Raw genomic sequence first — 72,089 nt, 5'->3', positions numbered from 1 at the left:
TAGAGTGAACAAGCTTATGGTTGGCAAGGTTGAAGAAGTGAGAAAAGAAACATAAGAGATATGGAGAAAGTTTCTAAAGATCAATCGGGTACCAATAAATGAAGATGAATCTCAGAAGGATGACACCTCTCATTCAAAAGACTAGACCCATTCAAACCTTGATGCTACAGATAGCCAAAATCCTCTAGACATAGTGGAGATGAAAGGTAAAGAGGCTCAAGAGTCCCCTAAGGATTTTACTACACCAAGTGGTGACACCGGTGCACCAGTAAAGGATAAATAAGAAGTTCTTATTGAGCAACAATCAATTGTAGGAAAAGAAGAGGTAGAGAAGGATAAGGCACAGGAGAAGGGAAAGCAGATAACTGTCAATGTCCTGGGAGTCACAACAATTGACACTCCTAAGGATAAAGGGAAAATAATTCTTTCGTAGATCTCCATTAATTTTGACAAACCTATTGATATCAGAGAGATGTCCCCGACAGAAAGGCTAATGGTAGTTGCAGCACTCCAAGCTCAAGCTAGTCAGGACTTAGTAAATTCAGATAATGAGGAGAAGAAGTTAATTGAGATGTCTATAGGTATTCTATAGAAGGTAGTACCAGAAGTATAGCTAGATCCCAATGCTAACCCCTCTGGTAAATTATTGTAGTTGATATAGACAAGAAGATTGGTATTTGTCAGGGTAAGCTAGTTGGAAAATGTATCCCTAACCGACAACATAGAAGGGCGAATAATTGATCTAAATGATCAAATCTTGAGCCTTAATGCAGATAAAGACAAAATTTTGAGGAGAGTTGGTGAACTCCGAAACCTGATTCCCCCCTAGATGGACACCATGTTAAGTAATAAAGTAGATTGTATAAAGGCTATGGCACAACTTGTTCCAATTGAATTGAAGGATGTGGAGATTCATGCCTATGTTTTTAGTGCATTCATCATAGTTTTGGACAAATTGAAGAATGGGTGGGATACTCACCTAGGATTTTTGAAGACCGTTTTTGTAGACATCTTCAAGTATGTATATAGTATATCGGGTATACACTCTTGTACATAAGTTTTTGAGGAGAACCTCATCTTTGGCATTGTTGTCAAAGGGGGAGAGTAGAGTGAAAATTGTACAAAAGGAGACAAGTTTTTGGGTTGATAGGTTGCTACAGGTTTTTGAGTTTTTGATCTAAGGGGGAGCCTTAGAAATTTTGATCCGGTGTACAGGTTTCAACACTTAGTTATTTTTCACAAGTGTTGCCATCAATGCCGAAGGGGGAGATTGTTGGAAATTGACACTCATCCAGTGGATATTGATGAATGAATAATGGTCTAGGGTTGTCATTGATAGTAACTCTCCTTGTAAGTCCTATCCGGTAATCACGGATTTTGATACCTAGAAGTTATTGTGATCCAATGACAGTCTACCGATATTTCAGGATAAGCAAAGTAGTTATGGTCTGAAATCTTTTCGGTGATTGTGGTGGTGATATTTGTGTATGGGGTGATAGGGCCAACTTGTGGAAGTCATTTTCACATCATTTGATGGATCCGCATATGTTTTCAGTGATCCAGTTCAAGCCGACTCAAGTTTTCATGCTACACTACAGGTCGACTTGACAATTGTTTATTTTGTGATTGTGGATATATAAGAGTGGCGTAGAAGATATTTTTGGTGTATGGTATGATGTTGTATGAGCAAGTTGTAATCGATAAATCCTTTTAACGTAGTTTCATGTGCACATTCTTGATTCGGTAGCTGACTAAGATAGAAAACAAAGCAGAGTAGCAGAGGTGGTACAATCAGACTTTATGCAATTAACTAAAACTCATCTAGGCATTGTTTGATGCTATTTTGGAGTTCAATAATTGTAATTAATCATTGTAAATGATTTGTAAAACAATGAGCCTTCCAGATTATTGTAATTGAGCTATAAGCTCTAAGCAGTGTGCCTGAATGCAAAGTGCATTCCCGTTTTGTAATATTATTTTGCTACTGGCCATAGTAGAATAATATTATGGGTTCAAATCCCACCATGGTTTTTCCCATTTGGGTTTCCACATAAAAATACTAGCATTATGATCTTGTGGTTTCTTATCTTGTGTTTCTGAACTTTACTTTCTTATATATGCTTCCGGTGGTTTCAGAGTAAGTCAGAAAATTTGTTTTTAGGTAGATCACTGATTCACCCCCCCTCTTGGTGATCCTTGATTCCAACAGAACCCAGTTGCTTTGATACCATATGCAACATGCTAAATCTTAAGCAACTAAAAATAATACAATTAACTTAAATTTAAACTTTGAGATATTAACATCAACTTTAAAAATAAAAGGAAATGATTCTATCTAAATAGTAAAATCAACATCTATTCATGAATTAATGCATAAGCATAAAAAAAGAGGAAACTATCTAATAACATTTTTTAAACAAATAATTCAGGAGAAGTTTAGGGTTTACAACTTCTTAGATTCCATTCTAAACCTTTAAGTAATCATTGTAATACTGATAAGAGGGAAAGTATCATCAGGGTGATTTTCCACTCAACCATAGACTTAATAGTCCTTCGTGCCACTTCCAACTGTTAAGGTCTGACCCTTCATAGGGTATAAATAGATGTTGGATCTAATGCCATCTGACACTAGCGTTTGCCCCTACAGAACCCTAGTTGATCACACACCATAGGTAGCTCCTAACTAGTATGACCTCAGACTAGGTTGCATATCTGGACCAAATGAACTAACTGATGCATACTCATTGTAGCATCACCTTGGCCAAAATTTTTATAAGTCTCCATCACGTTAAAGTGTGTTGTCACTATTCATCACCCTACTTGGCTAGACCAAAACAAGTGAAACATTTTTAAGCCATTAGGATTGTCTCTTATGCTATTGCATACTAACTTAATTTGAGGTTTGCTTGACTCTACACATATGTTTCTAATTTTAAAAGAAAGCACACTTTCCATATATTTAATTGCTTAGTAGATATTATTTGTTGATTCCATACTGTGAGAATTTGCCTATAGCAACCAATATCTAGACGTCAATGAATAGTACAACACAAGAGAGACAAATATAGACGAACAAATTTTATTCTCATCAAGAATGCAATAAGATGATAAAGTGGATTCAATTACATACAATGTAAATGAGCCTACTTATAAAGGCAAGTCTATGAGAGCACACAAGCATGACATGTGGCCTAATGAGATACAAGGGTAGGTAGGGGTAGGTAGGAGAAACAATAGAATATTTCATTGAAGGTGGATCACCCATTGAAGGTGGAATGTGATAACAAGATAATACCACAAAAGGTGGAATTTTTCTTACAACCATGTTCCCTAGATGCACAATTCCCTAAGTGTCTCATATCCAAACTACAATGAATGCATTATCATAAATCAACTTAAGTAAATTGTAATTATGAGACATAACCTACACCAACACCCCCCCTTAGGTGCAAAATTGGCTCTATTTCCTCCTAAAGGGGAGGAAAATTGGTCAACACATACTTGTGCCCATGAGCTAGCATCTTTCTCTCTCATGTTCATAAATATGAAATCTCAATCTGATAACTATGTTGAATTATCTCATCCTCGTAAATATGTTCCAAATTCCTCATCAGACCAGGGTATTTACAATTTACAACAGTCATATATCTTTGAGCTGAATATTTTATTTAAAGGATTTTCATAGCTGAAATCTGACTATTTAACAAACTGTTCCAAGAACAAATTTTGACAAGTATAACTCCATTTCTAATGACAACTATGTTTTCTAGCTCTGTTTTTAACTCTACTCTGGATTCCTCAATGAGCCGTAGCATCTTTCTTAACAAAACGATACTTTTATTCTCTGTTTTCTTTCTAAATTAATAAACTATTAGTTCCATTTCATGACAATGAACAATGCTTAATAATTGCGCTTCCTGGATTTTTCCAGGTATAATGTATCGAATTCCTTAGCAAGGTATGAAACCATTACTATACAGTCAAACTTATTTCACAACTACATTAATTCAAAGTAGCATCTCAAGCTTAAATCTTTAAGCACTGAATGAGCTATAATTCATTATCAACTATGTAATAGGAAGAACTTTTCTTGCAATTATTGTATAATATCATTATAAAATTCTTACAATTCATAATAGAGCTAAAATACACAACCTAGCAAGAGATTGTTTGACAAATACAGTTATTAAGAACTCTTCTGTTTTACTAGGAAGCTATGCCTCCTTCCCTCCTCTATTGGTTATGGTTGTATATGGTTGTATGTGTACTTAAGATTTTTTGTTGGTCTACTACAGAGATAATTCAAAGCTTATATTTTATCATATGAGATAAAAGTCATGTTTTGAAAGACTAAATCCCCTTTTCGTATATAACCCACAAACTTAAAATTGTTCCCAATTCAATAGATATCAAATGGTTTTTTGTATTTTGTATTGTTTCAAGCCAATTTATATTTCATTAACACTGGATTTTATTTCTCTATAAAGTTAATATAATTAAAGCTTACATATGTAAAGCTAGGTCCACTCAAGTTGTGGACATGTTCATTTATTTATACATACATGACTATGTGTGAATAGAGTTGGAACCTTATATGTGGGTGCACGCGCGCATGCACTAACTATCACATAGCATCACACACATACACATAAAATTACATTTACACTATATTTAAATGTAATCATGTATGTATTTTTTCTTTTATCATATGAATCATTACGAGTTAAAAAGGATCATAATTACTTATTCGAGTGTTTTCAATTTAATAATTTTCTTTAAAGAATGACATAGTCCATAACAAGGAAGCAACAAACCCTAATTACTAGACTGACCGTCTAGGGTTAACTGGGATAGACATTGAGTTGATGACACCACAACCTATCCCTAACTCAACACAACAAGTCTAAAACTTATAGGATTAGGGTTCTAGAAAGTATTAGGTCCTTCATTTGTTACCTCCCATTCCTGATGATACTTTCCCTCCCTTCTCAGAGGATAACAAATGCCCTGCATCCACTAGGTTAAAACTACGTGGTTAGCCCAAAATCTCATCACAACTCTGACATATACAAACATGATAAAAATTAGCTCATATAACATTATGATTTAAAACAAAATCATTTGCATGTGCATTATGACCCACTTGTTAGCATTTGACTGAACCGGTAAAGACTGTTCGTCATATGCAACCGGTAATTGATTGATTGGTGAATGTGATGAAGAGATTGAGATTCATGTTTGATGAATAAGTATTGTGTTGTCATTGATGGCAACAATGTTTTTGTGGTCATCTAAGACTTCAAATCCAACCAGTAAGGTTTAAACATCACAGAAGTTAGTTTAGCAGAGAACCAATAATTAGGATCTCAATCGATAAACTATGAATAGAGTTGCATTACGACAATCGGTACATGCAATTCATGAAGATTTGGATGATGCGGTTTTACAATGATGATGGAGATAGGTATTTGGAGCTATGTTCACAACCGTATTAGCAGATTCAACTGGACAAGTGAGATTTGATGTATAGAGAAGACATTTTGATGAACATTCAATTAGTAGTGATATAGTCACTTAAATCTGTAAAATGACATAGGTTTTTAATTTCTTATGTCGGTGGCCGACATGAGTAAAGTGTATATTGCACGAATGTCTAGATTCATTGAACCTAGGAAATTGTTCCAAGGTTGTAGCCAACTAAAATTGATGTTTATAAAAAGTGTGATGAGGTATCAAGTTGGTGTGTGTATGAATGCGTGTGTGTGAGATCGAAGGCAAATTAGATGAAGTTGATTGTGCAGTGTTTTGCAAAGCTTTGTGTGGATGTGTTGTTGAAGTTTTCAGGATTTGAAGTGGATCTTATCAGACACTAAGGTGTTACATGAAGATCATTTGATTGTTGTTTCCCTAATAGTTTGTAGCAGTAAAATCCCCTAATCGGGTAGGTCCTAACAAGACTTAACTTGTAAATCCCCTAACAAGGTAGCTCTATATCAGAGTGTTAAATCCTATTGTGAGGTTGATCCTAATAGGTCATAGCTCCTAACAGGGCTTATCATTTAAATCCCTTAATCGGGTGACTCCTAACAAGGCATATTTGTAAGACCTTAACCGGCCAAGATTTCTATTATGTAGATAGTAAATCTTGTGGGTATTAACTCCCACCGTGGTTTTTCCATTTTGGGTTTCCACATATAATCTATTGTGTTATGTGGAATTTGTTTTATTGGGAATTAGCTTATGTGGTGATATTCCTCTTATGCTTGATAAGTTTTAAGTTGTTTAAGTTAGTGATCAAGCTCATATTGTTTTTGCTTGCATTGATTCACCCCCCCCCCTCAATGCCTTATAAGTTTATCAATTGGTATTAGAGCCAACCTTCTTTGAGGCTTAACCGCTTGAGAAGGATTCCTAAGGCAGACATGGGGGACATGACTTATAGAGAGATGCCAAATAAACTTGCAAAAACTGAGGAAGCCCTAGAAACATTGAGCGGCAAGTACAAAGCTTCACTTACTAAGAGAAGAGAGTTGATTGAACAATTGTTGGAGGTCTCTAAAAGCAGTTCTTCTGATGAAGCAAACATAGGTGCACTGGTTGATGAGGTGGAAAAACTAAATGGTGAAATGTCTAACCTGGGGAGAGAGCTTGAAGCCCTTACAATCCAGATGAGCTGGGAACTTGAAGCAAGGAGGGCAGTTGAAGACAAGATCAAAGAGAAAGATCATGAGATATTTAAAATAAATCAGGAAAATGACACTCTATATGCACACTGGCATGAGGAAAAAGAAGAAAAAGAAGAGATAAAGGTAGAATTGGATATGGCAATGTCTCTTAGAGAGACTCTTATGAAAAGGAATGAAGACCTTAATCAAGAACTTGGTGAAGCTAATGAGCAGCTTGCAAAGTTTAACAAGAGTTCTACCATGCTGGATGAACATATCCAATATCAAAGAATGAAAGGTGATAAAACTGGACTGGGTTACAATACATTTGAGAAAGGTGAATCTTCTGGTACTAAGGACAACATGCATGAAGGTAAACCTGCTCCTAAGATTCAGAAACCCATTAGTAATAAATCCTATAAGCCTATTTGTTTCAATTGTCATAAGCCAAGACATACTACTAATGTTTGTAGAAGCAAATATGATGTTGCTAATGGTTATAGACCTAATACATTTCAAGGATATAAGCCTAGAACCTTTAATGGTTATTGTTACACTTGCAATATGCATGGACATATATCTATTGAGTGCAGGTATGGAGAAAATAATCCTACATCTCACTTGAGTCAGAGGTCTGGTGGTGGTTGGAAAAGAACCTTCAATGACCAGAGAAGTCCTAACTGGTAGAGACCCTATGCTAACCGGTTTAGTCCCTATGAGATGGAGAAAATAATGAATGTGGTGTGCATAATCTGTCATAACTACGGTCATGTAGCTATGAAATGTAGAAGGACTAGAAGAGGCAATCCAGGACCTTGGAGAGCTACTGGTATGACTTGTTATCATTTTCATAAACTGAGACATATGGAAAAGTTCCGCAGAGCTAAAGTGAACCAATCGGTGAATCAATCTATTGACCGGAAAGGGAAGATGAAAGTTGATGTGGAGGAAACCAGACCTGAAATGAACAGAATCTAGAAAAAGAAGGATGATGAGATAACTGAAGTCAAACCGTCTGAAGATCCTATTTCTTCACCTAGTGTGGAGAACCCTTCACTGACAAACTAAGTTGTTTAAAAGCTTAGGAGGAGCTTATTGTTAGATCTTTTTCAGAAACCCCTAGAGGAACATAAGGTATGTTAAATCTATATACCTCGATGTATTCTGATGTTAAGAATGTTAAGAAGTGATTCTGAGATCAAACCGGTAGGTTTGATGTGTTATGTGAACCAGTAATGTGTTATAAGCCATTTTAGGGTTTTACCGGTAATGGCATTTAATGCGGTAGATAATGGGCAAATAAAAGGAACTTTTTTAATGTTATTTGTCACATTGCATACTTGAGAGCACAAAGAGAGTGAGCAGAACAAAGCTTGTGTTTGTAGCTGTTACTACTTATCAAATTGCCATTCGTTTCATATCCAAAGTCATACTATATATTCTAGTCCGTTAGTATTACCAAATCATGCAGTCGATACACACAGAGAAGTCGGTATGAACAGTGTAGTCGGTTACAGAAGAAAGCAGTCACAAAACACAGTATTAATCGAGCTATTTACCGAGTAAAGTTTCATGGCTACTGAGTGGTAAAGTAAACTCACTGAGTTGATATTCACCAAGTGAAACATTTTACCAGATACATTGAACCTGGACATGCACATGAAAACGTGTTACAACATCAAGGCACATCTAACCATTTTTGCATTGGAAATTGCACTAGGAGATTGTGTATGATTACAAGGTCAATCTAACCAATGAGATATTTTGTTTAGTCATTCATTCAAAGAATCTTTTATAAGATCGAAGCAATGAATTAAATCACTGCTATAAGAGATCTATTTATACAGCATGATTCTAGGGTTAGAAAATGACAGTGTGTATGCATGAAGGAAGACTGTTATAGAGACACAGAGAGGTCACCGAGAAGGTTATCAGTGAAAATTCGAAGAATAGAGTAAACAGAAGGGTTTACCGAGTTTCATTATGGGTTACCGAGGTATGCTACAAGGTAGGTAATCTTATTCAGAGCACATAGAATCTGCTTTAGCATTTCAGATGTAAAGCTGCAGATATTTGTAATGATTTTATTGTAATATTTTGAAGTTGTAAGAGAAACCTTTAACAAGGTAAAAGACTCTAACCAAGTCTATAAATTGTAAATCCTTTAACTAGGTGCTACACTTATATAGTGTTGTAAAATCCTTTAGTAAGGTAGATCTAACTGATCTTGATACTCCTAACAGGGTAAGCTATCGGAAATAGCTAAATGTAGCTCTAACTGAGCATTCTTTATTATTGCAGTAGTGAAGTTGTGGGTGCCATCCCCACCGCAATTTTTCTCTCTAACCAAGAGTTTCTGCGTGACCAAAATATATGTGTTATGGAGTGAATCATGTATGATTGTTATCTGTTGATTTTAGTTTTATTTTATGTTACTGCACTATTTTGTCTATGCATAATAGTAAGGTTATTATCAAAGAAAAGTTTTGGAGTACTGATTCACCCCTCCCCTCTCAGTACATTAGCTTTCCATGTTGGGCCTAACAGTAGCATCTAGCTTGTTTGACAAAAAATTGAACTTTTTAGTGTGATCTGTGATCGGGAATCAATGAATAAGTTTTGTTGGTGTTTGGAACCCCAGTGCAAAAGCGGTAAAAGGTATTTATCCAGATATCTTGTTATCTGCTTATCTTTCTGAATCATTGAACATGGACACCCCACATTTAGTTGATGTTACCGATATACCTCATCCTGAATTTAAGAGGCATCCATTTAAATATGAGGAAACTAATCATGTCAGAGCCCTATCTGGAGTTCCTTATGGTGTCTTACATGTTGAAGATATTAGATCTTTATATCATTACAAACTAGAGGATCTTGGTGTTGCTGCTATTTTTATCAGTATAAAGGATTGTGTGATAAGAATGGTTTAATAAATGAACAGTTAAAAAGGGTTACCAAGAAAGGGTTTCACCATGCCCTAAATTTCATAAATGATTTTGATGATGAACTTGTGAGATATGTTCTTAGTAGGATTCATGACCAGTTTATGTGACTTGATCGACCACATAAAATTTCTAAGGAAGCTATTCACATAGTCACCAAATTTTGTGCCACCGGTGAGGCTCTAGTTTTGAGATCCATTACAAAGAATGATGTAGAAATTTTAACAGGTTCTAAATGGGATGGTAGAGCAATGATGGTGAATAATATTAATGATCCGGCTGTAAAATATGCTTATATGGTAATTGGTTACTGGATCTATTACTCTAGCAGGATGAACAACATCCCTACTGCAACTATTCATACAACTTACTGAATGACAAAGGAAGATGTTGACTATGACTTGTCAGAGGTGTTGAGGAGTCAACTTGTGCTGAACCTGGAATCCATCATGAAGGATAAGAGGCTAAGGTTTAAGTTTGGACAACTAATTCTTGGTCTATTCTTTTATTTTTAGAAATTTTTCCCCGGTATTGGTGATATCCAATGGATAGATGGCACTCTTGCATTGATGCAGATGAAGTACAACATTAGAATGCTTGGAAATGATTTTGGCAAGATTGTATGGAGATAATTTAAATATTTTCAAAAGAAAATGCATGCAAGGGAAAGGATATTGACAGAGGTCGTCAACTAGTATGTAAACACAATTTGCTTTATAGTTGATACAAATACTTGTATGATGGAGGCAGTTGAGCCCCAAACTACATGGGTGATGCCCATGGGATTCAAAGTAGACAAAGATCTTTTGGTTGCATATGCTAATCTTTTTCTTGCCCAACCGGTAGATACAACAACAAATTGTTTTGGCACTTACAAGGAGAAATCCCTTCAAGTGCACTCAGAACTTAACCGACTGGTAATTGCAAAGAAGGTTAGAAAGGAAGTTGAAGCATTTGTAGAAAGAAGGATTCACAAAGGAAGCCATTGTTGAAGCAAGAGAAAAGCATGTTTCTCAACAAGATGGAACATCAAGTTTTCTAGCCGGTACCCCCACTGGTGTAAAGTCAAGAGCTGGAAAGGAGAAAGTTGTAGAGAAAGAAAAACCAACAGTTGTTAAGAAGGAGAAACTAGTTGAAATAAAGAAGGCAAAACCTTCTAAGATTTAGTTTTGGAGGAAAGGTAAGATTGTTGAACCTCTTGATGCACCAGTTAAGATTGGTAAAAGGAAAAAGAAACAAGCATACAAATTGGTAGATACTGATGAAGAAGTGATTGAGCCCGAAGGAGAAAAGAAAACCCTAAGGGCTAGTGCCAAAAGGTCAAATGGTGTTGGTACTTCTACTGTGAAATCTTTGAGGAAACCGGTAACAAAGCTCACACCTCTTGAAAATTTAATAATAAACATTAAAGAGTATGGTTTATTGACTAGTGTGAAGAAACTATATGATAAGTTTAATGATGATGAACAAAGTCAGATAGAAGATGCAATTGTTTATATGATGAATAAATACAAAAACGTCCTAATTGAGTTGCAAGGACAAATTCTAAAATTCACTGTATAATATAATTGATGCTAGATGGAAGGCAACCATAAAACAAGACATGGAATTCATTGGATATTTTTTGAAAAACTTGCAACTTGAAGCTACTAAGGAAGAGATAGATGAAATTCTTGCTAAGGAAAAGTCATCTTTTAGGTCGAAGAAAAGGTTGATAAGAATGTTAATCGGAGAGACCCAGTTAGTCCATGAGGAGACTGAACAAATTTTGAAGAAGGTACTGGGTCCGATTCTGGAGGAAGAGGAAGAAGTTAGGGAAGTTGAACCAGAGAAGTTTGAGGCTCAAGTCTTCCTGATGGCTGAAGATCTTCCTGTACAATGTAAATGTACAGGATGTTGATGCTCAAATGTTTGAGAAACATGAACAGGAATAGAGACAAGGAGAAAAGAAAAATGAAGAAGAAAAGAAGGATGAGGAGCCACCGGTAGTAACTCAAATTATTGATACACAGCCCCCACCAGTACAGGAAACTACAAAGGATAAGGAAAGTGAAAAGAAAGAGGAGAAGAAGACAGTGAAGATAGAACCTAAAGTGACACCTTTTTCACTTGATTCTAAAAAGAAAATCATGGATGAAGATGACAATGATGCAATAAGCATTCAAGGACCCGTTAATATGGATATGCTAAGTTCAACCAAGTTGATGGAGATTGTAACTGCCATGCAATCCCGAGCCAAGAAGAAGAGGATGAAAGAACAATAGAAGGAGGCAGAAACAATAAGAAGTTTTGTTGAGATTTTGTCAAGTCTCCTACCGAAGACTGATACTGATAAATTTGTTACTCATATTGACAAGCTTGGACAACTTGTTAATGATGTTGACGAACTGATGAATCTTTTGAGGATGTAGATTATGTTAGTGTTGAGAAGGATTAAAAGAAGAAGAGAACAAAGCACTTAATGACTAATATTGATAAAGGGAAAGTTTCTCTTACTGTTAATAAGGATTATTTGAAAGAAGCACTTGAGACTGGAGGTAAAATACTTTCCACTATTGCAAAATTTTCATTATTTTGTGTTGATTTGAAGAAGAAGAAAGAGGAAGTTGGGAAAGAACTGGAACTTCTTAGTGAGTCATTCAATCCCCTTAATGACTCTGCTATCAATTTTTGAAAATCTATTGTTGAACTTCAACATAAGCTGAAAGCTTATGAGAATGAACAGGTTAAGAGAATCAGATCACTGCAGGAATTACATACACAACTGATACCGAAGGTGAAAATCTTGCACAGAGCCTATAAAGAATCTGAAGCTATTCTTGCAACCCCGGAGATGAGTACCATAGATGCCATGGAGGATTTTGTTGGACAAATCAATACACTTGTGACGATTACCGACACTATTTTGGAAACCTAACATAATGATTTGAAGCAGTTGAAATCACATTTTAGTGATGCTTTTTCTAAGATTGTATTGTAAAAACTTTTTGAACTCTTACATCTATATATATGATATGCAATTTTGATATGTTTTTGATGTAACTGTATGTATTTACCTTCCTTTGCGATTGCTATCAAAGGGGGAGTAGTTGTAGAGTCAAAATTATGATGTAATTATATTGGGGGTTAGTAGTATAAGTATTTTAAATTTTTGTAATAGCATGTAATTGCTAAGGGGGAGTATATGTCATATGGAGTCAATTTTTGTATTGCACACTTAGTTGACAATTATTTTTCTAAGTGTTGCCATCAATTCCAAAGGGGTAGAATGTTGGCATTTGATTGAACTCATAAAGATTGTTGGTGATATGCAACCGGTAATTGATTGATTAGTGAATATGATGAAGAGATTGAGATTCATGTTTGATGACTAAGTTTTGTGTTGTGAGTGATGGAAACAATATTTTTGTGGTCATCTAAGTCTTGGAAGCCAACCGGTAAGGTTTAACCAGTACAAAAGTTAGTTTAGCCGAGAATTGGTAATTAGGATCTCAATCGGTAAACTATGAACAAAGTTGCATTCCAACAACCAGTACAGGCGATTCAAGAAGAGTTGGATGATGCAGTTTTACAAAAATGATGGAGACAGGTATTTGGACCTATGTTCACAACTGCATTAGCAGATTCAACTGGACAAGTGAGATTTGATGTACAGAGTAGAAATTCTGATGAACATTCAATTGGTAGTGATATAGTCACTGAAATCAATAAAACGACACAAGTTTTTAATTTTTTATGTCAGTGGCCAACATAAGTAAAGCATATATTGCCTGAATGTCTAGATTCATTGAACATAGGAAATTGTTCCAAGGTTGTAGCCGACTAAAATTGACATTTATAAAAATTAGTGTGATGAGGTATCAAGTCGGTGTGTGTATGAATGTGTATGTGTGTGAGATCAAAGGCGAATTAGGTGAGGTTGATTGTGTGGTGTTTTGCAAAGCTTTGTATGGATGTGTTGTTGAATTTTGGAGGATCTGAAGTGGATCTTATCAGACACTAAGGTGTTACATGAAGATCATTTGACTATTGTTTCCCTAACAGTTTGCAACAGTAAAATCCCCTAACTGCATAGGTCCTAACAGGGTAGCTCTATATTAGAGTGTTAAATCCTCTTGTGAGGTTGATCCTAACAGGTCATAGCTCCTAACATGGCTTATCATTTAAATCCCTTAATCGAGTGACTCCTAACTAGGTCTACTCCTAACAGGGCATATTTGTAAGACCTTAACTGGTCAAGATTTCTATTCTGTAGATAATGAATCTTGTGGGTATTAAATCCCACTGTGGTTTTTCCCTTTTGGGTTTCCACATAAAATCTCGTGTTATGTGGAATTTGTTTTATTGGGCATTAGCTTATGTGGTGATATTCCTCTTATGCTTGATAAGTTTTAAGTTGTTTAAGTTGGTGATCAAACTCATATTGTTTTTGCTTGAACTAATTCACTCCCCCCTCTCAATGCCTTAAAAGTTTATGATCACTATTCAACAATATAAAGGAACATGCATCGATGCATTTAAAAATTATAAAAACATTAGGGCATAAGAGGGATGCAACATGTAATTTAGGTAATTTAGTAAATTTCTATTATTGCGATCATCATTTGGGTGATTGTGAATTGGTAGATGAGCTTGATGGAACATTTTATTTGAACTTAATTCTTAGTTTTTTTTTTCAAAGTACAATTTCCTTATGTTGATGTCTTTTTATACTTGAATTAAAGTTCAGTAAATATTGTAAGACCATATAAATAAATTAATGGGGATGGTTAAAAATATCAACAATAACACTCAGATGGAGGCAAAATTACCTTGTTGGATTTTGTCTGGTTAATAATTCAAAAGCCCATCACAAGAGCTTTGCTCTCCCTAAAATATAATCTAATAGAAAAATTCTTCACCAAATTTTGAGCTTGATGAAAATTCACATGGCATAGTTATAAGATGATTCTTTTAATTTTAGGCTTTTTACAAGTGTGGTTGTCGTTGCACCAAAAGATTGATCTGTTAATGCTCGATACAACCACTAGACTTATAGAATCCACATGAGGCAGTTAAGCCATATCACAAGTTACCCGAGCATTGTGCTACACAACACAAGGATACCAAGGGCACACACCTTGCAACAATCCCCCCAGCGTAAGCGAGGGGTTTGAACCTATGACCAAGCCTTGATACCACTTGCTACAAGTGTGGTTTCCATGGCACCAAAAGATCGACTTGTTAATGCCCAATACAACCTCTAGACTTATAGAATCCACAAGAGGCAATTAAGCCATGTCACAAACCTGAGTGTCGCACTGCACAACACAAGGAGACCAAGGGAACACACCTTGCAACAAGGCTATGCCTAAAATAAAACAAGGTGTAGTGATAATTTATTATGAAAGTCAGAGTGTGATTTGCCTAGCTAAGAACTCGACGTTTCATGCCCAAACCAAACACATTTATGTTTAGTATTAATTTGTCAAAGATATGGTCGAAGATGGCAGGGTGAAGTTGGCTAAGGTAGAGACTTTGTTGAATGTTGTAGATTCTTTAACTAAGGCTATGAGAATAGAGAAGTTCACATGGTGTTTGGAGTCTATGGGCCTCATGGCACCTAATAATTAATTTATTGTGTTGATACTCCCTTTTCTCTTGCAAGGTGTTTGATAAGTGGGAGAATGTTGGAATAATGGAGTCTCAACCTTGCATTTACATGAGGTTACTATTTATAGTAAGTTTTCATTTGATCATGAAATGGTGTGAAATTATCCCTAAAGCTTTGGATTGGCGAGATAAGCATACCAGTAAATTTTTGTCACAAGATCATAGCTAGTTTTGAAGATATTAAAGTTTTCATTTTTGGAAGGTGTGATGAAAGGTTTAAACTTAATTTTGAGGACTTTAGAACCTCCAAAACACTTAAAAAGTGGGCATAATAGGCATAGTGGGATATGAGGTGATAGAGAACTTCGTGATCTATTTGATGCTTCAAACAGTTCGTCAATCGGTCGCCCAGTTCATAAGTTGTGGCCTTTGAAAGTTTGGATTCTTTAAATAGGAAATACAAAATGCATTGGACACATAAATGAGTTGTAAAAGGGAGGAACATGTGTTGATGTGTGTTTTGACATGTCATAGGGAATCTAGATTGGAGATAAGGTCGGCTCTACTTTATTGGATGGTTTTAACTTATGATTTTGTAATACCATTTGACGATTTCTTGTATTGCATCTCTTATATATGAGGTGCATGAGATAGAGATTTTGTTTAAGAGTCTTATGGATATTGAGTTACCTCTAAATCTTTAATTAGTGATACTCTTGTGAAGAGCTTTCTTTGCAAGTATATTTTAATCTGTTATTGATTGCTGAATAATATATTGAGCTGCTTTTGGAGTGTGGGGTTTTTCTCCTGAAAAGGGTTTTCCCCACATAAATCATTGTGTTGTGGTATGCATGATATTATGTTTATTTCTATTAATTTTTTGTAACTATTGTAATGATTTGTAAAAAAAATTGTATTACCATCCTCTCAAGGTTTGTGTAGGAAGTTGTTCTTCTACTTAACTTCCTTACACCAATAACACTCAAATTTGAAGGAACCACTAGTGGGGATGTAGCTAAAGTATGGCTCACTGAAATTGAAAAATATTTTTAGATTAGGAATTATTCTGAGATTACTAAAGCTATTTTGGGAGCTTATTAGTTGGTTAGTGAAGCATCCAATTGGTGGATGAACGAAAAATGGAGCTTGGGTTAACTTCTTTAAGTCTTACTTAGAGTGAATTCATGGAAATATTTCATAAGTGGTGGCTACCTCAACTTTTCTATGATCAAAAGTTGATTGATTTTCAAAACCCGAGGTAGGAGACTCTTCGGTAAATGAATATTGGGAGAAAATCACCTATCTTTTGAAGTATGTACTTGTTAGATAGTTTAGATAACTAGAAGACAACTGAGAGGGGGGGTGAATCAGATGTCACAGATTACCGAAAGCATTATCAATTAAAACAACAATATTAGAATAGAAGTTAATCCAATTAAGCATAGACAATAATCACATAATAAAAGCCATACACACAGCACCAAGATTTGTGCGTAGAAAACTTGATAAAGGGAAAAACCACGGTGGGAAGCCTACCCACAGTCACATAATACTTCTGAGGTAAGCATGTGAATTTACAATGAAGGGGCCTGCACTTGCAAGAAGGCCAATAGCCTAGAGCACACTGCTCATCACAAAAGGAGTCTCACTGACTACATACAAATCCAGACTATAATCCATATAAGTGTTGAATTGAAAAAGATATCATCTCCTATGCCTGAGTACAGTTCCAATTAAGCTCAATACCAGAGGACTAAATCCTCTTACAAACCTAATTCAATCTCCATTGATCAACCAACTCCTCTATCTAAATGACATTACAATATTTGCACATTACATTCCTTGACCATGGCCTCTTACAATAACCATGATGATCTACAATGAGATCTTACAACTTATTTATACAAACCCTCAACCATAAACAATCAGGTCGGCTACCAGACAATAAACCAATTATATCATTACAAACCATGTCAGCCTTAGAATAAAACAAATAATATCCAACACATAAGACATCCCAGAAATACAACAATAATTCTTGTCCACACGTTACATTAATGTTGGTCCATAACCTAGATCAACCAGGACCAAGGATAGGTCCACACGCTTTAGCAATGATCTCCAAATGCCAAGTCTCAAACAAGATTACCAACAACATCTTGAAACTCCATCAGAAGCTACACCAACACCAATTATGCAATGCATCAAAGATCACCAAAATAGCTATCGGTGAAACCCTTGCCGAAACCAGAAACCAATCTTTTGTGTAAGAAGGATAGCATCCAATCACTAGACCGAAACCAATTGACCAAATATGAGTATAGGCATTATGAACAACCCAATTCCATCACCAGATTATACTAGAGTTAACCAGATCATGTCGGATCCAAGTTAACAAAAAACCACTCAACCTACCTGGACCAGAAGGGTGCCGGTAAAGCATCCAAACAACTAGTGTTGACATCAATGAAAAAAATCAATGCAACACATAATCAATTCCACCAAATGGCCAACAATCTCCCCCTTTGGCATTGATGGCAACACTAGATGTGAAAAACATCTAAGTACCAAGAAATGCCAAACAAGTCTCCCCCTATGGAATATAGCCACCAATCTCCTGCATATAGCTCTGAATATCAATGTCTCTCCCCCTGTGAATAATATCTCTATAAAGTTTTGACTTTCTTTTTCACATCGCTATCTCTCCCCCTTTGACATCAATGCCAAAAATCTGACAGAAATATCAAAGAAAAAACATAAGCCTCTGAATCTCAAAGCTGACTACTCCCCCTGAGCAGTACCATCCCATGTCAATGTCAAAATGAATAGTGTCTCTAATAATGCATAACAAACTGATTCCAAAATCGCATCAATCAAGTCTCTGTTGGAGGGGTAGAAACCCCCAACTTGTCTCTCGGGTACTCAAAAGATTCCTTGGATAAAGGTTTAGTGAAAATATCCACAATCTGTTCTTTAGTGTTCACATAAACCAGTTTAACTTCATTTGCTTCCACCTTCTCCTTCAAAAAGTTATACTTAATAGATATGTGCTTTGTCTTAGAGTAAAATACCAAATTCTTTGATATATCAATAGCAACAGAGTTATCACAGTGAATAACTATCGGTGCATCACAATCCACATTTATATCCTTCAACATTTGCTTCATCCATAAAACTTGTGTACAATTAGTAGCAGCAGCAACATACTCAACTTCAATAGTAAATAAAGAAGTACATGATTGTTTCTTGCTGATCCATGAAACCAACTTCTTTCCAAGAAAGAAAGCTCCACCAGAGGTACTTTTCTGATCATCAACATCTCTAGCCTTGTTAGCATTTGTATATGCACATAAAGTGAAGTTACCATCCTTAGGATACCACAAACCATATTTCGATGTACCTTGCAAGTATCTAAAAATCCTTTTCACTACCATCTCATGATTTTCTCTCGGATCGCTCTAATATCTTGAAACAATACAAATAGCATTCATAATGTCAGGTCTAGTTTGAGTTAAATAAAGTAGACATCCAATCATAGATTTGTATCTTGTAGGATTTATCAGTGCAGAAACATCTTTCCTTGTCAATTTCTCACTTGTAACCATAGGTGTACTTACCGGTTTGGAATGTCCTATACCAAATTGCTTTAAGAATTCCTTAGCATATTTAGTTTGACAGATAAAAATACCTTTGTTAGTCTCAGTGATCTGCAAACCTAAGAAAAAATTCATCTCACCAATCATAGAAATCTCAAATTTTTTCTCCATGTTCTTAGAAAATTCTATGCATAATTTATCTTCACCTCCAAAAATAATATCATCAACAAATACTTCAACAATTAGCATATCATCATCGGTGAATTTATAATATAAATTACTATCAACACTGCCCTTAGTAAAACCAAGCTTCAAAAGATATTTATCCAGCCTTGCATACCAAGCTCTAGGTGCTTGTTTCAATCCATATAAAGCTCTCCTTAACCTGCAAACCATATCAGTATCATCTGATAGTGAAAAACCATCAGGTTGCTCAATATAAACTTCCTCACCAAGATCCCCATTCAATAATGCACATTTAACATCCATCTAATAAACCTTGTTGTTTTTATAAGCAACATAGGCAAGAAATAATCTTACAGCTTCAATCCTAGCTACAGGTGCAAAAATTTCTCCATAATCAATTCCTTCATTCTAAGAATATCCTTTACAAACCAATGTAGCCTTATTCCTTATAACTTTACCATCATCATTCAATTTATTCCTAAAAACCGATTTAGTTCCAATAACATTTTTAGTTTTAGGCCGGGGAACCAAAGTCCAGGTGTTATTTTTGTCAATCTGATCTAATTCTTCTTCCATAGATTTTAACCAAAATTCATCTTTACATGCCTCAATTACTGATACCGGTTCAACTTGTGAAATTAAACATACCTCATTAGTTGTCATTCTTCTTCTTGTCATCACTCCATTTCTCTTATCCCCAATGATTTGATCTTCAGATTGATTCAATCTCACATACCTAGGAGTCTTTTGACTCTCTGTTCCTCTTCCCTGTTCTTCAGTTACTGTAGAATTTTCTAATGTTGTTGGAGTAACTGGTTGACCTCTTTGTTCTGATAAAGGTACTACCAGTTCAGATATAATCATTTCCACTGTCGGTTCCTTCTCATAAATCTTGATTTGACTTTTTCTCAGCTTATCTACTTTGACATTAGCACTCTCCACTATTTTCTGCAATCTCTTGTTATAACATCTATATGCTCTGCTTTCATTAGAATAACCAAGAAACATGCCTTCATCACATCTAGGATCAAATTTACCAATAACATCATTTCTCTTGATATAACATTTACTACCAAAGATTTTGAAATACTTAACTGTAGGTGTATTGCCAAACCATAATTCATAAGGTGTCTTATTGGTTTCTCCATTGATATGTACTATGTTAAATGTATAAACTGTTGTGCTAACTACTTCTCTCCAATAGATATGAGGTAGATTTGCTTCCATCATCATTGTTCTAGCAACATCCAAGATAGTTATGTTTTTCCTTTCCACAACTCCATTCTGCTGAGGTGTCCACGGAGCAAAAAATTGTCTTCTGATGCCATGTATATCACAAAAGTTAATTAAACTCACCGGATGTTCTACTTTATTAAAATTGTCTTCAATCTTGTCTCAGTTTCCAATTTAGCCTTAAAGTTTTTAAATTTTTAAAATGCTTCAGATTTTTTTCTCAAAAAAGTAACCCACATCATTCTAGAATAGTTATCAATGATTAGCATGAAATTTCTATCACCATGAAATTTTTTAACTCTAGCAGGGCCACACAAATCAGTGTGAATAAGATTAATAACATCATTTGATTTATCTTGTATACTCCTAAAAGATGTTCTGACCTATTTACCCATTTGACATTCTTTATATACTAGATTATAGGGCTTCATAATCTTAGGTATATCTCTAACAACCTTAGTTGAACTGATCTTCACAATGCAATCAAAATTTACATGACACAACCTTTTATGCCATAACCAACTTTCATCAATATATGTAATCAAACATGTCTTCTCATCGGAGCTCAAATGAAACATGTTACCTTTTGTCTGTGTACCAGTTGCAATCTCCAAGCCAGATCTATTAATGATTTTGCATTTTCCATCCTTGAACTGTAATTCAAATCCCTTATCTACCAATTGTCCTACACTCCAAATATTATGCTTCCAACCTTCAACATAATAAACATTGTCAGTATTGTTCCAATGATATAGTTCCTTTTCCCTTAATCATACATGCCTTGTCATCTCCAAATCTAACTAATCCACCATCAATTTCTTGCAAAGACAAAAACTTTCCTTTATCTCTAGTCATATGATGTGAACAACTACTGTCAATTACCCATTCATCCTTATCCTCAATTTTAGCAACAAGTGCCTTCTCCTCAGGTACATTCTCTCCCAGTGCCAGATCATCTTCCTTGATAGCCAAGAATACCCATTTTTTCCCATTGTTGGATCCACTAGCAGAGTCTTCTACCGGTTCATCATCTGAATCACTAATGCCTTCCTCATCTGCTATGTAGCATAATTTGTTTTTCTTGAATCTATACTTGTTCTGATTAGGCTTATATGATCTCTTAACTCTTTCTTCAAATCTTAAATTCCTTTTAGGACATGTAGATGCAAAATGACCAATCTAATTACATGCAAAACATTTAAAAGGTTCTTTTCCTTCATACTTACATCCTATCGGTCCTTTCGGTGCTCTTCTAGAAAATAGTGCTTCAAGTTGCTCAAAATCTTCATATTCTCTCTTCATATCTTCTAATTCTTTTGCATATAAAACTCTCCAATCTTGCTTACCGGTTGTAGATGTAGATGCATGGAAAGAAGGTTCAGTTTTCACAGCTCCAGAAGGTCCAAATTCCTCAAGTTCAAAAGCAGATAGTTTCCCAACCAAAGTATCTTTATTGACAGATGTATTAGCCATTGTCCTCAACTCATTAATAGTAGTAGCCTTCATTTTGTAAGCTGGTGGTAGGGTTCTGAGGACTTTATAAACAATCTCATCTTCGCTCAGAGTTCCACCACAACATTGAATTCCCATAACAATCTCATTTACTCTTTCCATGAAAGGAGTAATCTTTTCATCTTCTTCCATCTTCAGATTTTCATATCTTACTCGGTAACCATCAAGTTTAACAATGTTCACTGTAGGGTCACCTTCATTAAGGGTCTGCAATTTATTCCATATAGCCTTTCTAGATGATTTGTCTGTTAATCCCATAATTTGTTGATCAGAAAGTGCACACAAGAGGGCTTCTCTTGCTCTACAATCATTCTCAAGCTCCTTGTCTAGGTTTTCCGGAGGAGGATTGCCAGACCCGGATTAAAGGGTGTGACACCATTCTGTGTGATCTCCCAAATCTCCTTGCCAAGACATCTCAGATGAGTCTCCATTTGAATCTTCCATACTGTATAATTTTTTCCTTCAAGCCTCAGTATATCCCTTCGAAAAATAGCTCCAGAAGAACTAGATGAACTTGAACTGTTAGTCGCCATAGGATCTTCCTCAAGCAGTTAAGCTTTTTGTAGAGATGACCAATGCTCTGATATTAATTGTTAGACAACTCAGATAACCAGAAGACAACTAAGAGGGGGGGTGAATCAGTTGTCACAGATTACCGAAAGCATTATCAATTAAAACAACAATACCAGAAGAGCAGTCAATCCAATTAAGCATAGACAATAATCACAGAATAAAAGCCATCCACACAACACCAAGATTTGTACGTGGAAAACCCGGTAAAGGGAAAAACCACGATGGGAATCCTACCCACAATCAAATAATACATTTGTAGTAAGTATGTGAATTTACAATGAAGGGGCCTACACTTGCAGGAAGGCCAACAGCCTAGAGCACATTGCTCATCACAAAAGGAGTCTCACTGACTACATACAAATCCAGACTACAATCCAAAGAAGTGTTGAACTGCAAAAGATAACATCTCCTATGCCTAAGTACAGTTCCACTTAAGCTCAATACCGAAGGACTAAATCCTCTTCCAAACCTAATTCGATCTCCATGGGTGAACTCATAATAGTGGTTCCCACTTTTTTGCCACTTTTGACACTAAGATGAACAATTTTAAAATAATCTTCACCTTCCGACAACTATAACTTTTAAACTATTAAGAATTTGAAGATGATGTAAATGAGTGATTTGTAGCATTTTGTTTGTAGATTCTATATATATTTTTTTCAAATTTTTTTGAAGGAATTTTAAATTTTTTTTCCATCTCGCTCGAAAAGTAGTTTTTTACAACAAACTACATTTTTTAAGAGTGATATGCCTCCCGAAATGCATAACTTTTTTCTATAAATGATAAAAACTCAATTCTTTTGAATTTTAGTTTTAACATCAATATCCAGGGCTTGCAGTTGGTTTGATAGTGATATGTTCAATATTTTTCATTTTATTAAGTTTTGAAGTCTGACTAGTCATAATTCAGACATAGGTTTAAGTTTGAGCACATAACTTGTTCTATATATATCGAAATTCAATTTTATTTTTTTTGTTAGAAAGAAGACATAAATACCTGGGGCTTAGATATTTTTTAGAGTTTTTTTGAATTAGTTTCCTATTTTTCCCAATGCGTTGAACATAGAAGTTCATGTTCGGTGAAAAACCAATGTTTGGTATTAAAAAAACAAGTTCATAATAAACTCAATATGTAATAAAATTATAGTCATTGGAAAGCTTGCTTCAAGGACTACAATACTACATTTTGGGTTGTCAAGATCATTCCATTTGAGCCTAATCTGCAAAAAAATGTAGAAATCTTCAGAGAAGTGTTAAAAAAGGGGTTCGAACGAAGGGGGATTTGAGCATAGCCCCCATTTTTAGGGGGTTCGAATGAAGGGTGGTTCAATCGAACCCTCCCCTCCCCCCCCCCCCCACCCCCCGCTATAATTGAAAAATGACATAAACAAGCATTAAAGGTGCTTCACTCGAAAGAGGGGGTTCGAGCGAAGTGGGGGCTTCGCTCGAACCCCAAAGGGTAGTCTGTTCGAACACCCCCACTTCGCTCAAACCCCCCCAAACAAAATTCTCTACTTTCGCCAGTTTCCTTCATTGGAAAAAGTGGGAACCATTAATGTGGGATAGCCCCCATTGATCAACCAACTCCTCTGTCTGAATGATATTACAATATTCACACATTACATTCCTTGACCATGACCTCTTACAATAACCATGATGATCTACAATGATATCTTACATCTTATTTATACAAACCCTCGACCATAAACAATTGGGTCAGATACCAAACAATAAACCAATTATATCATTACAAACCATGTCGGCCTTAGACTAAAACAAATAATATCCAACACATAAGACATCTAGGAAATACAACAATAATTCTTGTCCACACGTTACATTAATGCTAGTCCATAATCTAGATCAACCGGGACCAAGTATAGGTCCACAAGCTTCAGCAATGATCTCCAAATGCCAAGTCTCGAAAAAGATTACCAATAGCATCCTGAAACTCCATCAAAAGCTACACCAACACCAATTATGCAATGCATCAAAGATCTGTCGGTGAAACCCTCACCGGAACCAGAAACTAATCTTATGTGTAAGCAGGATAGCATCCAATCACCAGACCAAAACCAACTGATGAAATATGAGTATATGCATTATGAACAAGCCAATTCCATCACCAAATTATACCAGAGTTAACAAGATCTTGCCAGATCTAAGTTAACCAAAAACCACTCAACCTACTGGGACCAGAAGGGTGCTAGTAAAGCATCAAACAACTAGTGTTGACATCAATGAAAAAACATCAATGGAACACATAATCAATTCCACCAAATGGCCAATAGTACCTAGGTACCAAAAAGGATGAGTGGTTTCACATAAGGAAGTTTATCATAGGTCTCAATTCTCAAATCAGAGGTTAAGTACAATTACACGGTCCTGCCACTATGGACTTGACCATGGATAAGAAATATATAAAAAAGGAGAAAAGGCTTAAGTCTATCTCAAACTACCGAGAAAGTAATTGGAAAAAGTTTAAATGGTTATAGGATAATCGGTTTTCTAAAAAGATAAGTGATGGACAAGATTTTCAAAGGAAAGGGGACAAAGAGTACCACAACAATAGAAATGAATCAAGAAAGGATCACAAGAAAAACATCAACAATAATTTGGGAAGGAATGAAGATTGAAACAAAAAGTTTGCACCAAGGAATGGGCTAGGGAGAGGATGTTTCACATGTGGAGGATATCACTATGCAAATCAATGTCCCAACAAACCACTAGGGACACAACCCCATGGAAATCCTCTACCTTCTCAATGAGAAGCATTCTAGCAAAAGGTCCATGCTATCCTAGACAACTAGTACAAGGAATACCAAATCACTCCCATAGAAGTTCTAGGTACTTTGTTTGGTACACCCATTTCAATTTTAATTGATTCTAGAGCTACAATTTTGTTTGTTTCACCTAGTATAGCTAGTAAAATTTCTAGGAAAGTTGGTTATATGGAAAAATATTGGATTGTTGAGTATGCAAACCAGACAAGAGCTAAGGTGGAGCAATGTTTATTTGAAGCTAGGGTAGAGCTTCCAAGTTTTTTTACGGAAGTGAATTTGTATGTAGCCCGCTTAGGTTTGTATGACATCATTTTAGGGATGAATTAGATATGAAAACATAGAGCCAAAATAGATTGTCATACCAAATCTGTAGAAAGTCTAGATGATCTACGAAACTGGGTATCCATTCAAGGAACTCCTAGAGAAGTTATTTTGTGATATCTCTTCCATACAAATGCATAGATCAAAGAAGAAAGGTTGTCAAATTTTCACTGTAAAGATGGAAAAACTTGAGGAAATCAAAGAGTTCATTACTCAAGATAATGTAGTGTGCTATGTACCCCAAAATTTTCAAGATGTTGAGGATGGTGAGATAAGGGTAGGGAAATTAGACATGGAGAAATATCCCATACTTAAGGACTTTGCCAATGTTTTTCTAGATGAATTACCTGGATTCCCTCCCAAAAGAGTGTTTGATTTCTCCATTGAAATCATTCCAAGATTGGAACCTATATCAAAAGTTCCATATAGGATGACCACAACTGAATTAATGGAGTTGAAAACTCAAATAGAGGAATTATTGTCCAAGGGATTAATTAGACCTAGTGTTTCACCTTGGGGAGCGCTAGTGATCTTTGTGAAAAAGGAAGATGGTACACTACACTTGTGCATTGATTATCACTTGATTAATAAGGAAATGATAAAGAACAAGTACCTGTTACTTCATACTGATGATCTATTTGATCAAGTGTGAGGAGCGACAGTGTTTTCAAAAATTGATTTCTGATTAAGATACCATCAACTAAGGATCAAGTATGAGGACATTTTCAAAATATCCTTCAAAACTAGGTATGATCATTATGAGTTCACAATCCTACCCTTTGGATTAATGAATTCACCTACAACATTCATGAAATTAATGAATAATGTATTTAGGGAATTTCTTAGATAAATTTGTGTTGGTCCTCTTGGATGATATTATTATTTATTCCTATAATAAAGAGGAGCATCTCCAACATTTGGGAATTATTCTACAATGGTTAAGGGAGCATAAGTTGTATATAAAATTCTCTAAGTGTATCTTCTTTGAGAAGGATGTACAATATTTGGGTTTAGTTGATGGGATTGCGGTTAATCCTACCAAAAAAAAAGTAGTACTTGAATGGCCAGTACCAAGGAATGTATTAGAAGTTTGAAGCTTTATGGGTCTGGCTAGGTATTATCAAAATTTTGTAGAAAAATTTTCCATGATATCTTTTCCCATTACTTCATTACAAATGAAAGGGAAGAAATTTGAGTGGTCAGAAAAATGTCAAGCAACATTTGATCAACTAAAGGAGAAGTTGACCACAACTCCAATATTAAAAGTACCCAATCTAGATAGCAATTTTGTTGTCATCACATATGCATTAGGAGAAGATTTGGGTGGAGTATTGATGCAAGATGGGTGAGTCATAGCTTATGAATTAGGAATTTGAAGCCATACAAGTAAAATTATGCTTCAAATTATTTGGAACTAGCTACAATTGTCCATGCATTACATATGTGGAGACACTATCTTTTGGGAAAACCTTTTGAACTGAAAACCGATCATCATGGTTTGAAGTATTTATTCACCCAATTGAATTTGAATGCTGGACAAAGAAGATGGATGAAATTGATATCAGATTATGACTTCAGTATCAATTATGTCAAGGGAAAGGAAAATTAGGTTATAGACTCCTTACGTTGTCGGTATATTTGAATTTTTTTTTAGGCAACCCACAAGTAAATTTTAGAATTATAAATTAGGGTTTTTATAAATTCAACCACTAAATTTATGCAATTCAATTGAAAATGAGATCTATGAATGCAAATTTGAATTTTAAATTGAATGAATAATTAGATCCAAAATAATTAATACAAATTAGACAATCCACAAGCTCAATTTTAGAATAAAAAATTAGGGTTTTTATGAATTTAACCTCTAAACTTTTGAAATTCAATTGGAAATTCAATTTGTAAATGTAAATTTGAATTTTAAATGCATAAACTATTAGATCTAAGAACATAAATCAAAATTAAGGGTGAAACTTATTGGGTTCACTAAAATGTAAATGGTAAAAAAATTAGGGTTTCACCCAATGATGAAGTAAAACCCTTGATTTTTTCTTAGGGACCGTTCACATTAAAGAGGGGTGAATCCAATAGATCTAGCCTCAAATCAACAAGGATAGGGATGAGTATTCTAATTAGATTCATTGGTTAAGATTTGATTCCCTCTTTTTAAATTGAATTGCGAAAATGCTGAAATTAGGGTAAATGTGTATAAATTAAAGTAATTATGCATAAACAGTGAGCTATAGTCATCAAACAGAGTCACGAACTTGGATCTGAGTAATATGTGAATGTTTCAATTTGTTCCCAGAAGATTGTCCTAAATTTTTGGGACTAGAATTCTCGTCGCTTTGGTCCTCCGAACTTTTCATCATCCAAAGAGGAACATGTTCGTCTCTATGAATAATGTCGATCTTGCAAAGTACAACTCCATACATGTTCCCGCACATAGTAGAGAAGGGAAAATAGCCAAGAATAGGGGTTTTCCTTAGGTCTTGCCCCAATTTTGGAATTAACCATGAAATAGAAATGAAATGTAAATGAATTGTTGTAATGGAAGTGATTTCCTTTTGAGGGAAATGCTAAAAATGTCTGAAACGCTAATTATATAACCTTTTATGAAGTTTTGTTTTTCTTCACAAGGAATTAGGGTTTCATGTAGTTTTCATAAAGCATAGAACATGAATGTCATCTCCAATGCTTGAATCTTGACTTCACTTCTACTCCAATGCTTGAAAGAAGATTGATTTCTTGCTCACTTCAATTTGAATGCTTGTTTTCTTGATGGATGTGTGATTAATTTTTCCAGATATATGAAAATGAGAGGAGTAGACCTCCTTATATACTTGATAGTCAAACAACAACTTAATTTTTTGACATGAGATGACACGGGATCAGGATTTCCACTCATTTCAAATGACCATTAAGGGACCCCAAAATGGGCCCTGATTGGGAGGACTAGGGCACTAGCATGTTGGTCCTAACCAATTAGGAACACAAAATCCTAGGGGAGACAGTGTGTGTGTCTAAAAAATTAAGTTCGGTGCATGGTGTGAGCAAAATCGGGGCTCTGATTAGACCTCAAGAGACAAATGCCACTGAGGTGAGGGCCCAAATAAGGAAAAATTTGTAAGGGAGCATAATTCAGGATGCTATAGATGGGAACACGATGTGGTCAACTAGGCATCAACCTAGTTAATAGGGAAGGCACCCTTATTCATAGGAAAGTGCGCAATGTTAATAAGGTTAGATTCACCTAATATAAAGGTATACAAAGTCAATAGACATATGCTATTAATAAGAGTTTGAAACCAACTTACTTAGGTAAGTAGTAAGTATGGTTAATCATAATTTGACTAAGTAAAATTAAGGGTTATTCATTAGTAGAATTAAATTGGACTTTATATGTGCCAACTTTGTAATTGATTGGGAGCTACATACTCTTAGTGGTGCCAATGAAAGAGAGAGTGGTGGCGAATTTGAGAACTTAATTATAGAATTAAGTCTCTCAAATTCCTGTATATATAGAGGAGCTCTCTTCTTCTTGGGGAATTTTGCATTTTTGCATATTCGCTCATTTGATCATTTTTTCATTATTTACTCATTATTTTTCATTCTTCATTTGTGAGAGGTAGAGGATTGTTCAAGTTTTGTAAGGAAGTATGATATTTTTATCTTTGAGAGCTTGTGAGATTTTATGATTATGGATAAGTTGTGAAGTCAACATGATTGTGATTAAGAGTTAGTATCTTCGTGGAAGCTATTAGTTCCTGAGGCACGAGGATTCTATCTTTTACTTTTATATTGAAAATATATTTGAATGCAATTATTTTAAGGAATGATGTTGTCGAATCTTAAATAATGTAATGATTAGATTTATGCTTACTTGTAGAATATGCATACAAGAAATAGATAGAAACTTGTTATTATCCTTTATGATTGGGTATATGTATATGTATAAGTATATATTATGCAATGTTCTAAGTTGTGTAATGGTGTATATTTTTAGTGAGTGGGATAGATTGATTTAGTTAATCATGAGGTTAGGATAATTTGTGGATAGGAGTAACCTAGTTTATCTTCCTATTATTAACTTTATGGGAATGAATTAGAAATAGAATAAATGGTCAATATACCAAATTGAGAAATGAAGTGGGTGGATGAGTCCAACTCATACTCGAAGTACTAGGTGAAGAATTCTTTATCCAAAGTAGTGTAGGTTACCACTATCTACACTATTAGTTCATTGTGATCCAGGTTTACATACTAGACAGTGAAAGTCATACATGTAGATTGTAACCAATGTATGCTAGCTCTAGATATGTAGGACACAACACTATTCTCACAAGGCTATTATTATGAGGTCACCAAACCAATCTCTTTGTCAAAGGGTCAGGTCGCTTTAGTTAGAAGAGGCACGAGGGACAATAAAGTCTTGGTTGGGTGGAAAAGCGCTTAAGTGATGCTCTTCCTCATGTAGTTAGCAACTGGAATTCGAGGATATATGCTAGAAAGGACATTTGGACAATTTGTTTCCCTTATGTTTCATTAAGATCATAGAAGCTATGTATGTACTCAAACATTCCTAAAGTAAATGGAAATTTGAGAAGGAAAACATAAATGTTTTCATGTGATAATGAATATAATATTGTATATCAAATATGATGCAATGGAAAAGTTGAAATGGGATTTATTTCAAATATGCATCTTATTTATGAAATGGAAAAAATAAAATTTATTACTTGTATGGTGGTAATCTATTTCTTTCACATGCGGGTTAAAATTGTTGGCATTTGCATGAAGATTGCATTGATGAACTTTGTGTTGTCATTGATGTTAATTATAACCAGTAATGGTGGTGTTATAATGTTGTTTTGCAACCGGTAGGTGAGCTAGTGAAGGAAACATGTATTACTTGAGAAGCAGCGAGATCAACTGGTAACCCTACCTGTTGATGTGCTAAACCCTAACAGATGGAGCTTGGTTAATCGGTTGTATTGGTTTATGATTAAATGATGAACAGTAATGATTATGCCACATATGCATGTTGTATGTGAAGAGTTTCAAATGGTTTTTGGCATGTAGAGATAACGGTTTTTATCTTGGGAATGAGAGAGTACATTGCATGAAGTGGAAACTACGTGATGAGTTACAAGAATCAATAAAGTGGTGATCAAGGAGCAGTTGAGGTTGTCTTGAATAATGTGCAATGATTGCTATGTAATCCAACGGTCATACTTGAACCAATTTGTTTGTAATCTCTATGAGATCTTAGGTTTGTGATGTGTTATCGACCTATTCTTTTTGTTATAAGGTCAATGAGTTGTTTTGTTGTAGCGTTGGCAATTTTGGTTGAGTGTAAGTATGATTGGTTGCTGAACCAGAAGGTGTATCTGCAGTATGTGTGAAGGCAAATAGAAGCATGAAAAGGATATGATCAAGTAGAGTGATGCTATTCACTAGATCAAAAAACCCCTATTGTTCCCTAACAATTACAACAATCAAATCTCTTAACTGAGTAAGCTCTAACAGACTTAGCGCTATCTAAATCCTCTAACTGGGTGATCCATTAGCTTGGATTTTAAATCCTCTACCGAGGTTACTCCTAACAGGGTATTGCTTGTAATAGGGAATTATAGTCAATCCCTTAACCGGGTGGTCCCTAACAAGATTTGTTCCTAACAAGACTTTTGTAAAAGCTTTAATAGGCTTGGCTCCTAACAGGGCAAACTTCAAAAGAGTTCAGAATACTTGTGGGTATTCATCCCCATCGTGGTTTTTTTCATTTGGGTTTCCACATCAAAATCATTGTGTCAAGTGGTGAATGTTTTTGTGGTTATGTTTGCTATAGTTAATTTTCTTAACTGCTAAATCCACTTAGATATGATAAGATGACCGACAATAATTTGAAATGTGCTTTTACTATTGTTAGTAAAGTATTTGAATATTTTCTTTTAAAGGTTTTGAGAGTTTCAAAGCTATTATATTGTTATTATGTTCTGACAGTCAATCGGCATACTTGACAGTGATATTGCAATTTGTAGTTTAGTGTTTGAACCAGTTAGTTCTGAGATTGACTTGTGAGATTGTTATTGAGGTTGGTAAAAGCTTAGTCAGTTTTCCATCTACTGATTCATGCCCTCCCCCTCCCCCGCTCTCAGTAGTTGTTTGGATCCTTATTTGATTCATCATACGATCAATTGGTATCATAGAATTTTAGGTCCTCTAGTGTCTAAGCCTAATAGCTTGAGGTAAATATCTTGAAGAACATGATGAAGAAAGAAGGTCCAAATTTTAATAGGGAAAACTACATAATATGGAGTGATAGGATGAAAATCTATATCAAGAGTCTAGGAAGTCAATACTGGGAACATGTTGTTACTCAATATGTTGCACCTAGTGGGACTATGTTTGATGATCAAAAGAAAGAGCAACAAGAAAATAATCAAGCATTGGAGGTCATTATCAGTTCTTTGTTTGATTAAGAGTATGTTGATGTCCATGGTCTGGAGACTGCTTATGATGTGTGGAAGAAACTTGAGGAAATCTATAGTGGTGATGAGCATGTGAAGATTGCCAAAGAAGAGAGTCTGAGAGGTAAATTTGATGACATGCGGATGGCTGAAGGTGAGAATATTCAACAGTATGGTCAGAGGATCAAGGAGATAGTTGGTGAGATCAAGAGTCCTGGTGGTAAAGTGGAGGATGCCACAGTGGTTAGTAAGGTGTTGAGAACCCTTCTACCGGTCTATGCTATCTGAGTTGCGGCCATTTAGGAGCTAAAGTCTATTGATAAAACTAAGGTAACTCTTGACTCCATCATCGATATACTTGTTGCATTTGAATTAAATAGTTATGATGGTAGTGCTCAGAAATCTGAATCTACATTTAGAGCTTCAGTTTCTAATTCACCTATGAGGAAAAGCATTGATGTTAGTCACAGTTATGAGTCTAGATCTAGCAGAGAAGTTGATGATGAAGACAGTCTAATTGAGCTTTAAGCATTGTTGGCCAAGTGGTTGCCCAGAGGTACCGATAAGTACAGAGGTAAATTATTTTTGAAGTGTTTTACATGTAACAAGATTGGACACATTACAACTAACTGTCCTAATGGTGACAATGAGCATAAGCGTGAGAAGTACAAGAAGTACTAAGGAAAAGGCAAAATGTATTGTCTCATTGTAGTTGATGGTGGTATCACTGATGAGGAATCTGAGGGAGATGCTAATTAAGACATTGTATTTGTTGCCATTAAAGAGGAGACATCTGATCAGAAGGCATTAGTTTCTCGCATGGATAGTTCTGATGATTGGATCATAGATAGTGGTTGTTCACACCACATGACTGGTGACCAGAGTAAATTTATTACTTTGAAGTAATTTGATGGAGGAGTTGTGAGATTTGGAAATGACTCACCCTGCATGGTAGAAGGAAAGGGAACCATTTCTCTAAATGGAAAGAGCAGTGCAAATGATGTCTACTGGGTTCAAGGATTAAAGCACAATCTTTTGAGTATAGCTCAACTCAATGACAGAGGTTATCCATTGGAATTTAAGAATGAAATGTGCAAAATCTATGGGAGCAAAGGTGAACTAATTGCAACCGGCAAGTAGACAAAAGGTAACCCGTTTCACCTAAATCCTAAAGTCAACAACTGTTTAATTGGTAAAGTAGATGATAGTTGGCTTTGGCATCAAATATTTTGTCATATAAATTTTGATAACATTGTCAAAGTCAATAAGTTCAAGTTAGTAAGTGGTTTGCCTTAGTTGGACAAACCGGTGAATTCTCTGTGTAAGGAATGTCAGTTAGGAAAGATGGCATCCTCAACTTTTAAGAGCAAGTCTATCTCATCAGAACATTTGTTAGATTTGGTTCATACAGATCTCTGTGGAGTAATAAGGACTAAAAGTATTCAAGGTGATAGATATTTTATGATCTTCACTGATGATTGCTCAAGAATGATGTAGGTTACGTTCTTGAAGGACAAAACAAAAGCGTTTAGTAAGTTCAAGGAATTCAAGGCCTTAGCTAAAAAGGAAAGTGGTAAGAAGATAAAGTGTCTGAGGACTAATCAAGGTGGTGAATTTACTTCAGAGGAATTCACTAGATATTGTGAAAACAATGGAATTAAGAGGTAGCTTTCTGCACCAAGGACACCACATAGGAATGGTATTGCAGAGAGGAACAATCGATTAGTTGTTGAAGTTGCTAGAACGATGCTAATACAAGGAGGTGTAGCAAAAATTTTTTGGAGAGAAGCTGTCAGCATAGTTGTCTACACTATGAACTGGATATTGGTACAGAGAGGTAAGGATAAAATTCCTTATGAATACTGGTATGGTAGATCACCTCATGTTAGTTATTTTAAGATTTTTGGCAGCAAATATTTTATCAAGAGAGGTGACTATGTTAGTAAGTTTGAGGCTAAAAGTGATGAAGGCATATTTCTTGGTTACTCCAGCAAGAGTAAGGCCTACAAATATTACAACAACTGGACAAAGAGAATCACTGAGAGTGCTGATATCCAAGTGGATGAGTATCCTGAAATTTCAAGAGAAACTAGTGAGCAGAAAAAGGAAGATGAACCTTACATTCTGATTTTGGAACCAGAATCGGTGAAGCCAGAAGCTGGTGAAGTGAATGTTGTAGTACGAGTTCAACAGGAACAGGTAGATTCTGTAGAAGAAGATGATGATAGTGAGGAAGAAGAACCTGAAGATAATGATCATGTTATTCCAAGGTATGTGAGACTCAATCATAATCATGACTAGATTATTGGAGATAAAGATGCTTAAGTATTAACCCGAAGAAGAATTAGAGAGAATTCTCACATGATCTCCACTATTGAGCCTAAAATTGCTAAGGAAACATTTGGAGATGATCACTGGATTAAAGCTATGGAAGAAGAGCTTGACCAGATTGAGAAGAACAATACATGGACTCTAGTACCCAGACCGATGAATAAAAATGTGATAGGCACTAAATGGGTATTCAAGAATAAACTGAACGAAGATGGAGCAGTAGTCAGAAACAAAGCTAGACTAGTATGCAAAGGTTATGCACATGAATAAGGAGAAGACTATGGCGATACATTTGCACCAGTTGCTAGATTGGAAGGTGTTAGGACTCTACTTGCATTTGATGGACTTGAAAAGCACTGAGAGGGGGGGTGAATCAGTGACACCAAATAAAACACTACTTCAAACACTAACCGGTAGATGAACTTAACAAAGCTTTCAAACACAATGCATGCAATCCAAAATGATATAACAACATTCACAAAAAGTAAAGCATCCACCATAACACGTGTTTATACATGGAAAACCCAAATAGGTAAAAACCACGGTGAGATGGAACTCACAAGTTAACTATCTGCAGTAATAGATAACTGACCGGTTAAGGTCTACAAAGTTCTTTGCTAGGAACAAATCTTGTTAGAGATCCCAAAGCTTGATTAGAAGCTTGTACCCTGTTAGAAGTAACCTCGCTGGAGGATTTAAGAATCCAAACTAATGGATTGCCTTGTTAGAGGATTTGTACATTGAAGCTTGTTAGAGCTTACCCGGTTAAGGGATTTGATTATGTTTTAATGGTTAGAAAACAACAAGAAAGGTTTGATCTGCTCTAAGTAGCACAATACTTGCTTGATCAGATCCTTCTAAGTACATTCAACACTGCTCTTCAATACACTCTTCATCTTACCACTTATCGCTCTTCAACAAAAAATTTTGCACTTCATGCATACCATCAGTAACATAATATCTCTCTCTTAAAATGATTCACTAAGATGTCTTTAAATAGATATTAAAATCTTATGTCAGTCCAAGGAAAGAAAAACACAATTTCCTAGATGCAGTGTATCTGGACATGTGATCATAACTCATCTCAAAAATTACCGCCAAGTAGTCGGTGCAAGTAACTCATCACAAAAATAACCAAATTACCGATTGGAACAATCAATACTAGTTTGAATAAAACATATGAACTGTTGTCCATGAATCTTCGCTTGATCTCCATCTAGATCTTCATCTTGATGTTGAATTAGTATAACCATAGGTTGTCTCTTATGCACATACTGATTGACACAAAGTACCGGTTAGAGATAAACCTCTAACATATCGGTTAACAGTGTAAACAATTAAAGTTACACCGGTAGTCGATATAATCATATGTGTGTGTGAGAGTGTTTCATCAATGACAACAAGTGATTAATCCATTACAATCATAATCAAGCCAACAACATTTGCAGCATATAAGGGATTCAAAGTATATCAGATGGATGTGAAGTCAACAATTCTAAATGGAATACTGGAAGAAGAAGTATACATTGAGCAGCTAGTGTTGGCAATATTGCATTATAACAAACAATGAGAGATTGTTGGCATTTCAATAAGGATATTGAGAAGGTTGTTGATGACTATGGATATAACTGATTAAGGATAATTACTATCTTAATATTATTATTTTGTCATTGATGTCAAGAAATTGATTTTCTAATTCAGTATGATGTTTCCATATCTTAAGTAGTATGATTTGATGAGTATAAAGATGTCGGTAAAAGAAACAGAAAGAATATGATGAATAAGGGGATAAGTTATTCAATGGGCAACTATTACCGAGTTAGACAATGATGAGATCATGATGTTTAGATTGTTTTGATATCCTACATATGCTATTGTTTGAAAGGTTAATACTATACTATGTTACCGAGCAAAGAACCTAGTCGGTAAACCCTAAGGTTATTGCTATCGGTTAATGAAGGCAGAATGTCTACCGAGTGAAGTTTAGTATTTATCGAGTTACAATCGAGCTATAACAAAATGCATTAAATGTTTACATGTGATATTTAATGAAGGAAGCTGATGAGCTGGAGCGGATTAAATGATTGGTAAGCCGTGTATGAAGATTGTTAAAGAATCTATGGTAAAGAAAGATTGGCAAGAAGATCTACAACTCAGATTGAACCACAATACCCTAACACAAGTTCCAAGGTGAAAATGCAAGTTCCAAGGCGGGGTAAAATGTTTTCAGATCGAAGGATACATTGAACCTGGACAAGATTGAAGATCTGATGGCTATGATTGATCATGGGAAATGTGATCAAGGAGATTAAGGGGTTGGAATATTGTTTATAAATAAGAAACTGTTGATAAACAATGCATGCGGGCAAGTGTATGCACAGGGATGCTACATAGTGATTACCGAGCACAAAAGCTTGAAGACCTATTTTCATAACAGAGTATAGAGCCCAACAGAGGGACAAGATAAGTCCTATGAATTGATTGTATTGAGTAAATAAGAATCTGCTTAAGCATTTTTAGATGTGAAGTTGCAGACATATTTTTATTACTATTATTTTGAGAAGTAGCAGAAAATCTCTTAACCAAGTGGACTTAACAGTCTTATTTGTAAAATCCTCTAGCAAGGTGACATTCTTATTGAGTGTTTGAAATCCTTTAACAAGGTCACTTCTAACAAGGTGAAGATCCTAACAGATCTGAGGGAAATCCCTTAACTGGTCACATCTAGCAATGTGTTTGTAATCTTTAACAGGATTTTCTTTTAACCGAGCATACTCTAGAAGAGTATATTTCTTAGTGGGTCCGAAATCCCATAGTGGTTTTTCCCTATTTGGGTTTCCATGTTAAATCTGGTGTTATATGTTTTGTGATCTTATCTATTTATGGGTCTGCATGCATTACTGTTTTCTGATAAGGTTACCGAGGTTGAATCTGTTGTTTTTATTAAAGATTAAGTTTGAATGATTCACCCCCCCCTCTCATATTGTTAGCTTGGCATCTATACTAATCATATTTAGTATCAGTACTATCAGCTAGATAGTTATGCTTTGATTGATGCAAAGGATATGGTGTGTAAACTGCACAAGACATTATATGGTTTGAAGCAAGCACCAAGAGCATGGTATGAAAGACTACATTCGCACCTGATGAAGATAGGTTTTTAGAGAACTAGTGAAGACAACAATATATATCTCAAATCTGAAGGAGATAAGATATTGGTTAGTGAAGTGTTTGTAGATGATATCATATTTGGAGGCAATGATGACATGAGTGATGACTTCGCAAATGAGATGAAAAGTGAATTTGAAATGTCTCTAGTAGGAGAGATAAAATTATTCATAGGTTTGCAAATTCATCAAATGAAGAGTGGTATTTTTATCACACAGTCTAAGTATGTGAAAGAGGTATTGAAGACATTTGGAATGAGTGGTTGTAAACCAGTTGGGACACTAATGGTTACAGGTTGTCAACTGTCTAAGGAGGATGATGCCACATCTGTTGGTGAAAAGGAGTACAAATCAATGATAGGTAAACTTCATTATGTTGTTCACAATAGACTGGATATTGCTCATGCAGTTGCTTTAGTTGCCAGATTTTAGAAGAATCCAAAGGAGACACACTTGATAGCAACTAAAAGGATATTCAGATATTTGAAAGGTACTATTGACTATGGATTATGGTATCCATATGCAGGTAATTTTGATTTGAAGGTTTATACAGGTGCAGCCTTGGTAAGTAATGTTGATGATAGGAAGATCACAACTGGTGGTGCATTCTTTCTTGGAGGAAGACTTATATCTTGGAGCAGCAAGAAGCAGAGTTGTAAATCATAGTCCACTGCTGAAGCTAAATATGTTGTAGTGTATATGAATTGTACCTAGACAATCTAGATGAAACACATTCTGGAAGGATTCAAGCTGAAGATTACATAACCAATAAAGATTTTATGTGGCAACACCAGTGAAATAAATATTTCAAAGAACCCGATGTTGCATGCTGGAACCAAGCATATTGAGCTGAAATATCATTTATTGAGAGAGAAAGTGCAGAGTAAAGATGTGTTACTGGAGCATGTATCTACTAAGGAGCAGCTAGCAAATATCTTTACTAAACCTCTACCTAAGAGTACTTTTGAGTATCTTAGAGGTCAGCTAGGGGTTGTTCCCCTACATGAGGTCAATTGAGCAAATATGGAATACATTAGTCCCATAGCTAATTAAAGAATCTTGAAGAAGGATTGGTGTAGAGTGGAGTTATTCCATAGGGGGAGCATCAAGTTGCAGATTATTGATATAGAATAGTGAAGTATGACATTGCATGTTTTACTTTCACATTGGCATTGTTGTCAAAGGGGGAGAAGAACTATATGATTATGGACAGAAGAATTTTATGATTGATAGAGAAAAGATCTATAGCCAGTTACCAGTTGAAGACATAGAGACTCAGATGAAGGAAAGTACATGGTAAAATCTAAACCAAGATTCCTATACCTGTGTATTTGCATTGCTCTCAATCATCACAATCAAGGGTATTGATACTTGTATTGCCATCAATGCCAAAGGGGGAGATTATTGGCATTTGCATGAAGATTGCATTGATGAACTAATTGTGTTGTCATTGATGTCAATTATAACTGGTAATGATATTGTTATGATGTTGTTTTGCAACTAGTAGGTGAGCTAGTGAAGGAAACCGATATTACTTGAGAAGTAGTGAGATCATCCGGTAACCCTACATGTTGATGTGCTAAACCCTAACCAATGGAGCTTGGTGAATCGGTTGTATTTTGTGGGTATTCATCCCCACCGTCATCCCATTGGGTTTCTACGTCAAAATCATTGTGTCAAGTGGTGAATATTTTTGTGGTTATGTTTGCTATGGTTAATTTGCTTAACTGCTAAATCCACTTAGATATGATAAGATGACTGATAGTAATCTGAAATGTGCTTTTACTATTGTTAGTAAAGTATTTGAATGTTTTTGTTAAAAGGTTTTGAGAGTTTTAGAGCTATTATACTGTTATTATGTTATGACAGTCAATCGGTATACTTGACAGTGATATTGCAATTTGTAGTTCAGTGTTTGAACTAGTTAGTTCTAAGATAGACTTGTGAGATTGTTATTGAGGTTGGTAAAAGATTAGTCAGTTTTCCATCTATTGATTCACCCCTTCTCCCCCTCTTAGTATTTGTTTGGAGCCTTATTTGATTCATCATACCATCAAAAACTTAGTAAATTGAATGGGTAGAATAATTGGTATGTTACAAAGTTAATGGAGGAACTATCACGAACATAGGTATTTATCTAGGATGTGCATATGGTGAGAATATTGTCTTAATCCTAATTGAAAATATCTATAATGCATAGCTCTCTCAAATCGATATCCTAAGATGTCTAGACCTACACTTGAAATTCAGGACCGGATTCATAAGTTATCAAAGGGCATATAAAATGAAAGAGAAGCTATGAGTTCCCATTTGATGCATCACACTCTAAATGACCTATTGAATTTCTCATTGAATCAAATGCAAGGAAATGGAAGAAATCCTTATTATAGCTGAGGAGACACCATAAGGCTCCACCTTTCCAAATTACCAAGGTAAGTCGACCAAACCTCTTCCTTTTTGATGAAATTCTCTAGCACAAAATCTTCAATGAATGCTATGAGTAAAACAATGTTAGATGGCCTATTATGTTGATTGATATATTATGATATCCTGTAATTTCTTTACCTTTAATATACCATCATATGCTTTCACAACATTGTATATGAAATATATCTCCATCATAAAAATAAGACTTAAATTTAAACAAACCCAATTTTATTTAATTATTTCCATTTCAAATACGATTTCCAATTCAAGTGGTTTATATTACTTTTTAACATTCATATTGCCTAAATGCACCTCATGAAACCTTACATAATTTTTTTTGTCATAATAAAGTGATAGTATACATCTATGTTGATTTTTTTTGAAATTTTTTTTCACAAATGAAATGTCTATATTCTTAGATTATATTGTTGATTATTAAAAAATTTTCTTCAAAATTATTACAATAAAACTCTTTATTACTATATATGAATATTATATACTTTCAAATTTGATATCTCTCTCTACACACACATATATATTGATTTTTTTTGAAAATATTGTTTGACAAATGAAATGTCTATATTCTTAGATTTGGATATTATCTCATTTTCATTATTAAAAATTTTGCTTCAAATTCATTTCAATAATTTAACTATTTATTAATATTTATGAATATTATATACTTTCAAATTTTGTCTGCATACATATATGTTGATTTAAAAAAAAAAAATTGTTTGACAAATGAAATGCATATATTCTTAGATTAGAATATTATCTCATTTTCATTATTAAAACTTTTGCTTCAATTTCATTACAATAAATAATTTTTTTGATGAATAGAGCATTACCATTAATAATTTAAAAGTACACTATTCACAAAAAAGGTTGGAGAATAAAAAATCACTCCACAAGAGTCACTTGGCTTGAGCTTGGAAAACTAGCTACAAAGGAAAATAATCAGCCATCAAGCAACTAATGTAGCCCGCAAAAGGTGGTAGATCATGATCATCCTTCGGACCCCATACATTAGCGAGTTCAGGAGCAGGGTTTCATATTCAATCGTAGTCTCCTTCCTAGCCAGGGAGATGGTGAGAGAAAGTCAGGGGAACCCTTTAGATGAGATGGGCCACCTAGAATCTGCATCGGAAGTTGGCAAGCTAGAACCACCAGGAGGTGCAAAAGTAGCTCCACCCATAAGCCACCCAGAAGTAGGAGCACCCTACGGAGGAGAAGCCAAGCGGTGATGTGAAACATCTCTTTCCCCACCAAACTGGTAGCAGGGGGCCAGGGAACAAGGAGTGCACGAGTGGCGGGCAGAAGAACTATGATCATGTCGCCTGCCTTGGGATGAAGAACGGTCACTAAAAATAGAAGGGTCCAATGGGATTTTGGAAACTATATAAGGGGCATTACCCTAGTAGTCTAGAAGCACTTGCAAGTGGGTCACCTCAAGCACCACTTTATTTGCTTGAACTTGAATCTACAACATTACATTATTACATATACATGCTTTAGCATAAAGAGAAACATTTCTAGAGAGTTGTGAGGAAATAAGGCATCATTTCTAACTTTCTATAGAGTGAAGAGAATTTCCATCTTGAAAGCATGCCATATCTGCATGAATTTGAAGGAAACCTAGGAGAATCTCCTAGCAAAACCATATGCTAGGAAAAAGGTTTAGGCCGAATGAAATCATGAATCCAAACCCATAATTGTTGGGCTTTTCTGTAATACCAAAGTAGATGTATGAAAGTTTTGGGTTACCCACAAAAAAGGACATCGAGGATCTTGCACCCCTAGATGCCTGAGATGAGAACCTAAGGGAAAGCCTTGGAAAAGAATACAGTGGGTGAAATGGGCCACTTTGGGTTCAGAAATGTCAGTCCAAATAACGTGAAATCTGTGTTGCCATGTGGCTTGAGAAGATTGAAAATGCCACCAAAGATTCAAAGAAGGAACCATTGGAAAATGATGCATGAGCCAATGGTAACCCAATTTGGGCATGTAATTACATAAAGGGGTGTTGGGAAACCAATGCCAATCTTTCCACCAAGGCCTAACAAGATGAATGTGAAGTTTGTGTAGCATATTCAAAGGTAGAGCTAACACAATAAGATAAAATGTCTTTCAATTTGGTCAGCTGAGACGGAACTGGACTTGTAAGTCCTCCCAAGTGTGAAGATTCATAATAGATCGAGAAAAAAGGTCACGTGGAGTGCAAATGCCATGCTTATGAAAGTGTAGAGCATGAACTCTAGGATTACGCATCAGGGGAATCCCCTGAACTTGTATGAGTGGTAACCACCAAATATTATGCTGGTTAAAAGAGAGGCCATCTCAAAAACTAGCCCCATCCCAAAAGCCACAGCTTGATAGCCTTCCAAGCTTGACATATTCTTTTAGCAACAAAAGTCCGTTAAATTTGCACAACATCTTTCATCACCAAAAGGGTATGAAAACCAGTGCCCTTCCAAGCAGGCTTGTTGATATGATGGCTAGAATAAATGTAGTGTTTGAGAAGAATTTTTCAGGCATCATTACCAAATAGGGCTCTAATAACCCATTTGGCACACAAGGCAAGACCTTGCTTTTGAGTTGAAAGAAGACCTAGTCCTCCAAAGTCCCTAGGGAGGCAACAATATTCCTAGGCAACTCTGTGAAAGTCACTATTGTCAACCCTAGAGGCCCACAAAAAGTCACGTAGAATATTTTCAAGCTTGTTGTAAGAAGCTTTAAATGAGGCCCAATAAGAAGAATAAAAAATATGAGTAGCAGAAAGAACCTTAGAACAAATCTAGAATTTACTAGCCAAAGAGAGAGGCTTGGTAATCCAGTAAGAAAGATTTTTCTCAATTTTAACCAAGACAACATTCTAGAGATCAACATCAGAAACCTTGGAATGCAAAGGGAATACCCAAAAATTGAAATATTTTCTCATGCTGGATCCACTTCCACCCATACTGGAGAATATGGGTGGGGGAGGAAGAAAAGATTGCCGATAACATTGGGTCTTGTGCCATTGAACTACTGACCTAGAAGCCAAACAAAAAGTGTCAAGGTAATGAAGAGTTGCCTGAATGTTGTTTTCTTGTTCAATAAAATTAAGAAAGGAATCATCCGCAAAGTGGCCATTGACAAATTGAGAAGGTGACCCAGGCAAGGAAATTCCCTTAATGCGACTGGCCAAGATAGCAAAAGCCAATGCAAGTAGCCAAAACCTTCAACAGTAAGAACATACAAAGAAGGAGCTAAAAGACAACCCTGGCGTATGGATTTGAATAATCCAAAGGCATCAAATTGGTGCCCATTAATAGTGATGCAAGCGAAAGCATCCCCAAAAAGCATACGCATAGACTGATGAATCGAGGTCCAAACCTTAAGGCATTGAGCATTGCTAAGATGAAGGGCCACTCAATGCGATCATAGGCCTTAGCCAAATCAATTTTAACAAAAATGATGTTATCTTTGGAGCACCTTGCCCATTCCATGTCTTCCTAGATGATAATAATATTGTCCAAGATGAATCTAGACTTGATAAAACTAGTTTGCTCTAGGCTAACAATCTTTGGAAGATGCCTAATCTTGAGAGGAAGGTCTTTGGCAATGATCTTGTAAGAAACATTAAGGAAAGTAATGGGCTGCCAATTGTAGATATCTTCAGGATCCCCATTCTTAGGTATGAATATAATATTCCCTTTTGTTAATAATTTGACCCAAAGATTGAGAATGGAAAGCTTTGAGATAAACCTTATATAGTTCAGAACTAACACAATGCCAAAGAGCCTTGTAAAACTCACAAGGGAAGCCATCGCAACCAGGGGCTTTGTCATCTGCCATAGAAAAGACAGCTTCCTTGAGATCCTCAAGGGTAAGTTGTTGATCACAAAAGGCCTTCTGAGAAATAGAAAGCTAGGAAGGAATAACATCAAGACATTCCTTTAGAGCTTGTTCATGTATAGGGGAATTTTCCTATGCTGTGAAAACCTTCTCATAATGTTTGACAAAATCTTGAAGAATATCTGAAAGCTCAGAGAGCACCAAATGACCCTCTTTGATGTTTTTGATACAAGGGGAAGAGTGTCATGCTCTAAGAGCCAAAAAAAACTCTTTGGAGGTGTAATCTCCAACTTTGAGCCAATGAAGATGGGCTTTAATCTGAGCTCCTTTGGTAGCATAGTTATCAACAATCTATTTTTGATGGTGGAGTTGGGCAATCTAAACCTGCAAAGCAAGGCTAAACAGGTTACTAGCCAAAGCCTCAATGACAGAATGCAAATCCCTAGTGGTCAACTCATAGGACTGTTAATGGTACATAGCCAACTGCCTACCATAAATGTGGAGAAATTGCATTGTGTGTTGGATGGCATCATTCCACCACGTAATCCAACCAGTGAATTGAATAAGATGGCTTTCAAGATTCTACACTCTTTAGATATGAGCCAACATGGGTGGATGAATCAACAAAGAAGTGCATTTTAGAGGTTCATACATGACTCAGTTGCCACTCAATGGGATAATGCTCTAACAAAGTGACCTCAGCAAGTGGAAGAACTAATAAATATTGATTTTCTAAAAAAGAGAAAAAATATTGCGTCGAGATCATGGCACGATGAATGAATTTAAAAACTTTGTTCAGGCCAGCCTTGTAATAACACCAAGTGTGTCAAACACCATGAGGATGGCAGTGGTTAGTGTTGGGGTCGAAAAGACCCAATTTATTGTGCATTTAAAACCAGGCTTCCCGTGCACCAGTCGTCCATCAAAAAGGAAAAACACCTTCTTTGTCAGAGGCCACTTAAACCATATTAAAATCCCCACACATAGCCCAAGTAGTAGGTGGCAAGGAATCAACTATCCACTACTACAAGTGTGATCTTTCAAAAACATCATTTGGAGCATAAACATTAATGATCCCAAAAGAATGATTGTCAACTGACAAGAGGACACACACCACTCTTTGAGTGGGATCCGACCCATGAGCCACAATAGAAGAATTCCAACGTGGCAAGGTGAGAGTGATAACACCTCGACCAACTTCATGTCCTGTAGCAAAAACTAGGCCATTTGGCCATATCACACGACATGCAACAAAAAGCATGAAGCCTGCAATTTTAATCTCCTGAAGACAAAAACATCGATACCAAGATATTTTTGTCTAGTAACCCACACAAAATACTTCCTGGCGAGGTTAGTTAGACCTCAGACATTCCATGACATAAAATTCATCATTCAAAATCATGCATGCTATCCTTGTCCACAAGAGAGGAGAATTGGCTAAAAGCTAGGGTAAGAATCACTTAGAATTACCCTATGTTTTTTTGGAATTTCATCACCACCCACCTCTCACCCAGAAGTGCTGCAAGAGTGGATCAATGTGGATGGTTGAGAAGTGATAGCTAAAGTGGCTTGAGGGGCCTAGATCCACATAGAGCGGGAAACACCCTTAGCCAAATTTGTCCCCTGATCATAAGGGTTGGAAACCTCAGGCAGTGTTTTTGATTGCGATTGAGCTGGTTCCTATACTAGTGGTTGTGAAGCAACAACATTATCTTATTTTGAAGCAAAATCCATGGTGTGCTTGCCTTTATGAACCATAATTCTCCAACCCTCTTCGTTTTAAGAACCCTTTGAAGAACGGGGAGGAGCAACCTTCTTAGAAGGTTGTTTTGGCTTAGGAATAGCGAGCGGACAATCTTTAATCTTATGATTAGTGGATTGGCACCAATAACATGTGCTAGGTAAATTCAAATAAAACACTTACTAGGAGAAACATTGACCACCAACTTGAATAGCAATGGTCTCTTTAAGGTCATGCGACAAATCAACTTAAACACAAACCCTTTTTTGAGGATGAGCATGAAAAAATGGTTTCATTCCATGTAGACCACCTTGCCAAGAGTTTGGGCAATAGTTTGTAGGAATGACTAACAAGGTAAGGGAAGACCAGGAAACTCAACTCAGACGGGGACCTTAAGTTTTTACTCATCAAAGACTATAAAGTCTCGTGACCAAGGCTAAAAAACAAGCAAGGATGACCAGACATACCAAGGCCCATTCTTGAGGATACCCTCAAGATGGAATGGGTTGGAAAAATGGAACAAAATTATCATTTTGTGAGATTCTAGATGCCATCAAGCTAGACCCCATGAGGGGCTCATGGGCCCAAGCTTTGGTAACCCAATCATGCAACATGCTTTCAAGAGGAATCCTCTCCACAAAATATCCTATCAAAGTATACTTTTCAAGCCAATCACATGCACTATCAAAATCTTGCAATGACAAAACAACATCAAGGGTATCAAAAATTTTACCTCATGAAAAAATTTCAGGACAAAACTTCTGAGGCTGCTTGTTCGGAGGTGCCATGATCTCTCGATGCTAAAACACCAACACTAGCATCAACTGCTGAATTGAGGTTGTCTGGAGCCATATTAAGGCCTAAACTCTTGTAGTAAATGCAATATGACGAATAAAAATGCAAGGCTTCAAACAAACAATATAGTGATACAAACAAACAACCAAACCCTAGCAGAGCTCATTCCCACTTTCCATCACAATAAATACTTTGAATAAATATTTTACATAAATTTTGTAAAATATTAATATGCTAGTTATTTGTAATTTGATAAAAAGACATAAATAATTAAAATAAATTCTCCACAATGCCACACCTTAACCAACACAATGAGCCCCAATTTTAACCTTAATTCTAATTAACAATATATGATATTTTTTTAAATATATATATAAACAAGTGCCACTTAGTGGCTAGTTCTTGTCATATTATAGTAATAGTAATAAATTTAATTTAATAAGTATGTTTTGAGAATATTTTGATTTAAGAATATGTATGATTGTTTGAAGTAGCTGCTTGGTATTGTATTTGTAAATTGTGCTAAGGTGAGATAATAAGGTTGATATTGTATATTTTGAATTAAAAATAGTTAATACAATTTAAATTGTAATTGTCAGTTTTAAATTGATTTTATAAGGTGTATAATTTTAAAATTATAATTTTAATTAGATTGAAAATTATAATTATAATTAAACTAGTTTATTATAATAATATATTATTGAGAAGGATGTTGCGTTTGTTAGATTGAGTCTATTATTTTTTATATGAGTAAGTCAAATATATTCCTGAATTACTACATTGTTGATTATAAAATTAAAATAAATTAAAATAACAAAAACTTAAAAAGTGATAAGTTAATGGAATAAAATATATTAAAAATATTTATTAAAAAATATATACAATAAAATGATTTTAAATAAATTTAACATGAGTAGTTTAGTGAAAAAATATATTGTGCAAGGTTTTTTATGCTTTTTATGTTTGTTTATCATTTCACTGTTGTAGTAATATGATGAAACTATGTTTACAAGAAATTTAATACAAAATAAAGATAAATATTACTATTCTTATATATATTTTTTAATTATTATATTATTAATATATTATAATTATATTGTAATATTATTGTATAAAATTTTATATATGTATCATTGTTATGTTGTTTAATATTGTAATAGAAGTAATAAATGCAATAAGATAAGTATATATAAAATAAAAATAAAAATTGTCAATGTAATTGTAACTTTGAATTATATACATTCTAGGTTAAAATTATATGTATTGTCATTTGATTTTGATTTTGATTTTAAGCAATGATGTTGTATTAAAAAGTGTAAGATGCATTGTAATATTATTCAATTATATTCCAAACATTGAACAAAATTATATTTGTGCGTAAACCTAATTCAAGAATGTATTTGTGTCTACATCAAAAATGTTTGTGAAAAAACAATTGAATAATAACTAGTTAATGAAAATTAGATGCAATAAAATAAACTATTGATTGATTGATTATTTTATATATATATATATATATATATATATGATATTAAAAAAGGGTTTACCATCATGATTTTTTTTCATGAACGTTGCAACTTCTTTTGTTATTAAGAGCTAATACAAAAGTTTTAAAAGTTTTATGCTATCTATAAAGGTTTAGCAGAATCAGCACTGAAGAATAGGAAAACTATCTATAACCGTCAACCCAATGGACCGAACGAACCACCCTAGAGAATAGGGAGAATGACAAGGATTTTGTGTCTAACTGCTCCGCAGAATAGAAACTTTCCCACAAAAAATCTTAGTGGTTAAAAAAGTTCTAAAGCAATGGCTTATGTTGTTTTAAGCTAGGTAGGTTATGTTAATGCCCACCGCATCAGAAATCCAGCCTTTTTATGGCATGGAGTATGGAAGAAAGGAAAGGCCTATCCAGATGTGAAGATGAATGCATAGAAGTTAATTTGATTGCAGAAGAGGTTCCCTATTTGAACTGTGGCAGATGGCCTTTTACTGACTTGGGGACCTCTTTCCACCATAAAGAAGGCCTTATCAAGACCGAGCATACAAAAGCCTTGGAGCCAAGTGTATTCCTGCACCTCTGATTCACCATTTGTCATTGATTCATCACTATAAAAAGAGCCTGCACTTCCTGTATCTCTGATTCTCAATTAAATTATCCAGAACAATATATCTGATCAGGTATAGTTGAGTTATAGATAAAAACCCAGAGAAAAAAAGTTAGAGATTAGGTGAGTGCAAATATGAGTGTCTCTGAGGAAGGAGTTCATGCTTTTGGGTGTTCTGGTGTTGTTGGAGGTGATATTGAGATGTCTTCTGTTCACAGAGTTAGTATCAGGCCTCCAGAAAGGATGCTGAAATCTGTTAGGGACTCTTTAAAAGAGACCCTTTTCCCTGATGATCCCTTCAAACAGTTTAAGAACCAGCCTGCCAAAAGAAAGTTTTTGCTGGGAGTTCGATATTTTTTTCCAATTCTTGAATGGGCCCCCAGATATTCCCTGAAGCTTTTCAGGTCGGATCTTATCTCTGGTATAACCATAGCCAGCCTTGCAATACCACAGGCAAGGCAACTAACTCCATGCCCATTTCAGATTAAAGTGCTTTGATTGTAGTTGTTTAATAGAAATTTGTTTAAAATAGATGTATACTTGGTTGAAATCAATATAAGTTCTGTGAAATATATAATGGGTCTTGCAGGGTATAAGTTATGCAAAGCTAGCCAATCTTCCTCCTATCGTTGGGCTCTGTGAGTAGGCTTTTGATTATCCTTTACTATGGTTGAGTTACACTCTGCTTCTTTTAATCTGTTACAGATGTTTCAGTGTTGTTAGGGAGTTTCGTTACTGGGCCAGATACGTGGCTGGTGGAAATTAAGTAGTTTGTTGCAATGTGCCATTTTTTATTTATTTTGGTTTGTTAAATGACTCTGTCATAGAGATTATTTATAAAGGATTCTTCTTTGCCATGCATGGATGCTGGAATTGGAATTTTCTATGCAGGTATAAAAGAGTCTTTGACAAAGACAGTTTATTTGTATTTAATAATTAGAGTAAAAATTAGAATATAATCAAATTAATTTTATTTTTTAATTTAATTATTAAATATAAGTAAACTGTCTTATCAAGATCCATAGATGTCTGATTAATTTTGAAATAATATAATTATTAAATACAAATAAACTATCTTATCAAAACTCATAAATGATTGGTTAATTTTGAAATAATATAAAAAAATACTAAAATGTTACATGAAACTTTCCTCACTTATCTTTTTTGTTTCACTTTTTCACATATACCATATGGTTTTACCTTCTTGATATGGTTTTTACAAGTATATCATGGAATTACATAGGATTTACAGTTTTATGAATTACATGGTGTGACTGTAAATTCTAATGCCTAGATAATGGGTATTTATATTTATGCAGATTCTTGCTTTGTTCCACCATTGATATATGCAGTTTTTGGGAGCTCAAGGGACATTGCATTGGGAACAGTGGCCATTGCATCAATTATTTTAGGCTCATCACTTTCCAAGGTGGTCTCCCCAACAGAAGACCCAGAGCTTTATTTCCACTTGGCCTTGACTACAACCTTGTTTGCTGGAATTTTCGAAGCAGGCATGGGCATTTTCAGGTTGTTATAGCTGTCTAATATTTTGCAATAATGCCACCTTCAAATCATTTCTGTCTCTTTACTTGATTCTGTCTTCTTATGTAAACCGATAGCATGTATGACAGTGCACCCAGTATGCTGGATTGACACTGCCCATTTCATTGGCTAGGACATTTACAGTACACTTTTAAGAGTATAATTCAATGGGCTGAACAGGCTGAACAGTCTGAACAGTTTATCTAATTTCCGAGATATCTGATTTGTGACCAGAGAATTGCATTTAGTGATACTTAAATCTATTTTAATAATGCCACCTTCAAATAATTTCTGTCTCTGTACTTGATTCTGTCTTTTTATGTAAACTGATAGCATGTATGACAGTGCACCCAGTATGCTGGATTGACACTTCCCATTTCATTGGCTAGGACAGTACACTTTTAAGAGTATAATTCAATGGGCTGAACAGTTTCTCTAATTTCCGAGAAATCTGAGTTGTGACCAGAAAATTGCATTGACTGAATGCTTAAAACTATTTTAATATTGTCTAGGCAAGCTATAAGCAGTTGGGTTCAAACCCAGTTGCTGGGTTTGTTCTCTTAGGTGTGTGTTACATGGTTTCTGGTTGTTTTGCAGGTTGGGATTCATCATAGACTTTCTGTCACATCCAACTATAGTAGGTTTTATGGGTGGAACTGCTACAGTTGTATCTCTTCAACAGCTAAAAGGTGTTCTTGGGCTCAAGAATTTTACTAAAGAGACAGACATAGTGTCTGTTATGCGTTCAATATGGGGACAAACTGACAAGGCAAGTTTTTGTGCAATAAACAAGGAAAAAATGATTATTTTGGGGGCAAAGTACGTTACTAACTTCTTTTATTGTCGTGATGTATTCACATGCAGTGGCAATGGGAGACCATAGTGCTTGGAATAATATTTCTCTGCTTTTTACTCGTCGCTCGTTACATTGTCAGTACCGTAATACAGCTTTCTGATTTCTTTTTCTTTTTCTGTTTGCATTATTGACTAAAGTTTGATTTGTGTTACTTGCTTTTCTTTAATTGTGGGATCTGACAGAGTAAGAGGAGAAGCAGACTATTCTGGATTTCTGCACTTGCTCCTCTAACATGTGTAATTGTTGGCACCTTGGTGGCCTTTGCTACACATGCTGAGAAAAGGGGTGTTGACATTGTATGTGCTGACATGACCTATTAGTCTGTTGTATTCTCTTCATTGTACAAAACTCAAGGCTATGATGTGGCTTAAATATTGCCATTTTTAGTTCAATAGTGAGAGTATAGTTCTGATGGTTTGGTTCAATTTTGCATCTGATTTTATGATTTTTTAATATATCTATTACACCTAACGTTTGAGTCTGATTTGAACAGGTTGGTCACTTGAAAAGTGGCTTAAACCCAGTGACTATCAGTGACTTTGTCTTTGATGGAAAATATCTGAAGACTGTAGTACAAACAGCACTGATAAGTGGGCTTGTCACACTCAGTGTAAGCGTTACTCCTCTGTACTTGTTGTTACTTATAATTGATTCATTTGTCTACACTTAAGGCTGATCTGAGTGACATAAAAACAGGAAGGAATAGCAATTGGTAGAAGTTTCGGATTGATTAATAACTACCATATTGATGGCAATAAAGAGATGATTGCCATTGGCATGATGAACATTATAGGTCCCTGTTTCTCTTGTTACCTCACAACGGGTAAGTCTCTTTGCTTCTTGTTTGGTTGAGCTACTAAGAAGTTAGGATTTGAATTTATTATGGCACTAAAGTTTTGTATTTTAGTACTGAATGAGACTTAGATTACGATGCATGAGCTTTGTGCAGGTGTCTTTTCAAGGTCAGCTGTGAACTTCAATGCTGGCTGCAAGACAGTAGTATCAAACATTGTGATGGCCATTGGAGTGATGTTAACTCTTCTCTTCTTGACTCCGCTCTTTCACTACACTCCCCTTGTAGTCCTGTCATCCATTATAATCTCAGCCATGCTTGGGTTAATTGATATAGCAGGAGCTTATCATCTCTGGCAGGTGGACAAAATTGATTTCTTAGTCTGCATGGGAGCTTTTTTTGGAGTGGTCTTTGGAGATATTGAAATTGGTCTTATCACAGCGGTATGTTGATAATATTTATTATTTCTTTGCTGGGGACCTATGAAAAATGAAGTATACATTTGTTTCCACATGGATGTTTTGGACTTTGAAGAAAACTGATGAAATAATTAATGAGGTGCTCGCTTTACTCAATAAGGCTTAAATCCTTCCACTGCAGGTGGTCATTTCTATCTTGAGATTGATACTGAACGTTTCAAGGCCTCGTACTGTAGCTCTTGGAAATATCCCGAACACCACAATATACAGAGATACTGAGCAGTATACAGATGCCACAAGGGTTCCAGGAATTATCATTCTACGCATTGATTCTCCAATATATTTTGCCAACTCAAACTACTTGAGAGAAAGGTAAGTTACCTATTAATTAATCGAACATTATAAGTATCATCTTAAAGAATTAATTTGCTTAAATACTTTTTTGAATTATTCACAGTGATCAGTTTTTCACTGGTAAATAAAACATTTCACTTGCTCGTACACATTTCAATTTTCAAACATTGTATTTATAGATCAAATGGCCATTTCACACATAGTTAAATGCCATAATCTGCTATCGAACACAGGCTAATGAGATGGATAGAGGATGAAAAGGATCTTCGGGTTAATGAAGATATATTACACTATGTTATTCTGGATATGTCCTGTAAGTTGAGAAAGGCCACCCATTTCTTTTACTTGCAGAAATTTCTTTATTTGTAATCATCCCATGAAAAGGCTTTGATGTGCAGAGGAATCAATTGCAGTAATTTGATATTTAGTGTCATGTGGGTCAGATTTAAACATCATATTTTAAGTTTTGATTTGTTTAGATGGTTCATATGAAATTACATTTTTCAATAAGATTCTCGTATTAATCTAATTTTCGATGAACCATCTAAACAAATCAAAATTTAAAATGTATTATTTAAACCAAACCATATCATCCATTTATCCTAAAATTCAAATAAACCTATGCACTCTGTTTTCATTCATGAAGCTGTGCCCAACATTGACACCAGTGGAATAAGAATGTTGCAAGAGCTTAAGAAGAACCTTGATAACAAACATCTTCAGGTAACTAGAGATTATGATTCCTTTTGTTAAATTTAATTTTCAATTTATATATCAATTGTACTAGGTTAATGGAATTACATGAGGAACATATTCTTTATTTGAAAGTTGGTAAATAAAAAAACAAATTATACTTAAAAGTTAGAATACTTGAAGGAGAAATCTATCTATATAAAATCATAATTTACTAAGTTGAGCTTATATGGGTTTCAGCTAGCATTGGCCAACCCTGGTGTGGGTTTGATGGAAAAATTCATCAAGGCAAAGTTCACTGAATTTCTGGGACAAAACTGGTTGTTTCTCACAATTTCTGAGGGTGTGACAATCTGCAATTCCTTTATAAATGATTGTAAATCGGATATCGATGATAATAACGAGGGCGGTGACAAAGATGAATTAAATGTCCATTACACGGCAGCAAGGTGAGTGGTGAAGCTTAATCTATATGCTCAAGAAATATTATTTGAGAGTTCTTAGTTTTTCTTTGTCTATTTGAAGACAAGAAAGAAAGCCAGTTGAGATAACAAGGCACTCCAAAGCATGGCATTCAATTTCCATCACACTTACCAGAAGCTCAGAAAATTTGCAATGTCACTGTCATATAAAAATGCCTAGCTGGTTTTAAGAGTTAGAGAAGGCTTATAACTTCAAAGATGCCCGGTCTTTTTGTTTCATAATCTATATTCTTGGGAATCAAATGGAAGAAATCCAGTTTGTTCAACTCAATGCACCAAATTGTGTCTCATTTCATCAAAAATGATACCATTTTAGGCGATGACAGTAAATGATTTTTGGTTGTACGCTCATGTTTATTTTGATGCCTTTGAATTATGCTATTTCATAGATTAAGTGAATTATGTGTATCATGAGTCATGTGAAGCACTAAAAACATTCTTAAGGAAAGATGAGATAGATCTTGTAATCTATTATGAACCAACTTAAAAAAGTAAAGTATCATGCATATCTTCATAACGAAGAAATTAAGTAACTCAAATCTCAATATCCATCAAATCAAGTGACCTTGGGTAGTTCTTTAATAATATTTTTATCATCGTAATGATGAACCAACCGTCAATGGAAAAAGAGTCACTAAGGACATGCAAAGAAGACTCAACATCATTAGGGATAACACTGTTATGAATTTCACATTATAATAATAATTTCTAAGTTCATAATAAAATATATGATTGTAAGAAGGGATGCACTTAAAGGTAGGCAAATATTATATGGCAATACAAATTATGTAAAAAAATAAACTGAATTCATTTAGAATGGATGCAAAAGTAATAATAAGTTCCACAAAATATTGAAAGTGAGATATATATTGAAACAAGGAATACATGGAGCATAATAAACCGTCATTTGACACCATCATCTATATAAATAGACATAACATCTTCAAGGATCAATGGGTTAGAATTAACATTTGTGTGCGAACACATTGAAATCATTAAAATGGGCAATGTATATCATCCATAGATATTGGTTTAGGAAAACCCATATTGAATAAAAGGATTATGGTTTGTAGGGTAAAGGATAACCTAGGGAAAAGATCTACATGGTGCAAGAATATTGGATTTGTTAGATTAGAAGGTTACATGTTCAAGAGGAAATCAAATCATAATCTTGTCTAATTTTATCTTGCAATGTGATTGAAATAAATTATGGTATTTGGAATGTTGTGAAAATGTACAACTTAAAACTAAAATTTGAGTTTGAAAATTTGAGTTTGAACTTATAATCAAAAAGTTATGATGGATATGCGTAGTGATTTCTCTACCTATAGACTAGATCAACTTGTGTTATCTAGTGCAATGTGGGAAACCTAGCACTATATTGTTGACATATGTATGACCTACTCTTTAAATATTATATCTACTTTGAATTTCCTCATGAAATTTGAAGTATAGTCAGACATGCCCCAAGATAAAGGAAATGATCCTTGGATTTATTAGTTTAATTTAGGTCACTAATAAAGAAACATGTATATGCAAATATATAGGAATAATGAATTGAAGTGATGTAGTGCTTAAGTGCATAATCTATCTTCAAATAACTTGAATCAATTTTTGAAGTGATTTTTTGCTTACTCTTTCACTTGAAAGTGACTTGAGAGATATCCTTAAATACATTTTCATAGTTACTAATTTAATTAATTTGACATATGATCCTTGCAAGATACAAATACTTTGTTAAATGAACAAATTCTAGGCATGTAAACCGTTTTAGTTTGGAGGAATAGGTCATATCATGTGGCCTAGGCTGTGCTATGTGGTTTAGTCGAAGGTGGTAATAATTTTGTAGAATGTGAAATAGTAAAGGCTAGGCTATTAGAAGTGGTATAAATCAAGTTATGGACATAGAGTATGACCTAATTTAGGTTCTAAATACATAAAATAAAGTGTCATGACTATACATTTTTGACGTATAAAAATGGCATAAAATAAAGATGTAAAAGTGCAAGGCATGCACTTTAATCTTTTTCTCCCCTCTACTCTCTATGTGTGAATCTACATCAATCATGCACTTTAGAGTAAATGTGTAGTTTAAATTGTAAGCACTCATGACATACGGATGTCCTACATAAGTATGGATGGTGTCTCACTATTTTAATGTAACTTCTATGATTGATTTTTTAGCTATACTTGCATTAAGTGTTATCGCTAAAATACATCATTATCATTTGGAGGGGCAAAAGGTGTAAAATGAAAAATTGAGGAAATATGTGAAACTTGGAAAAATATTTCGCAAGCTCATAGTTTTGAAGATATTAAAGTTTTTATTTTTGAAGGGTGCAATGAAAGGTTTAAATTTAATTTCGAGGACTTTAGAACTTCCAAAATTTCCTAAAATGAGTTGTAAAAGGGAGGAACACGTGGTGATGTGTTTTTTGACATGTCATAGAGCATCTAGAATGGAGATAAGGTCAGATCTACTTTATTGGGTGGTTTTAGCCCATGGTTTTGTAATACCGTTTGATGGTTTCATATATTGTATCTCTTGTATATGAGGTGCATGAGATAGAGGTTGTGTGTGAGAGTCTTATGGCTATTGAATTAGCTTTGAGCCTCTGATTAGTGGTACTCCTGTGAAGAGCTTGCTCTACAAGTATATTGTAATCTGTTGTTGATTGTTGAATAATAGATTGAGTTGCTTTTGGAGTGTGGGGATTTTCTCCCGAAAGGGTTTTCCCCACGTAAATCACTCTATTGTTGTGTTGTGGTATTCATGATATTATATTTATTTTTGTTAAGTTTCTATAACTGTTGTAATGATTTGTAAACTTTTTGCATTACTGTCCTCTCAAGTTTAGTGTAGGAAGTTATTCCACTACTTAACTTCCTTACAGATATTTTGTCCATGGGTTATTTTTACCATGGGTTATTTTTGTCTTGGGTTATTATGACCCTAGGATATTTTGTCGTTGGGTTAGTGTATGGGCTATTGTTTCTAAGGTTATTTTGGCTAGGTTATTATGTCCAGATACCCCCAACAAGAATATATACATGTATATAACATTTAATGGTATGTTTTTTTCTTATACTTTAAGTTATATTTCATGTACATATTGGCAGGATGTTTGAGAGTGATTTCAAATCTCTAGGAATTATAGCTAGTAAGATCCTATCAACATTCTCTAACTCTATCTATCTTACTCTCTTTATCTCTCTTGAACTCTAGACCTATTTCTCTCTATCCCTCTTCCTTTGTCCTTTTTCCACCTCTCTCTATCTTAGTCTCTCATCTCTCTCCCAAGATCTAACCTCACCTCCCTAACTATTTCTCTCACCCTTCCCTCTATACTATATGTCTCCTCTCTCTCTTTACACACCTCCCCCCACTTCCTCTCTACTTCTATTTATTTAGGTCTCTCACCTATATATCTCTCCCCTCTCTAGGTTCTTTCCCACCCTCTACACCTTTCTCCTTGCCTCCCTACCCCTCTTTCTCTTTTTGTGAACTTATCTATCTCCCTAAACTATCCACCTCTCCCCTCTCTAGGTTTTTCTACCTCTCCCTTCCTCCCTCCTTAGACCTCTCTTTCTCTCTCTCTCTAGGTCATCATCTCTCCCTATCTTGTATAGGGTCTACGTAATAATGTGTATGTTATAAGGTTTAGGGTTGTGGGTTGTGGATATAGAATTTAGGGTACAAGATTGATGGTATAGATGTTAGGGTGCATAGTGTTTATGGTATTTCTTGTATTGATACTTCCCTCTATTTCTCCTTTTCCCCCCCTCTCTCTCTTCCCTCTCACCTCTCTCTCTCCTCTATAGGTCTCTCCCTCCCTTTCTTCGCCTCTCCCTCTCTATCTACCACTCCCTCCTTACCGCCATTTCTATCACTAACTCATTTAAGGTCAAGATCCAACAAAATTTTCCAACGAAAGTGAATTAATTTATTGTTTTGTCGGGCACCTTTCAATTTTATGTGAGATTTTAATTTTTTAAAATTGGTCCCCGACGTTCTTTGAAATTTCGATGAACAAGAATGTTCGTCGCTAGTTCGATGATATTCTGACAAACGCTTAAATTCAACCTATTTTCAACAGGTATATATGGTTAGTGCCACCTTAATTTATGGTCGATAGATGGGTATATAGTTTGATGCCCTAGTCGATTGTTCTAATATGTTTAATTACAGACCTATTTGATGATTCCAATTGGCACTTGAGGTTGACACAATATTGTGAGTAATCCTAACATTCCTTTACAGTCACTTGATAAGGAATTTTTATGTTGTTTTAGTCTCTGATTTGAAGGCCACTGTCAAATTGTCCCAAAAACAGTGACAATTACAGTTTGGAAGTTTTCTTTTGGGGTGAACTCACAATAATGGTTCCCACTTTTTTGCCACTTTTGACACTGAGATGTACATTTTTAAAATAATCTTCAACTTCCGAGAACTATAACTTTTAAACTATTAAAAATTTGAAGATGATGTAAATTAGTGATTTCTAGCATTTTGTTTGTAGATTCTATATACATTTGTTTCAAATTTTTTTGAAAGATTTTTTAAAAAATTTCCCATCTCTCTCGAAAAGTAGTTTTTTACAACAAACTACATTTTTTAAGAGTGATGTGCCTCCCGAAACGCATAACTTTTTTTCTATAAATGATAAAAACTCAATTCTTTCGAATTTTGGTTTGTAACATCAATATCCAGGGCTTGCATTTGGTTTTATAGTGATATGTTCAATATTTTTCATTTTATAAAGTTTTGAAATCCGACTAGTCATAATTCAAACATAGGTTTACGTTTGAACACATAACTTGTTCTATATAAATCCAAATTCAATTTTTTTTTTTTTGTTAGAAAGAAGACATCAATACCAAGGGCATAGATATTTTTCAGAATTTTTTTGAATTAGTTTCTTATTTTTCCCAATGCATTGAACAGAGAAGTTCATGTTCGGTGAAAAACCAATTTTTAATAAAATTAAAAAATCAAGAACATAATAAATTCAAAATATAACAAAATTATATTCGTTGGAAAGATTGCTTCGAGCACTACCATCTAATATTTTTGGGTTATCAAGATTATTTCATTCGTGTATTGAACCAGAGCTCCGAAGTCATTAATTCTTCAGAACTCTGAAATTTTTTGGGAGAAACTTCTAATTTTGGGGTTTCGATCGAACATGTGTTCGATCGGATTGGGTTCGCTCGAACCAAAAGCGAACCCCCATTCACTCGAACCGGCGAGTTAGATTTTGGCACGCACATTTTTGTAACTGCCATGTTCGAGCGAACCCAACAATTTTTAACTGTCGGCTTTCGTTCGAACTCGGGCCGACGCATTTTTTTTTTTTTTTCATTTGTGGAATCGTATAAATGTCCATAATTTTTTTTCGCTTTTTATCACTCAAATGATTAAAATAATTCGCATTTTTGGATGAGAGAAGATATTTGAAAATTATTTTGAAGGCAAATAATTTGAAGGTTTTTTGTAAAAGCATGGGGAACAAGAAGAGAAGGCAAAATAAGACTTCAAGGAATTATTCTCCCGAAACGGAAGAAAGATATCGAGAACAAAGAAGACAAAGATATCATGATGCAAGTATGTATTTTTAATTTTATTTCTATTTAATTTAATATGTATTACGTATCAATTAATTAGAATTCAATATTTTTTATCTAATATTTTTAATAAGATTAAAAATAATTTTGTTTTAATTGGAAAACATAATTAATTTGAGATAATACATGTGTATTTGCAAATTTCAAATTCCATCAACTTGCTTGTTGTGTAATTGCATTTTTCTCCTATATAATTAAGTTCATTTATAATAGATAAGACCTATTAAGTCATAAAATTAATAAGACCTATTATGTCATAATTTTTAGGTTCTAAATTATATATATTGAATATTTAATCTACATGTACAAGTAATTTCATGTGATAGGTCCTTTAATATCACATAATATATTTGTCTTAAGGGTAGTTAAGTATATTAATTTTGTGAAATGTTTTTTCAAATGTGGTCATATTGATTTTAATAATAAGGCCTATTAGGACTATTACATTGATTATAGTTCTTAAATGTGACATAAATTTATAACCTATTAAACATGTTGAATAATTTAGGTGAACTATTTATATTCAACTTCACGTACATGCAAAAACATTTCAGATTAGGAGGTCTATTATGCAATAATAGGTCTTAAATATACACACATGTGACAAATTATAGTCCACTTACATTATGGTCCATAACAAATTAATATGAGGTCACCTAAGTTATCGTATGCATGCATCAAAATATTTGTACTTTTAATTTTCAAAATTGGAATTTCTAATTTATCAAAATTTTATTTTATGTGTTAAATTAGTGCTCAAAATTAGAGATTGAACTTTAATCCTAACCTGAGAACAAATTGAACTTTAAACCTAAACAGGTAATTTAATTAGAGTTATAACAATAAGGTCCTAAAAGTATTTAAATTTAATAAACCAAATTGAATGGGCTAATTTTAACATGTAAAGCTTTAAGCCAAATTCACCCCTATTCTTAATCCTAATTGAATAATCTCTGATTAATTCAAGAACCTTACACAAACTCTTAAATTATGTGCAGAACGGGCAAATGAACCTGTTGAAGAACACAATATAGTTGATGAACATAGGGAGGAGATTGTCCAAGTTGAACCAATGGAGACCTTTGAAGGAGAGGGGTCAGGCTCCTTACCTCCTACCACTGATATGGATGAGCATATTGTGGATCTAGCTAAACAGGTGAAGAGAAATATTTCTTATAAAAATTTAGATCATTTACTTGAAATGGATGTGGATGAGTTGAAACGTCTTAGTGAAGAACCTAGACATACTAAAAGGAGGTCAATGAATAAAAGTGCAAAACAAATAATGTCGCATTTCAACAATCTTGATACTACACTAGAAAAAGCTCAATTGTTATCAAATGTACTTACTCATAAAGACTTAATAGATCCAATGAAATTGTTGGGTATAGATACAACAAATCAAAAGAGGAAATCTTCTCAGCTACAAAAATCTATTGTTGATAATGTTAAGAAAGGTTTGGTGAACATTGGTAAGAAATCTCGAAAACTAGATAAGACCATTTCAAGAAGAGTGATGTTGACATCTTTAGTAAATGAAAGATTGCCTCAAAAAAGACAAATCTCTTCACTATCATCTGAGTTTGGTTTTAGTAGAAGGACAATATCTAAATATGTTAAAAGGAGAAAGATTTTGGATGATACTACCTCAGAAGGGAATTGGGAAATTATGTGAAGAGCTCCTCGTTCTGATAGAATTGAAGATGTTGTTAGGAACTTTGTGACAAGTTTTTGGAATGGTAATACTCGCCCTTCATCAAATAGTAGAGATGTTATCAAGCAAAGGATTGGTCCTGATCGTTATGATCTCCATGTAAAACATTGGATAGACACAACAAAACATGAATTGTATGTATTGTTTACTAAAACAAACCCTCATATAAAGATTGGACAAACCATGTTTGAACGGTTAAGGCCATATTATGTGAAGTTAAACAAAGTTTTTGAAACTTGTTGTTGTCGTTATCACATCGAATTTGACTTGTACTATCAGGTGTTTCGAAAGATTAGAGAAGATAATGATGGTTATGAAAATGCTCCTCCTAAACGAACAAGTCCATTCATAGCATCCATCTTATGTGATAAATCAGATGATAATGCAACCGGTCAAATAAATTGCATAAGAGGAATTTGTGGAACATGCGGGGACTTGGCTAAATTGCCTTTGAGAGATGAAGATACTAACATGAGGAAGATGGTAAATTGCAAGAGTTATAAGTACAAAAAAATTGAAACAAAATTTGGAAAGGAATCTACAAGACTAGATTATGTAGAAGAGGAAATACCTATTGGAACATTTATGGAAAATTTTCGTAAGTTGATAAAACCATACATATGCCATGGTTTTTTTGCCAAGTGGCAAGCAGAACAATTTAAAAGATTAAGAGACACTTTCCCACTTGGAACTATTTTATCTGTAGTTGACTTCGCAGAGAATTACTCTTTTGTGCATCAAAAAGAGATTCAATCAGAGTATTATTTTCAAAGCAAATCACTATTTTCGTGCATGTGTGTTATCGACATGCACAGATGAATTTAGATGGTGTTGATAGTACATTTGAAAATCATGTCATTAAGAAAGAGTACCACTTCTATATCAGTGATGATAAGGAGCATGACACACTTTTTGTACAACATTGCTTTAAGAAGTTTTTTGAATATTTGAAAGATAGAGGCATAACAATAGTTAAACATTTTGTTTGGTCTGATGGATGTGCAGCACAATTCAAATCTTCGAGGCCATTTTATGCACTATGTAGATATCATCGAAATGAGAAAATACCACATGTTTGGAGTTTTTTTGAGAGTGGTCATGGAAAGGGTGAACATGATGGTGCAGGAGCTTGTATCAAACGTGCTCTAAGAAAGCATCAAATAAAGTACACAGGAGAACGTATAGAAAATGCACATGATGTTGTTGAATGGTGTAAGAAACACTTTGAGCAACCTAATTATCCTGGGGAATCATCATCAAGAACACATAAGCCCATTCCATATAGAGTGTTTTGGGAGATAACCGGTACGTGTTCTCTTTTAGTAGTTTATTTAATTTTTTTTAATTTAACAACTTGATCTACATGTACATTCTTGTACACATGTACATTTTACAGATGTGGATAGAAAATCAATGCATGGATGCAAGACTGTGGAGAGGACAAGATCTTTGCATTGTGTCATGAGTACAGATAATCGCCCATGGACATTATACACTAGAGATTATTCATGTTTTTGTTCTGAATGCATTTTCGAAAACTATGTTGATTGTAAGAACCAAGAGCTTGGATATGTTAGTGAATGGAAAATGGTGCCACTAGATGTTTCTGACACATACGAGGATTCAAATGAGGATGAAAACTTTGAAGACATTCCTTTGATTTCTGGTGATTACGATCATATTTTAGGATTGATTAAAAAAGGTATGTATGTACATGACGTACACATGTAAACATTTCCTTAAAAATGACATATAACTTAGAATTTATTTAACTTATGTCAAATTGCAGGAGATATTTTTGCAGTCATAGCAGAAGATGGAAATATAGAAGGTGTTAGTTATTATTTATTGCGTTGCACAAAAGAGAGAAAGAAGTTATCAAAATTTGAGATGAGTGATGGAATGTCATTTCCCACAGGTTTGAGTTCTGATTTGAATATGTACATACATACAAATCGCTAATTTCTCACGTTTCTTATATACATGTACATGCAGGATCAGTTGTAGTGCAAGGGACATATTTCAAACAAGTTAAAATTGTTCAACATGGGATTCATTTCACTGAATACCAAATTGATAACAAGGTATATCAGTATAGTCACTTGGTCATTGCTGTTGGCCTAATTCTTCAAACAGTTCCACGTCGAGGGCGGTCTCAAAAGTGGAGACTAGATAGTGAAGATCATGACAAAATATTAAGTGTTATTGAAGAGCGTTGTGAACCACTTGATGTGGTATGAACTATATATACATTTAGTAATCCACATGAATTGAATTTTAATGTACAAGTTCAAGATAAATTCTAGATCTCAAGTAACTTGTTTTGAAACTATTTAGGATAAATATTTTTAAGTTTATTTATACATTATATCAAATTAGGATGTATTTAAATGTGCACGTTTAATTGTATGTAATTGTATTTGTATTTAATTAAAAAATGCATATTTAAATTAGAATGTAATATGTACATTTGTAAAATTGATATATTTAATATGGAATTAGGACATGTACATGTTGTGAACTATTTAACTACAATATACATACCTAGAAGCTCACATACCTACAAATATACATACCTATGTAATATACATGTACTGGATGTGAACTATTCAATACATGACCTATTAAGTTTAGTTTGTTCATTTCATACATACTCTTTTGTTTGAAAATCAAACATGTATAATTGAATACATAATCTTTCGTTTGAAAATCAAAAATGTATTTAAATCTAATCTAATCAAACATGTATAAATCTAATATAATCAAACATGTATAATAGATGATCAAACACAAACCAGGTATATAGAATAATCTAGAGTCTAAACAAGTCGTTGTACATGCATGAAATATACAATCTAATCAAACATGTATTTAAATCTAATATAATCAAACATGTATAAATCTAATATAATCAAACATGTATAATAGATGATCAAACACAAACCAGGTATAAAGTATAATCTAGAGTCTAAACAAGTCGTTGTACATGCATGAAATATACAATCTAATCAATCATGTATTTAAATCTAATTTAATCAAACATCATGTACATAAATCTAGAATATAATCAAACATGTATAAATATAATATAATCAAACATGTATAAAACTTATAACATGTATAATCTATAGTCTAAACTCCATGTATAAAGTATAATCTAGAGTCAAACACAAACCAGGTATAAAGTATAATCTAGAGTCTAAACTCCATGTATAAAGTATAAAGTATAATCCAGAGTCAAACATAAACCAGGTATAAAGTATAATCTAGAGTCTAAACTCCATGTACGTGCATGAATATATATAATATGAAAGTATATAAAAAGATAAATGTAAATGAGCTATAAAGTCTGGAGCAAATCAACAGGGATCATCATGTCGGCTACGAACTGAGCGACCATTTGAGGGGGAGTCCTGCAAAAGTAGAATTTATTTAAATATTAAATATAATATATATATCTCTCTAGACGTGCATGTACATCAAATATATATATACCAAAAACCATAACTAACCTGTACACTAACAGCATCTAAAGAATCTCTCCTATGCACATGCTCAGAGCTCAAGGAAGGAGTGACATGAGCTAACTGTCAATTTAAGGATTAGTCCACAATCAATTTAAATGATCTACAAATTAAAAATTAGAACTCTAGATTATTTATTAAACATGAGATCTACATATATAGATTTATCAGGTACAAATTTGCAATGTATGTATACATATCTTCTAAAATTTTAAACGCACATGTACATGTACATACCTGTGTATCACCTGGAGTAGGTTGTATAGTCTGATCCTGTCCCATGATCATATCAACAACATCACTCGTGCCAGCATATCTCTCTCTAGCTGTACGTATCACTGAGGAGTGCAAGGGGCTAACTAGATGAGTGGGCATCGTGGATGAAGTGTTTGACTGTAGTAGCATGTCCATAAATCCAGTATGGCTCAAATCTCTCAGCTGATCCTCAAATGAGTCCAAACCCTCATCTGTGATATGTACCTGATCAGCTCGTACCTCCTCACATGAATCCAACCGGTCCCCATCTGTGATATGGAGCTCATCAGCTCGTAGCTCCTCCTCTGTAGCAACAGAGTGATCTGTAGGTGGGTCAGTGCCTGGAGCATGCGTAGAGTGATGAGAATGCTGTGACTGCCTCGGGGTATGCGTCGATGTTGTTGTAGCCTGAACATCTCTGAGAATCTCCTCTCTAACATCACCCAATGGTATCCCAAGTCGAGATGAAATAAAACTATAAGCATGTAGTAGGTCCTCAACTAAATACTGCGACATCTGTACATGTCTACTACCTCCGACTATAGCTGCTACCTCATCTGGGGAGGGGATGCCAGCAGAAATATACTGATCATCTGAATCTGAAGCCCCCCCATGACTAGAAGATGCATGATCTATGGATGATCGCGAACGTGGTCGACTCATCATATATCTGCCCACCTTGTTAGAAGATATGGTGGCTGCTGCTGATGCAATATGTCCAATCCTATCAATTGCTTCTCTCTGAGAAGCAATCACAACGTGATCTGCTATGGGTGCCATGGCTGGGGCTACTGCAGGAAATCTCTGGCCAACAAGGTCCCTGTGTCTAGGCAGAGCTCTATCACGCCTACGATATGCATCTCTATCAGCAATCCTGCCCCTCCCTTGTCCATAATATCCCAGAATATCAAGGTAGTTTGGTTTCATCTGACAATGAACCTCAGCAAATACCTGCTGTGCAAAGTATAATGGAATTTGGTCGTTATTAGGATAATGACCATGGGTTGCTAAGAATCGTGGGTAAATAAGTGATGCAACCTGTGGGTCGATACATCTGGTAACCTGATATCCCCTCACCTTACTCTTCTCCTGATATTGTGGGAAGCATCTCTCCTTGATGGTCTCCTTCGAGACCACCCCCACCACATCAGCAAAAGAATGAGGACCCCTCACCTCACTCCTCAACTGTCTATATATATCCTCTATAACCTCAGGTGAGAATGATGTATGAGATACTAAGCAGTCCCTCAATGTCTACAAACTGTCAAAAATGGACGTGCACGTACTCTTGTACATGCCATCAGTACGAGGGTCATCTAGTATGGCCCTCAACCTATGCAACTCTCGATCACTGTAATGAAAAATAGTAGCAATGTCGGGCAAGGGGGGATCCTGCTGTGGAGGATTCTGCTATGGTGGCTCCTGATGTGGATCCTGCGTAGGTGGATCCTGATCAGGAGCCTGCGAAGGTGGATCCTGATCAGGAGCCTGCAAAGGTGGATCCTGATCAGGAGCCTGCGAAGGTATATCCTGGGATGCCATCTATCTAGGTACATGTCATAAAGTTAAAATAAATACGTAAGCAGAGAGAGAGATAATTTTCATGAGAGAGAGAGAGAGAGATCATTTTCATGAGAGAGAGAGAGAGAGAGATTATATACATATAAATCTTCATGACAGAGAGAGAGAGATCATTTTCATTTTCAAAAAATACATGTAAAAATTTCAAATATTTCAGTGAGAGAGAGAGAGAACATATATTTCAGAGAGATAGAGAGATCTAATGTACATGTACATATTTAAATCTTTGACATACATAAAAAATTCAAGAATAGAGAGATCTAACACGTCATATGTATGTTAGGACACTATATTATCGTACGGGGAATGTCATATGTATAGTAGGATGTTATAAGGGGTCATATGTGGGTCTAACCACATATGACCCCTTAGGACACTATATGATCCTAAGGGGAATGTCATATGTATAGTAGGATGTTATAAGGGGTCATATGTGGGTCTAACCACATATGACCCCTTAGGACACTATATGATCCTAAGGGGAATGTCATATGTACAGTAGGATGTTATAAGGGGTCACGCATGTGTTAATGCATGTTGACCCCTTAGGACCACATACGACCCCTTAAGATAGTATGTGATGGACTAAGGGGTATGTCGTTCACACTAGGATTCTATAAGGGGTCACGCATGTGTTAATGCATGTGTGAGCCCTTAGGACCACATATTCAACTCCTTAGGACACATAGGAAATTTCATATGTATAGTAGGATGTTATTAGGGGTCATATGTGACCTACTAAGGGGTCACGTATGTATCAATGCATGCGTGGCCCCTTAGGACCACATATGACCCCTTAAGACACTATGTGATGAACTAAGGGGTATGTCGTTCACACTAGGATTTTATAAGGGGTCATATGTGGGTCTAACCACATATGACCCCTTAGGACACTATATGATCCTAAGGGGAATGTCATATGTACAGTAGGATGTTATAAGGGGTCACGCATGTGTTAATGCATGTTGACCCCTTAGGACCACATACGACCCCTTAAGATAGTATGTGATGGACTAAGGGGTATGTCGTTCACACTAGGATTCTATAAGGGGTCACACATGTGTTAATGCATGCGTGAGCCCTTAGGACCACATATTCAACCCCTTAGGACACATAGGAAATGTCATATGTACAGTAGGATGTTATTAGGGGTCATATGTGACCTACTAAGGGGTCACGTATGTGTCAATGCATGTGTGGCCCCTAGGACCACATACGACCCTTAAGACACTATGTGATGAACTAAAGGGTATGTCATTCACACTAGGATTTTATAAGGGGTCATATGTGGGTCTAACCACATATGACCCCTTAGGACACTATATGATCCTAAGGGGAATGTCATATGTACAGTAGGATGTTATAAGGGGTCATATGTGACCTACTAAGGGGTCACACATGTGTTAATGCATGCGTGACCCCTTAGGACAACATACGACCCCTTAAGACACTATGTGATGGACTAAGGGGTATGTCGTTCACACTAGGATTTTATAAGGGGTCATATGCAGTTCTAAGGGGTCATGCATATGTTATAACAAATGCATGACCCTTTAGAACCACATATGACCCCTTATGACACTATGTGATCCTAAGGGGAATGTCATATGTATAGTAGGATGTTATAAGGGGTCCTATGTGACCTACTAAGGGGTCATGCATGTGTTAATGCATGTGTGACCCCTTAGGACCACATACGACCCCTTAAGACGCTATGTGATGGGTTTTGGGATATGTCGTTCACACTAGGATTGATTTTATAAAGGGTCATATGCGATTCGAATGGGTCACACATGTGTTAAGACACTATTTGATGGACTAAAGGGTATGTCATTCACCCTACAATTTTATAAGGGGTCATATGCGATTCTAAGGGGTCCCGCATGTGTTATAACATGTGTGACCCCTTAGGACACTAGATGTGATCCTAAAGGGAATGTCATACATGTACACTATTATATTATATGTGATCCTCTATGACCTCCTAAGGGAACGTATAGTGTCATATGTGGTCTTAAGGGGTCATGTTGTGCGTGTAATAGGATGTGAAAATGGGTCACATTGTAGAGGAAATTTATTTTGTCTAATTTGTTTAAATTTGGTATCTAAATTTTCTAATGTTTATTTAAATTAATTTTTTTAACATTTTTCTTTTTTTGCTAATGTTTTTCTAAGTTCTGATTTACTACAGGGTAGTTTTCTATGTTTTTCATAACAATTTTTTAAAATGTTGAAAAAAATATACATCTATACAATTATGTAATTTTAAAAACAAATTTACACATTTCAATCAAAACATTAAATTATCAAACATTTTTCTAAAATAATGAAAAACAATAAATTATCAAACATTTTTCTAAAATGTTGAAAACCAATAACTATATATAATTATTTAATTAAAAAATTAAATTAACAAATAAATTATTTACAAATTTAATAAAAAAAGACATTATTAAACCAAACAAAGGGTTATTTTGTGCACCTGATATAACAAAGGTCGAAAACTGAAATAGGAAAGATGCTAACTGCTGCAGACAAGGCTCGATGACGTGATGCTGACGACTGGTTTGATCCAACCCCCACCAGACAGAAAAAGTCAAATTTAATGATGACCTTTTAACTGTCATTTTCGATATTTATAAAATTTTTAAAAAAACCCTAACTGCAAAGGGTTTGAGCGAATGGGGGGGTTCGAGCGAACCCATTAAATATTGATATTTTAATGGGTTCGCTCGAACCCAAAACCTGCCCGCTGTTCGATCGAACCCAACTGAACAGTTTGGTTCGCTCGGACTCCCAGGGGTAGTCCGAGCAAACATTTGTGTTTCGCTCGAACATTGTCAAATCCGAAATTCCCACTTTCGCCAAATTCTTTCGTTGGCAAAAGTGGGAACCAGCTTTGTGAATTCACCCTTTGTCAAGTGTAGTTGTCTCTCACTTTGTATTCATTTCAAAGAACCATGATTGTTATCACAAATTTAATATTGCTTACTGTATGGAGTTGTCTGATAATGACGAACAAATGATGACTATTTAGGTCTGTCCTCACAGTAAACTTTAAAAGTCTGACTTCTTCCGAAATTTGGAGTCTTCCATTGTTTATAGGCCTTAAGGACCTTTTGAACATTGCCTCAAGTGCATGTAGACATCCATGAAAGTACCTTGAGTCCCCTTGTGATCCATGTGGAAGGTGAACAATTGTAATGAGCATACAAAAGTTTGTAAGTCTGATCCTTGATAGTAAGTTCACAAACTTGATGGGTTGTTGTTACAAAACAAAAGCATAGTGGAAAAGGTTGCATTACAAGATTTAATGTCTCTGTTCCTAGAGTCAGATCCATGTGGCTAAAGTCTAAATCCAAAGTTCATAGTCCTTGTTAACTAAGTGCATTGACATCATGAATGGATGTGTAAAGCAACATGTTTGAAGCATGGTTTCATTGTTCCCTACTGTCCTATTGATCAAGAGTATTGTTCATTTGATGAACATGTTGTTCCTTTGTTTAAGCCTTGTATCCATGAAGTTGGCCTTGTTATGTGCTAAATCCCGATGAGACGTTGTGCGAAGAAGGCCTTGTGGGTGGGTTTGTTGATTGGATCCTTGTTTCAAAAATTTATCTAAATATTCAAGTTTGGTAATGAAAAATCATGTCATATAATATTAGTGCTAAACAAAATGAAGAAACACTTGCTAGATTGTGGGCTAGATTGAAAAGAAAGGGTGATGGGAAATGTTATTGTCCTTGCAATAATTGCAAGGGCTTAAAGACGAGAAGACTTTTAATCACAATAGCTGAGAAACATTGTAGACAACATGGTCATGTTGAAGGGGGGCATGATTATTGTCCATTGGTAAGTTGTTCATTATGTCTTTATATTGATTGAATTTGTAAATGTTTATATCACTTTAACAATTTTTTTATATATATAAAAATCACTTGATCATGATCATGGTTTATTTGTGTCGATCATTATTATAAAGGTGGGCCACCCTAGGGCACATGATATGGATTATCATGGCCCAGGGAATGTAGATTTGTAAGTAGAGGAACATGGAGCTGTGAATATCGAAGATGAATTTAATGATTCTATGGAAGAAGATGATAATGCGCTAGAAAACACAGTTGATGATGATGGTACAAATACATTGATCCATGACACATTTAGTGGTGCAGCTGATCATGATAATGATCAAGATGACTTTAATGATGTTCATGATTTACTTGTACTTGAGAATGCATATGAGGTCCTTTATGAAGGCTCCCAAACAACTCTTCTCTCTGTTGTATTGTTGCTGGTGAACTTGAAGGTTATGAATGGTTTATCCAACATAGAAATCTCACGGATGTTAAGGTATGTCATATATGTCATCTTGTTTTATCTATTTTTGTTGTTAGTTCATCACTACTAAATAAAGGATGAAATATGTACCATTAATGTTCATTATATTAACAAATTATTTTTTGTTGTAGATTGATAGGTGAATTTTTGTTACCACCATCAAATATTTTACCTCGCTCATACCAAGATTTATCTACCATTATGAAAGATATTGGAATGGAGTATCAAGCAATAAATGTATGTCCCAATGATCATATTATATATCATAAACAACATGAATTTGCAACAGAATGCCCAGAATGTCATATCAGTAGATATCAAACAGATCAACTAACAAAAAAGGTGCCTCACAAGGTTCTTCATTATATTCACATTATTCCACGTATGCAACAATTATTTAGGTGCAAAAGCTTAGCGCAATTTATGGATTACCATGCACATAATAGAAGTGGAGATGACATTCTTCGAATGCCTACGGTTGGTTCTAAATTTAGGGACATGGAGGAGAAATGGCCACACTTTAAGAAGAACCTAGTAATCTAAGACTTTCATTAGCAGCGAATGGTGTCAATCCATTTGGAGAGATGAGATCTATTTACTTGGTGTGGCTTGTTTTTGTTATCAACAATATGTTCATTCCTCCATGGATGTCAATAAAGAGGGAGCGCAAAATGTTGGCAATGATTGTTCCAGGTATTTGCTTACATGAATTTTCTTTAACATAGTAGCATCTCATTTGTCTTATTTGTTGCATAATGACTTATATCTTTTTCATTTAATAGTCATGTACATTAATTTATATATATTGCAGTAAAATGGTTATAATAATTATGTAATGTTTATGTTCATTCAACCAGGTAAGTACCAAGTTAAAGATATGAATGTATATATCGAGCCTCTTATTGGTGAGTTACTAAAGTTATGGAATGGTGTCACTATGTATGACGTCTCTAGACTAGTAGGACAAAGACAATTTCAATTCCATGTAATGCTTGTATGGGCAATTCATAATGCCTCAGGGGTAACACATTTTTGTGGTATGTTATAACGTTCGACTACACTTTAATGATATTTAATTTTATGAAGTAGATATCATGCATCTTTTTTAAATAATATATTCATTATACATAATTATAAAAATTGACATATTTAATCCAATTATATATGATCTTACAGGTCTTCAAACAAAGGGAAAATTTGCATGTCTAGATTGTGGTCCAAAGATGAAATCTCGTCGTTCATCAATTTTAGGAAAGTATGTGTTTGAGGAGTATAGGCACTTCCTCCACATAAATCATAAGTATCGAACTACTGAAAAACATCTTTTCGATTGGAAAGAAGAGACTACATCAAAACCACGAAGAATGACACCTCACATATAGAAGTTGGAATATAATAGAATTAATCATCAAGGTTATACATTGGATCAAATTGTTTATCTATCATATATGATATGTTTGGAATTTATATTTTTATATTGTGTTTTGTTGACTATTGTTGTATTTGAGAATGATTGTCGTTGTTAATTTGTTTAAATTATATGCTTCATGAAGGTCGTCAAGGCATTAATGGTCGGCTTCCACAGGGACTGAAAATTTATCCAAGACAATTTAGTAGGTTGCCCTACTATG

General features: G+C 34.9%; 1 protein-coding gene across 1 annotated transcript; it reads left to right on the top strand.

Annotated features, from left to right (window-relative positions):
- Positions 1–47,973: 47,973 nt before the first annotated feature.
- On the top strand, positions 47,974–53,763 carry LOC131078552 (sulfate transporter 3.1). Its single transcript, XM_059209839.1, has 14 exons — positions 47,974–48,732; positions 48,869–48,917; positions 49,599–49,806; positions 50,419–50,590; positions 50,686–50,751; positions 50,860–50,973; positions 51,171–51,287; positions 51,374–51,500; positions 51,627–51,913; positions 52,071–52,261; positions 52,477–52,556; positions 52,890–52,966; positions 53,177–53,385; positions 53,462–53,763. The coding sequence occupies exons 1-14, from the start codon at positions 48,415–48,417 to the stop codon at positions 53,586–53,588; spliced, it is 2,142 nt and encodes a 713-aa protein (XP_059065822.1). The 5' UTR covers positions 47,974–48,414; the 3' UTR covers positions 53,589–53,763.
- Positions 53,764–72,089: the final 18,326 nt, after the last annotated feature.

This window comes from Cryptomeria japonica, chromosome 8 (genome assembly GCF_030272615.1).
Source record: "Cryptomeria japonica chromosome 8, Sugi_1.0, whole genome shotgun sequence".
NCBI classification, from domain to species: domain Eukaryota; kingdom Viridiplantae; phylum Streptophyta; class Pinopsida; order Cupressales; family Cupressaceae; genus Cryptomeria; species Cryptomeria japonica.
The sequence above is the reverse complement of the archived record's forward strand: the minus strand, read 5'-3'. Positions and strand labels throughout refer to the sequence as shown.

Coding starts and splice junctions, on each gene's coding strand:
- LOC131078552 (XM_059209839.1), top strand. CDS start 48,415: ATGAGTGTCTCTGAGGAAGGAGTTCATGCTTTTGGGTGTTCTGGTGTT. Junction 50,752..50,859: donor TACTCGTCGCTCGTTACATT/GTCAGTACCGTA, acceptor GGGATCTGACAG/AGTAAGAGGAGAAGCAGACT. Junction 52,557..52,889: donor TGTTATTCTGGATATGTCCT/GTAAGTTGAGAA, acceptor TCATTCATGAAG/CTGTGCCCAACATTGACACC.